Here is a 63,405-nt window from a genome sequence, read left to right on the forward strand (position 1 = left end):
TAAAGTAGAAAAATTGAAAGAATTGGAAACAAAATTTAAAAAATGCAGGATCAGTTGGTACTAAAACAGATTAAGGAAATAAGGGGGGAGATGAGATCCTCTGGGGAGATATGGAAAAAAGGGCAAGATTTGTAAAGCAGACCTATTATGAAGCAGGATCAAAAGCAACTAGACCCCTGGCCAGACACCTGCGTAAACAGCAGGCCTCTAATACAATTCATAAAATAAGAGATCATAAAACTAATCAATTATCACATGAGCCAGATGAGATAGAAAGAATATTTGAAGAATACTATAAGAAGCTATATTCTAAACCACCATCAGCTGACGAAAGGACAATGAGAAATTTTCTTAACTCACTTGACCTGTCGTCCATTGGTGAGACACAAAATAATACTATTATGTCACAATTTACAGTTAAGGAGCTGGAAGCTGCAATCAGTAGACGTAAGGCTAGTAAATCACCAGGCAGCGATGGGTTTCCTCCAGAATGGTACAAGGCCTTTAAGAAAGAGCTAACACCTCTGCCCTGTTTTGCTTTAACTGGACCCTTAAAGAGGGCAGTGCTCCCCCATCATGGAAGGAAGCAATTATTCCCATTTTACCCAAGGAAGGCAAAGACAAAGAGCAATGTAAACATTTCAGGCCAATCTCAATTTTAAATGTAGACTAAAAATTATTTACCTCAATCATTTGCAAAAGACTCGAGACTTTTGTACCAGATCTGATTAATGAAGACCAAACTGGATTTATTCGGGGACGTCAAACACAGGATAATATTAGAAGAACTCTCCACATTGTGGATAATGCTCAAAAAAAGGATACAAATATGGTTCTGCACAGTTTAGATGCAGAAAAATCCTTTGATAGTGTTAGTTGGGTGTTGTTATATGAAGTACTAAGGAGATTTGGTTTCAATGAAGGTGCAATTCGGTGTATTAAAACAATATATCAGGAGCCTACAGCTAGGATTAAGGTAAATGGAAACATATCAACAAGGATCCAGTTAGAGAGGGGCACAAGGTAAGGATGCTGTCTTTCTCCTTCTCTTCGTTTTGTATATTGAACCCTTAGCACAAGCAATAAGGCAGAGAGAAGCTGTTTATCATCACAATCAGCTATCCAGGATAGTTGTGTTCTGATAATCAGTGAGACCTGGCTCCATCCTGGAATACCTGATGCTGCTATCGAGCTAGCGGGCCGGGCTACTCACCGCAGCGACAGAACCGAAGCCTCAGGTAAACAATGCGGGGGGGGGGGCTGGTTGATTTTACGAACAATACCTGGACTACGGATGCTACTGTCACTGAGAGACATTGCTTACCAGACCTAGAAATGATGGTAGTTAAATGCAGACCCTACCATCTCCCAAGAGAGTTTTATGTCGTTTTTATTACAGCCGTGTACTTAGCTCCGGAGGCTAAAGCTAATGTAGCACTGGGCTACCTGCTAAATGTGATCAACAAACAACAGAACTCACATCCTGATGTGGTTTTTATCATGGCTGGTGACTTTAATCACACCAACTTAAAGAAAGTACTGCCACGGTTTGTGCAACATGTTAAATGCCCAACTCGAGGGGAAAACACACTAGACTGTGTTAATTCTAACATTCCTAAAGGTTACAGAGCCTTACCCCTCCCCCCCCCTTGGACAGTCAGACCACCAGTCATTGTTGTTAATCCCAGCCTACATCCCCATCAGTAGAAAGCAGAAACCCACTACCAGGATCATTAAAACTTGGCCAGAGGATGCAACTTTACAACTGCAGGACTGCTTTCAGAGCACAGACTGGAGTCTATTTTATAACCAGGACCTAGAAGAGTACGCTGCAGCAGTACTCTTCTACATCAGATGTTGTGTGGAATGTGTCAGCACCAACAAGTGCATCCGTGTCTTTCCGAACAGGAAACCATGGATGACTACGGAGGTCCAGCGTCTTATGAAGGACGGGACTTGGCCCACAAATCTGGCAACAAAGAACTGTACAGCGCTGCCAGACACAACCTTAAGCGAGGCATTAAATCAGCTAAAATGTCCTACAAGGAGAAGATCGAGGACCATTTCACCTCTAGGGATACTGCACGCATGTGGCAGGGAATACATCACCTAACAAACCTCAGGGGCAGCAGGAACCCACCGACTGACGAATCTTATAGAATTTTTCGAGGATGTAACTAGTAGCGTGGATAGGGGAGAACCAGTGGATGTGGTGTATCTGGACTTCCAGAAGGCTTTCGACAAGGTCCCACATAAGAGATTAGTTTACAAACTTAAAGCACACGGCATTGGGGGTTCAGTATTGATGTGGATAGAGAACTGGCTGGCAAACAGGAAGCAAAGAGTAGGAGTAAACGGGTCCTTTTCACAATGGCAGGCAGTGACTAGTGGGGTACCGCAAGGCTCAGTGCTGGGACCCCAGCTATTTAAAATATATATTAATGATCTGGATGAGGGAATTGAAGGCAATATCTCCAAGTTTGCGGATGACACTAAGCTGGGGGGCAGTGTTAGCTGTGAGGAGGATGCTAGGAGACTGCAAGGTGACTTGGATAGGCTGGGTGAGTGGGCAAATGTTTGGCAGATGCAGTATAATGTGGATAAATGTGAGGATCTCCATTTTGGTGGCAAAAACAGTAAAGCAGACTATTATCTAAATGGTGGCCGACTAGGAAAAGGGGAGATGCAGCGAGACCTGGGTGTCATGGTACACCAGTCATTGAAAGTGGGCATGCAGGTGCAGCAGGCAGTGAAGAAAGCGAATGGTATGTTAGCTTTCATAGCAAAAGGATTTGAGTATAGGAGCAGGGACGTTCTACTGCAGTTGTACAGGGTCTTGGTGAGACCACACCTGGAGTATTGCGTACAGTTTTGGTCTCCAAATCTGAGGAAGGACATTATTGCCATAGAGGGAGTGCAGAGAAGGTTCACCAGACTGATTCCTGGGATGTCAGGACTGTCTTATGAAGAAAGACTGGATAGACTTGGTTTATACTCTCTAGAATTTAGGAGATTGAGAGGGGATCTTATAGAAACTTACAAAATTCTTAAGGGGTTGGACAGGCTAGATGCAGGAAGATTGCTCCCGATGTTGGGGAAGTCCAGGACAAGGGGTCACAGCTTAAGGATAAGGGGGAAATCCTTTAAAACCGAGATGAGAAGAACTTTTTTCACACAGGGAGTGGTGAATCTCTGGAACTCCCTGCCACAGAGGGTAGTCGAGGCCAGTTCATTGGCTATATTTAAGAGGGAGTTAGATGTGGCCCTTGTGGCTAAGGGGATCAGAGGGTATGGAGAGAAGGCAGGTACGGGATACTGAGTTGGATGATCAGCCATGATCATATTGAATGGCGGTGCAGGCTCGAAGGGCCGAATGGCCTACTCCTGCACCTAATTTCTATGTTTCTATGTTTCTATGACAGCTGCAAATACATCGCTGGCAGAGGAGCTCAACCACTTTTTTGCCCATTTCGAGAGAGGTCCGAATGTAAGAACCTCTCTCCAACTGGACCCTGCTGACCAGCCACTTACCCTCCAGTTAGAGGAGGTAAAGCGGGCCCTGAGAACTGTTAATGCTAGTAAGGCTGCTGGCCCGGATGAGATCCCAGGCAGGGTGCTCCGGGACTGTGCTCACCAGCTCGCTGGGGTATTCACAGACATTTTTAACCTTTCCCTAGCACACTCCTCCGCGCCAGCGTGCCTGAAAACCACCACTATCATCCCGGTGCCCAAGCAGACAAACATCAACTCCCTCAATGACTACAGGCCCGTTGCTCTTACATCTGTAGTCTCCAAGTGCTTTGAAAGGCTGGTCCTAGGTCACCTTAAATTATCTCTCCCCCCCTCACTCGACCCACACCAGTATGCATATAGGGCTAATAGATCTACAGAGGATGCCATAAACACTGTCCTCCATGCTGCACTTCAACACCTAGAGGAGAAGGGGTCATATGTCAGGATGCTTTTTGTTGATTACAGCTCAGCTTTTAATACAATCATACCCAGCAAGCTGATCACAAAAATGCTAGACCTTGGCCTCAGCAGTCAACTGTGTCGGTGGATATTGGACTTTCTCAGTGAACGCCCACAGACGGTGAGACTTGGACCTCGACATCCCTGACCCTCAGCACAGGAGCACCGCAGGGCTGTGTGCTCAGTCCGCTCCTCTACGCCCTATACACACATGACTGCTTGCCCCATCACCCCGCAAATAGAATCATAAAATTTGTGGACGATACAACCGTGGTGGGACTCATCTCAAATGGGAACGAGGTCGCCTATAGAGAGGAGGTGCACAGACTTTCTGAGTGGTGTGCTCACAACAATCTCTCTCTGAACACTAAAAAGACAAAGGAGATCATAACTTATTTCAGGCGACATAGAGCGAAGCTCAGACCACTGGAGATAGGGGGCGAGGAGGTATAGAGTGTGCCTAGTTTTAAATTTCTGGGTATCAACATCAGTGAGGATCTTAAATGGTCTGTGAACTCTGCTGTAGTTGTAAAAAAGGCGCAACAGAGACTTTACTTCCTCAGAACACTGAGGAAGGCCCATCTGTCTGCTAAACTGCTGCAGTCTTTCTACCGCTGTTCGGTAGAAAGCATAATGACTTACTGCATAACTGCCTGGTTTGGGAACTGTTCAGCAGCTGACAGAGCAGCTCTCCAGAGGGTGATAAAAATTGCCCAGGGCATCATTGGACTCCCCCTGCCCCCTCTGGAGGACATTTACCACTCCAGATGCCGCAGCAGGACCTGTCACCACCTTTTCACACTGCTGCCCTCAGGAAAAAGGTACAGGTCGCTAAAGTCATGCACTGCCAGACTCAAGAACAGCTTTTACCCATCAGCAATCTTGGAACTGAACTCTGTCTCGGGAGCGGGTTATGGGGAAGGAGGGGGGGTGGGAGAGAGTGTTAATTTATGTAAATGTGAATCCATGGGTGGGTTTGGGAAGGGAGGGAGTGTAAAATGTATGAGTATGTGAATGTTTGAAGTTCTTTTAAATGGAGAGACACAGTAATCTCGTTGTATGTGACACATGCAATGACAATAAAGCATTCTGATTCTGATTCTGAGAAGACCTGCAGGAGGTCAAAATAGGGGGGAAAGAACATATCATTGGTCTTTTTGCTGATGATATCCTTATGTTTCTTGAACGACCAGATATCTGTCTCCCAAATCTAATGAACCTATTTGAAACATATGGATACTACTCAGGGTATAAACTGAATATAACAAAAACACAAATTCTTTTATTCAATTATTCTCCATCCCAACAATTCAGAGATGCATATAATCTGAAATGGAATTCTAAACCAATGCAGTATCTTGGTGTAACTGTAACCAAAACACTTTCAAACTTGTTTGAAACTAATTATAACAAAATTGAGGAAAACATCAAAAAGGATGTTGAAAGGTGGTCTACCCTTCCTCTAGACTTCAGTGCCAGAATACAAACAGTAAAAATGAATATCCTACCTAAACTACAATATTTATTCCAATCTCTCCCAATCGGTGGGCGGCGCGACTCTCGTCAGCAGCGGCCTCTGCAGTCCGTCTGTGTTTTATTATTTTTTTGTCTAGTTTTTATGTAGTTTTTGTTATTTTTTTTGTTGGGGTATGTGTGTGGGGGGGTGGGGGGGAGGGGGTAACTTTAAAATCTTTCCACTGCACGGGAGACCCGACCTTTTCTTTGTCGGGTCTCCGTTGTCGTTGGGGCTGCAACGTGGAGCGGCCTCCAACAGGAACGACCTGGGGTTCCAGCTGCGGAGCTGCCGACTACTCACCGTCACGGGGCTGGCCGAGTCCGGAGCGGGTGGAGCTGTGGTGGAGCGCTGCTGCCACCCGACCTCCGGAGTTTCGGAGGCTGCAACTGCGGGTTTGGTGGATGGCGGCATCGGGAGCCCGCGGGTCCCTGCTGGGTGACCGCTTTTCAGGGCTTCCGCAACGGCGACTTCTCCCGCCCGAGTTGCGGGGTTGAAGAGCACCTGAGCGGGGCCTTACACCATCGCCCCGCGCGGCTTGGAATGGCCGCGGGACTTTGCGAGCGCACGCCGGGGGCTCTAACACCTCGCGACCTTGCATCACCCGGCGTGGCTTTAATGGCCGCGGGACAATCGCCATCGCCAGCCGGGGGCTTTGACTTTAACTCTGACTCTGACATCGGGGGGGAGAGTGCAGTGGAGATGTGATGGATGTTTGTGTAAACTGTGTTGTGTCTCGGGTCTTTTTGTTTTGTAATGTATGGCTGCAGAAACGACATTTCGTTTGGACCTCAAGGGGTCCAAATGACAATAAATTGAATTGTATTGTATTGTATTGTATTGTATTGTATTGTATTGTATTGTATTGTATTGTATTGTATTAATGTTCCCCGAGATAAATTCATAGCATGGGGTAAAATGATCTCTAGATTCATTTGGAATAGCAAAAAAACAAGAATAAAACTAACAACACTTAAGCAAGGGTGGAATGGCTTTTTTTAGATTTTTTAGATACTTGCAATGAAGAGACTACTTTACAAAAGAGATAAGGCCAGAATTAGATGAAACTTCAAATAATGTGATCAAGGTGATTGTGGATGCATACAAACAGAAGGGGTCTCGGGTCATCTCTGCTTTCTACCAAGCTCTGGTGGGAAGCAGGGGAGAATCAACGCTCTACATCAAAACACAATGGGAAACAGAATTAAAGATTCAAATAACAGAAGAAGAATGGTATCAAATGTGTGAAACACAGTGTTCATCCACAAGCTCACTAGTATGGCGAGAATTTTTGCTGGAAGAATCTATCTCGCTTTTTTATAACACCCAAAAGAAAAAGCAGACAACTTGCTGTCCAAAAACACTGTTGGAGGCTGTGTGGGAGTACGGAGGCAGACCACTCGCATATTTTCTGCAACTGTGTAAAGATAAGGCCATACTGGGAGTGTTAATGCATTTTTAAAAAAGATCTTGGGTTATAAAATCCCAAATACCTGGCCTGTGATGTATCTGGGGCGTATTAAAGATATTGTAAAAATAGAAGATATATATTTGATTAAAATTTTGCTTGCAGCAATTAAGAAGGCCATTGCCAGGCAGTGGCTTAATGAAAAAAGTCCAAAACAGGAACAGTGGTTAGAAATTGTGCGAGACATCTTTAATATGGAGAAATTGACATATTCCTTGAGAGTCAAGGAGAATTCATTTGAGAAGATCTGGGAAAATGGACCGTTTATTTGAGCCATGACACCAATTAGATAAATGCCGAGCGAGATATGGGAAGATTGTGTTATATAGAACAAGATGGTATGTTTGTGTGAATATTGAATTATCTCCAGATAACTAATCAATGTAATGGTTTTTTTTAAATTTGGTAAGTGAACCACACGGTCTTATTCCTATTTTGTATTTATTTACTTCTTTTTTTTTCCCCCTATCTACTTTTTTATAACATTTTAATTAATGTTTTTCTTATTTTGTATTATTTATGGTGATGGTGTTGCACTGTTTTGTCTATATCTCTGAAAAAGCAATGTGAAAAAAAAGGTGACGGTAGTGGAAATGTCAGAGGATGATGTGTTGTATGTACAGGTAGAGGCTGGTGGGGTGAAAGATGAGAATCAATGGATCTCTGTTCTATCTGGGGGCAGGGGAGTGAGTGGAGCACTACAAGACACAAAGGATATCGGGGCAGGATGGAAGGAGGTGTACAGATAACATTGGAAGTCAGTAGGTTTGCAGTAGATGCCAGTCTATTGCCTGTCCCCTGTGATGGAGACAGAGAGATCAAGAAGAGGGAGAGGTGTCAGAGGTAGGCCACGTGAAAGAGGGCAGGGTAGAATTAATGGTAAAGTTAATGGAATCAATGGTTTCTGCACGGGTGCAAGGGACAGTCCCGATGCAATCATCGATGAGACAGGGAAGCATTTGGGGCATGGTGCCAGTGCACATTTGGAACAAGAATTGTTTGTCATAACCAACAAAAAGGCGGAATAGCTTGGGTCCGTGCAAGTGCTCGTGGATACACCTTTAACCAGAAGAAAATGAGGAGCCAAAAGAGAAATTGTGAGATATAAACGTGAGTGCTCACAATCACGATGCTAGAGACAAATTCAGAGAAACAAATCTTTTATTGGCAACTCTGCAGAATCGTGTGTCTCTATCTCCCCCTAGAGACACACCGAGGATGGGAAAGTCCCTTTCTTTTATCCATATCAGTTTACAATTGTCACACCCTTAACTCCTCCCCTTCGGGCTCCTTCCAATCAGAGCACTGAGGTTCACATTCTCACTAGAACATCTCGTGATGCCCCGCAACGTACAGGGCCCCTCCCACATCATACATCGCATGTGCATTTAAATGAGGCATCTTGTCATGATGGGTGTTGTCATAATATTCATGTTTCTCATTAAGCATGTGCATTACAGAGCATTCTCTACCCTTTCCCCCAGTTCTCGTAAAGGTTTCCGTCGTACCGCTTATCTGTTAATTCCCAGCCTTGAGAGTCACCACTTGTTCTTCTGTTGTTACTATCTAGCCTAGCGCAGTTGGATGTTTGTGCTGAAAGCTCACTATTATCCTACCTCAGCTATTTCTCAGACTCCTAGTCTAAATCAACTTTCCCTATCCCTTTCCTCACATAAATTATTGAGGGGAGGACAGCTTCTGCCAGGCAGACAAGGTTGTTCATAGAGGGGAACTGATTGGGTCTCTGTTCAAAAAAGAACTGCAAGGCCTTTCCTGGTGGGTGATGGAGGTGTAAAGGTACTCCGTAAAGGTTGAATTGAATTGAGTACATTTTATTAGCCAAGTATTAAGTATGCATACAAGGAATTTTCCTTGGTGCTTTGCCCGCGAGCAACAACACAATATACAGTAGACAATTAAAAATAAAACATAAATTCGATGAGCCAATGGGGTCCTAGAAATTGCAAGTTATTGAAGAGTTGGACGTGTAACATGTAACGGAGCTTTCCCTCCGGTCGATTTGCGCGCTGTCTGCTTGGTCCGGGCCATTGTGCTTCAACACTTGTATTACAGCCTGAAATAGAGGCACTGGAATGACGGAGCCGGCTCTGGGGCGGACTTTTAAAGCCTTGGTGAAGGGCCGGCCCACAGCATGAGATTGGCTGTAGTACAGATCAAAGATCTTAGAGCAGAGCAAGAAAGATCTGCTCTAAGATGTTCAAGAAGGAACTGCAGATGCTGGAAAATCGAAGGTACACAAAAGGCTGGAGAAACTCAGCGGGTACAGCAGCATCTATGGAGCGAAGGAAATAGGCAACGTTTCGGGCCGAAACCCTTCTTCAGACTGATAGGGGGTGGGGGGGGGGGGAGAAGGAAGGACAAGGGGAGGAGGAGGAGACCGAGGGCGGGGGGATGGGGGGAGACAGCTCGAGGGTTAAGGAAGGGGAGGAGACATCAAGGGCTAGCAAAACTGGGAGAATTCAATGTTCATGCCCCCAGGATGCAGACTCCCCAGGCGGAATATGAGGTGCTGTTCCTCCAATTTCCGGTGTTGATCACTCTGGCAATGGAGGAGACCCAGGACAGAGAGGTCGGATTGGGAATGGGAGGGGGAGTTGAAGTGCTGAGCCACCGGGAGTTCAGGTAGGTTATTGCGGATTGAGCGGAGGTGTTCGGCGAAACGATCGCCCCACCTCCGCTTGGTCTCCCCGATGTAAATCAGCTGACATCTAGAGCAGCGCAGATGGGTGTTTGTGCTGAAAGCTCACTATTATCCTACCTCAGCTATTTCTCAGTCCTAGTCTAAATCAACTATCCCTATTAACCCTTTCCTCACAATCCACCCTTTTTTTCTTTGCTACCAACTTTTGATTTATACTATTTCTTCCTTTTCTAGTGCTAGCAGCAGACTCTTCGCCTGCCTATCCTCCTCTCGCTGGTCATACTGTGTTCTGAAGGCTATCATGGCGGCGCTGTTCTTTGTCAGGGCTGTCTCTATCAATCTATAGGGGGTGGGCTGAGCTAACCCTCATACGCAGGGAATGATACAACATCCGAATAGACACAGCAACCCTATCATAACTACCACTGATGTTAGGGCTGATGTTAAGATGCGCTTCCATTTCCCAAACCAGGAGTCTAGAAACCCAGTCCGGGAGGTGTCTACTCCAGAGTTCTCGGCCAATTCGATAGACAGAGAGGTGAGACCTGCTAGGGCTCTTGACACTGACCCATCCGGTGCAGTGTTGTTGGGGATCAAGGTGCAACATTGTTCCCCAAACATTACACACACCCCTCCCTTCTCAGCCAGTAGCATGTCCAAGGCCATGCGATTTTGCCAGGCCATTAGGCTGGTAGCTGTCAGTTGTTCCGCTAATCCTTCAACTTCTTCTCGAGTGTAATTTATAAAGCGTTGTTGATTGTATTATAAGTAGTTGATCCAGTCCACATTTTTATTAATTGAGGACCACCACAAGAGTATGGACTCAAAGCCAGCAGCTATCTGGTTTCTGGCTTTGAATTTGACGGGTACCTCTCTTGGCACCCCTATCGCATCTATATAGATGTGTGTGTCGAATGATCCTTTCACCTTTCTCTTTTGTCGTCGGCTTCCTTCATTGAGTTCTACAGCATGTTTTACTGCTATGGTGAAGGGCATCATCAGTTGTATGAGGGTACAGGTTCCCGTCCATGACCCCGGTAACCGGGGCCACAGGGTATTCTCCCCGCACCACCACCAGACATTGGCTCTACTGACTAACTGCTTTCTCAGCCAGGAGCTATTGAACAGTAGCCCCTGTTCCTCAGTTGAGCACCTCCCCCATTTCCTGTCCATCTGGGTTATATCTTGTATAGCACTCAAACCCCTCCTCCCCATAAATGGAGGAGGTCGAGGATCTTCCCTTCAGCCCTTCGTATTGTTGTTGCTAGCCGGGAATAGGTAATGTTAACTCTGGCATATCGCATTCTTTGGTAAGAGGGGATTCGTGAATAGCTATAGTATGCATGACATAGCCCCAGGTGTTCTATCCCAATTCAGGGGAAATGGTACTGGGACCAGCTGAGGCCTAGCTCCAGCGCAGGCGTAACAATTGGTTCGTTGCATACTTCTGGCCGTGTACATCATCCAGGCAAGCCAGGTGTTGGCTCCTTTTTCCCCCTGTCGGTATTCCCTTCTCATACAATTGCCTTAATCCTGTTTCTCCTGCTACTATCATTATCTTCAGATCCTTAGACTCATTTTCCGTGGTGACATTTCTGACTACTGGTGGTGCTGGTGTTGCCCCGGGATCCCTATTCTGACTGTCATCTATCTGGAACACTTCCCCCCTATCCTGGTATTTTACCATATCTCCATCCCGCTTCACTTCTATTTCAAACCTCAGGCATGCGTCCTTCCCTGTTTTATCTGCTCATATCCAATACCTACCACTTTCCTGCATTTGAACACTCTGTATGCTTACATATACGCGTCCTGGCAATCCCTCGTTCGGGTTTTGAAATACTTTCCACCTATCAGTTTGATAGGTGGTCCGATGCCACCCATATCTTGATGAAGTGAACACCACGTGCCAATCTTTACAGGGATGGGTGCATACATACATCCTATAGTCACACCACCATTTTCCTTTACATACATGAAATGGGATGGTGGTGGACCTTCTATTCTGTGGTATAGTGATTTTTATGCATGTTACATTACTCACAACGATCCACCAGCACAAAATCTTCATTTTCCGTGCGGGGTGTTGGTGAATACCAAAGTCAATGGTTCCTTCCCTTCGCGCACAGTCCACGGGCTGATATTGTCTGGTGGGGCCTCCACAGGACCCTTAAATCGGCTTGCGTGTGTCCACCCTTTTTCTTTTGTTCGTACTGCTGTCTCTGTGGTTAATAACACCAGGTAGGGTCCAGTCCACCTAGGTTGCAACTTTTCTTCTTTCCACGTTTTTATTAATACCCAGCCTCCAGCCTTGACTGAGTGAATCAGAAAGTCCAGTTGCGGGCTCTGGGCCAGTAATCCTTTAGTCTTTAGTTCTGCAAGAGATTGGGATACTGCCAGTAAATAGTTCCTTAGGAATACATCGTTCCCTGGTATTGTTGGAACCCCTTCTATCTTTCCTAAGTATGGGAGCCCGAATAACATTTCATATGGTGATACCCCTATGTCTTTCCGAGGTGCCGTTCGGATTCTCAACAAGGCTATCGGAAGGCACTTAGTCCAGGGGCGTCTCGTTTCCTCTATCAACTTGGTGATTTGGGTCTTCAGGGTGCCATTCATTCTTTCCACCTTTCCGGAGCTCTGGGGATGCCATGGTGTATGCAATTTCCATTCAATTCCTAGTGCTTCACATATCATTTTATGTGTTTTGGAGGCAAAATGGGTCCCTCTATCCGAGTCTATTGTTTCCACAATCCCATATCTGGGTATAATTTGCTCCAATAATATCTTGGCTACCGCCCGTGAGGTGGCAGTTGCTGTGGGGAATGCCTCTACCCATCTGGTGAAATGGTCTACTACCACTAACAGGTACTTCCATCTTTGTACCTGAGGCAACTCGGTGAAATCTATCTGTATTCTTTGGAAGGGCCTAACTGCCGATGGTTGTTTTCCTCCCGGGACTGCTCTCATGATTTTCTTGTTAATTCGCTGACATATTACACAGCCCCCTATGATTTGTTTGGCCATGGTATACATCCCACGGCAAGCGTAGGTTCTGAGGAGGGTGTCACAGAGGGCTTGGGTCCCCCAATGGCTTTAACCATATAACAATTATAACCATATAACAATTACAGCACGGAAACAGGCCATCTCGACCCCTCTAGTCCGTGCCGAACACATAATCTCCCCTAGTCCCATATACCTGCGCTCAGACCATAACCCTCCATTCCTTTCCCATCCATATAACTATCCAATTTATTTTTAAATGATAAAAACGAACCTGCCTCCACCACCTTCACTGGAAGCTCATTCCATACAGCTACCACTCTCTGAGTAAAGAAGTTCCCCCTCATGTTACCCCTAAACTTCAGTCCCTTAATTCTCAAGTCATGTCCCCTTGTTTGAATCTTCCCTACTCTCAGTGGGAAAAGCTTTTCCACGTCAACTCTGTCTATCCCTCTCATCATTTTAAAAACCTCTATCAAGTCCCCCCTTAACCTTCTGCGCTCCAAAGAATAAAGCCCTAACTTGTTCAACCTTTCTCTGTAACTTAGTTGCTGAAACCCAGGCAACATTCTAGTAAATCTCCTCTGTACTCTCTCTATTTTGTTGACTGTTGCTTTGCCCGTGCAGCCTCCCTAATAACTCCCTTATAATTTCTTTGTTCAATAGCTGCTTTCCATCCGGTGTCCACCATTTCCCATTTGGGGTACGCCGGGCTCCCATTTCTCTCATGTGTTCCTGCTCTTTCTCACTAAAGATAGGTATCTTTTCCTCTTGTTCCCTTAAAGGTATTAGTGACATCATTTCTACCGTCTGTTCTGTGGCTGCTCTTTTTGCAACCTCATCCACTGCTCTATTTCCTTGGGCTTCCAGGGTGTTACCCTTCTGATGCCCTGCCACATGTGCTATGGCTATTCATTCTGGTTTCTGCAAGGCCTCCCGTGTCTGTCCTATCAATTGCTCATGCGCTAATTCTTTCCCTTGAGCTGTTATCATTCCTCGCTCTTTCCAGATCTTCCCAAAGGTGTGTACTACCACAAAGGCGTATTTTGAATCGGTATACACTGTTCCTTCCTTTCCCTCCAATAGTTCCAAAGCTCTCATTAATGCGTATAATTCACAAGATTGGGCTGACCAACTACCAGGCAGCCTGCCGCTTTCAATTTCCTCCATAGTTTCCCCGTTCACTATACCGTACCCACTATGTTTTTTTCTATCTATACACCTGGAGGACCCATCTATAAACCACCGGCTGCCCTCAGCCAGAGGTTGTTCTTCCAAGTCTTTACTTTTTGTCTGTAAATCTATTATTTCACTACAGCAGTGTACTGGGTCCTCTTCCTCGTCACCATGTTTTTCTGCTGGATATAGGAATTGGGACGGGTTAAGGTTCTTATCCGTAATTATCATCAAATCGTCTTTTTCTATCAGGATGGCCACGTACTTTAAAATTCTAGAGCCCGTTAACCATCTGTTGGATTTCTGAGTGAGTATGGTTCTCACCATGTGTGGTGTAGAAACAACCAGAGCTCCTCCAAAGGTTAATTTTCTACTCTCTTCCACCAACAGGTGGAAAGATTGTTCTACCGATGGTAGGGCCAACACGGGAGCAGTAATCAGACTGTTCTTTAATTTCCCAAATTCCACCTCCTGTTCAGGGGTCCACTGAACCTTGTCTTTTTCTTCTCCCAATTTATCATACAGGAATTACACCTGTCTGGCGTAATCATCTATCCACAGTCGACAGTATCCTATCAACCCCAGGAATTTTCGGTTCTCTTTCTTATTCCTTGGTAGTGGTACTCCCGTGATTCCAGCTATCCTTTCAGGGTTTATTCGTTTCTTTCCTCCGCTTATCAGGTGTCCCAGATATTGTACCTCTTGCTCCACAAATTGAAGCTTGTTACGGGACACCCTTAACCCCTTCTCCTCCAAGAAGTAAGAAGTTTAACAGGACTATCGTGGCGACCCTTACTTCTTCTTCCCTCTCTCCTGACAAGAGAAGGTCATCCACGTACTGTAATAATTGCGTTTCCCCGTGACCTGGGAAATCCTCCAGTACCTGCTCTAAAATTTTGCCAAATAAATTTGGTGATTCTGTAAAACCTTGAGGGAGCACCGCCCACCGGAATTGTTGCTTTCGCCTGGTATTTGGGTTTTCCCACTCAAAGGCGAATAATTCTCTACTCTCTGTTGCCAGCGGACAGCTCCAGAAGGCATCCTTTAAATCTACCACACTAAACCATTTGTGGCTTGGGGGTATCCATCCCATGATGGTATAAGGGTTAGGTACTACCGGGTGTCGGGCTCGGACTACCTTGTTCAGTTCCCTCAAGTCCTGTACGAGTCTAAACGTCCCGTCGGTCTTTCTGACTGGTAGGATCGGAGTATTGTAGGGCGACATACATGGTTCCAATACCCCGTCCTCTAATAAATTCTCAATGATTGGTTGTAGGCCTTTCCGTCCCTCGGTCGAAATGGGGTATTGTCTTACTCGTACTATGTCTGCACCTCTGTTTCCTTCCTTGGCCCATACTTGTTCATTAATTCTTTGCTCGTCCGCCTCTCTTAGAGTATACAGCTGAACCACTATTCTTCCCTCTACCGGTGCTGTGCCTATCCCCAATTGTATTTGTAAATCTCTGCACATTAAATTTACACCAGCCTGAGGTACTAAGATCAGGTCCTCTACTGCCTCCATACCTGTCATTTACTGTCCATACCTTACATTTACTCCTCCTATATTGGGAGCTACCATCACAGTTCCCCCTACCCTGGTAATTTTTATTCTCCCTTGTCCTGCCTCCATACCTGCTGGTACTTTGGTTACACTTGATCGCTCTGCTCCTGAATCTACCATGAACACCGTATCTTCTCCCTGGGGTCCTATTTTTAAATTTACCAGAGGCTCCCTTCTATAGTCCCCCGACCCCAGGGACGGGAACCCCTGACCCCCCTATTCATTCTCCATCATACTGTACATGCAGGATTCCGCTATAAGCTCAGGGCACTCCCTTTTGAAGTGTCCTTCCTTATCACAAAAATAACATCTTGAAGGTCCCGTCCTGCAACCTTGCCCCATACTCGTGTTTCCCCGGCACCTGCCGTATCCTTCCCCCCGGCCCCTGCCATATCCTTCTCCACATCCCCCTCTTCCGCGGCCTCTGCCACCTCCTCTACCTCTACCTCGGGAGTAACTCTCCCGCCATCCTGTACCTCCCTGTTTCTTGTCTACTACTCGCTTTACTGCCTGCAACATAATCTTTGCCTTTCCCTCTGATGTGAACAGATTCTCCATAATGTCCATCAACTCATCCCATGTATAAGTGTTTGGCCCAAGAAATTGATCTAACTGTTCCGCCAGACCTAAAGGATCTTCAAGGAGGCTTTTCATTTCATTCTTGAAGTTCCTTACCTCGGTACTGGTTAAGGGGACATTAACAAACCCCATTCCCCCTTGGGGTCCTCCCATGGGTACCTCCCTCTAAGTTTTACCGGTCTTTTTCTTACTCTGCCCAACCTTCTGACTCCCTCTCCCGGTGGCGGGGGATTTAATTAATCTACCCCGGCCGCCTCCTGTCTTTCTATCTCTTTTTCTTCCTCACTCCTGGGGTCCGGTGGTTCACTGTCGGTGTCATCACCGTTAGTAACATCATTATTAAGTTCTTGTTTTACCCTGACCTTTCTCCCTACCACCTGAGCGGGCCCGGGTGTCACCTCTTCCACCGCCGCCACCACAAGTGGAGGCGGGGGTGGGATCGGTGGCGCTACCTCGGGTGGTGGGTGTACATAGGAAGGAGGTAGGTTCTCCAGTAAATTCCATGGGGGTGAAGAGGGACTTGACTGTTCAGTCTCTTCTTTTATTTTTAACAGATTACATCCTGTCCCCCATACGTGGTTTCTCCTACCACCGGGTTGGGTTTATTATTCACATATACATTCAATACCTGTCGCACCCAATCCTCATCTGACCCATCCTGCGGCCACCAGACCGAGTCTCCTTTGATCGGGTGTTTTGGCCACTCGAAATAGTAAATTCCAATCATTTTTGTCTTTTCCAATTCCTGGGTTTTTCCCTGCCCCCAGCGGCTCCGCATTCGCCCCAACGGACTATCAGGTGGAATGCGGGGATTGGGCTTCCAGCCCTTCCCCTCCCTATTGGGCTTTTCGTTTATACTGCCCATCCTCCCGATCGGAATTCCCCTCCGATCTTTTATTTAATCGCCCTGGTAATACTTAATAGTCAGTGTTCTTACCGGGGTCTTGTGCACAAGAATCAATCGATTTGGTTCCTTGCGATTTCCGACTACTCCCACTTGTTTCTCGAGTCTCTGTCCGGCCCGGATACCACTCGCTCAAACTGCTGACGGCAAGCAAGGAGTCTGAGACCGCTGAACTCAGCGGGGTGCACCTTCCCTTCTTCCGTATACTCCCGCCAGCTGCCCTGGAGTGGTGATCCCGGAACCGGGCCCCCAAGCGTGTGAGATATAAACGTGAGTGCTCACAATCACGATACTAGAGACAAATTCAGAGAAACAAATCTTTTATTTGCAACTCTGCAGAATCGTGTGTCTCTATCTCCCCTAGAGACACACCGAGGATGGGAAAGTCCCTTTCTTTTATCCATATCAGTTTACAATTGTCACACTCTTAACTCCTCCCCTTCGGGCTCCTTCCAATCAGAGCACTGAGGTTCACATTCTCACTAGAACATCTCGTGATGCCCCGCAACGTACAGGGCCCCTCCCACATCATACATCGCATGTGCATTTAAATGAGGCATCTTGTCATGATGGGTGTTGTCATAATATTCATGTTTCTCATTAAGCATGCGCATTAGAGCATTCTCTACCCTTTCCCCCAGTTCTCGTAAAGGTTTCTGTCGTACCGCTTATCTGTTAATTCCCAGCCTTGAGAGTCACCACTTGTTCTTCTGTTGTTACTATCTAGCCTAGCGCAGTTGGATGTTTGTGCTCAAAGCTCACTATTATCCTACCTCAGCTATTTCTCAGACTCCTAGTCTAAATCAACTTTCCCTATCCCTTTCCTCACATAAATTATTGAGGGGAGGACAGCTTCTGCCAGGCAGACAAGGTTGTTCATAGAGGGGAACTGATTGGGTCTCTGTTCAAAAAAGAACTGCAAGGCCTTTCCTGGTGGGTGATGGAGGTGTAAAGGTACTCCGTAAAGGTTGAATTGAATTGAGTACATTTTATTAGCCAAGTATTAAGTATGCATACAAGGAATTTTCCTTGGTGCTTTGCCCGCGAGCAACAACACAATATACAGTAGACAATTAAAAATAAAACATAAATTCGATGAGCCAATGGGGTCCTAGAAATTGCAAGTTATTGAAGAGTTGGACGTGTAACATGTAACGGAGCTTTCCCTCCGGTCGATTTGCGCGCTGTCTGCTTGGTGCGGGCCATTGTGCTTCAACACTTGTATTACAGCCTGAAATAGAGGCACTGGAATGATGGAGCCGGCTCTGGGGCGGACTTTTAAAGCCTTGGTGAAGAGCCGGCCCACAGCATGAGATTGGCTGTAGTACAGATCAAAGATCTTAGAGCAGAGCAAGAAAGATCTGCTCTAAGATGTTCAAGAAGGAACTGCAGATGCTGGTAGATCGAAGGTACACAAAAGGCTGGAGAAACTCAGCGGGTACAGCAGCATCTATGGAGCGAAGGAAATAGGCAACGTTTCTGGCCGAAACCCTTCTTCAGACTGATAGGGGGTGGGGGGGGGAGAAGGAAGGACAAGGGGAGGAGGAGGAGACCGAGGGCGGGGGGATGGGAGGAGACAGCTCGAGGGTTAAGGTAGGGGAGGAGACATCAAGGGCTAGCAAAACTGGGAGAATTCAATGTTCATGCCCCCAGGATGCAGACTCCCCAGGCGGAATATGAGGTGCTGTTCCTCCAGTTTCCGGTGTTGATCACTCTGGCAATGGAGGAGACCCAGGACAGGGAGGTCGGATTGGGAATGGGAGGGGGAGTTGAAGTGCTGAGCCACCGGGAGTTCAGGTAGGTTATTGCGGATTGAGCGGAGTTGTTCGGCGAAATGATCGCCCAACCTCCGCTTGGTCTCCCCGATGTAAATCAGCTGACATCTAGAGCAGCGGATGCAGTAGATGAGGTTGGAGGAGATGCAGGTGAACCTTTGTCGCACCTGGAACGACTGCTTGGGTCCTTGAATGGAGTCGAGGGGGGAGGTGAAGGGACAGGTGTTGCATTTCTTGCGGTTGCAACGGAAAGTGCCCGGGGAGGGGGTGGTACGGGAGGGAAGGGAAGAATTGACAAGGGAGTTGCGGAGGGAGCGGTCTTTGCGGAAGGAAGACTCTGCCCTTGTTGCGAGTGCGGGGATGGGGAGAGAGAGCAGTGTTGCGGGGTATGGATGAGACCCTGGTGTGAGCCTCATCTATGGTGGCGGTGGGGAATCCCCGTTCCCAGAAGAACGAGGACATTTCCGATGCCCTGGTGTGGAACCCCATCCCCGCACTCGCAACAAGGGCAGAGTCCCCCTAGTCCTCACCTTTCACCCCACCAGCCGGCAAATACAACACATAATCCTTCGCCACTTCCGCCACATCCAACGTGACCCCACCACTCGCCACATCTTCCCATCCCCCCCTATGTCTGCCTTCCGCAAAGACCGCTCCCTCCGTAACTCCCTTGTCAATTCTTCCCTTCCCTACCGTACCACCCCCTCCCCAGGCACTTTCCGTTGCAACCGCAAGAAATGCAACACCTGTCCCTTCACCTCCCCCTTCGACTCCATTCAAGGACCCAAGCAGTCGTTCCAGGTGCGACAAAGGTTCACCTGCATCTCCTCCAACCTCATCTACTGCATCCGCCGCTCTAGATGTCAGCTGATTTACTTCGGGGAGACCAAGCGGAGGTTGGGCGATCGTTTCGCCGAACACCTCCGCTCAGTCCGCAATAACCTACCTGAACTCCCGGTGGCTCAGCACTTCAACTCCCCCTCCCATTCCCAATCCGACCTCTCTGTCCTGGGTCTCCTCCATTGCCAGAGTGATCAACACCGGAAATTGGAGGAACAGCACCTCATATTCCGCCTGGGGAGTCTGCATCCTGGGGGCATGAACATTGAATTCTCCCAGTTTTGCTAGCCCTTGCTGTCTCCTCCCCTTCCTTAACCCTCGAGCTGTCTCCTCCCATCCCCCCGCCCTCGGGCTCCTCCTCCTCCCCTTTTCCTTCCTTCTCCCCCCACCCCCTATCAGTCTGAAGAAGGGTTTCGGCCCGAAACATTGCCTATTTCCTTCGCTCCATAGATGCTGCTGCACCCGCTGAGTTTCTCCAGCTTTCTGCTCTAAGATCTTTGGTTTCAGGTCTGAGGCCGGCGGGGAAATTATTATTTGTGACCAAATACAGAGATTTGTGAGCGGCGGGCGGAGCTCAGACAACCAGTGAGGGCAGGCACACTGTAGTGTGGTTCAATTTCAAATTACCCACCAATTTAACAGCAAGCGGGAACCGAGGTAAATACTCGCTTGCAATTGTAAATGCAGCATTATTCTGTTCCTACCAACTTAATTTCGAATTAATTTAAATCACCTCCGTAAACCACTGTGACGTCAAGAAAGGGAAGGGAGGTGTCGGAGATGGTCCAAGTAAATTTGAGTGCTGGGTGAAAATTGGTGGTTACATTGATGAAGTCCATGAGTTCTGCATGGGTGCAGGTGATAGCACCGATGCAGTCATCAATGTAATGGAGATATAGTTTGGTGATAGGACCAGTGTACCCCTGGAACAGGGATCATGCAACATTCCCTACAAAGAGGCAAGCATAGTTGTTGCTCATGCGGGTGCCCATACCTACGCAGATTCAAGGGATATTGGGAGAAGGCAGGAACGGGGTACTGATTGTGGACAATCAGCCATGATCACAGTGAATGGTTGTGCTGCATCGAAGGGCTGAATGGCCTACTCCTGCACCTATTGTCCATTGCCTTGGACATGGAGGAAGTGGGAGGAATCAAAGAGGAATTTGTTAAGGGTCAGGACCAGCTCTGTTTGGCAGAGTAGAGTGTTAGTAGAAGGAAATTGGATGGTTCTGTGGTCGAGGAAGAAACTGAGGGCTTTAAGGCCTTCCTGGTGGGGGATGGATTTGCAGAGTGACTGAACATCCATAATAAAGATGAGGGAGTGGGGGCTCAGAAAGCAGAAGTCATTGAAGAGACAAAGGTATCTTGGACATAGATCGGGTGAGATTGGACCAGGGAAGATAGGATGGAATTGAGGTATGTGGAAATCATTTCCATGTGACAGGAGCAGACAGAAACAATGGGTCAGCCGGTACAGTTATGTTTGCGGATTTTGGGGAGAAGATAAAAACGGGCTGTGCGGAGTTGGGAAACGATAAGTTTGGAGGCTGTGGAAAGTAGACTGCCAGAAGTGATGAAATCAGCAATGTTGTGTGAGATTGAGGCCAGGTGCTCATCTGTGGGATCAGGGTCCAAGGATACTGTAGATAGGAGGAGGTGTCTGACAGTTGCCGCCTGGCCTCAGCACGGTAGAGGTCAGTGCACCAGACTAACACGGCACCTCCCTTGTCGGCGGGTTTGATTATAATGGCAGGGTTGCTGCAGATTGAGCGGAGGGCTGTTCGTTCAGAGGGGTGAGGTAGGAGTAAGTAAGGGGAGTGGAAAAGTTGAGACGGCTGCAGTTGGAAATAAAGAGGTCTAGAGGGGGTAGGAGGCAGTTCTGCGTAGTCCAAGAGGTGGGAACAGGCGGAGACGAGTGAAGGGGTCATCACTGGGTGGCGAGGACTCCTTCCCATAATAAAAGGCACGGAGGCGACGGAATAAAAAGCTCTATGTCGTGGTTGACCCAAAACTCATTGAGGTGCGGCTGTTGAGGACAGATTGTTCCATATCAGAAAGGGGAAAGTTAGGGGAGATGGTGAAGACATGACAATAGTGGGGGTTGGGTTCAGAGGAGGGCCGGGGAGTAGACAAAGGCCAAGGTGAGATCTGGTGGGAGGGATGGTGGGTTTTCAGAGAGGAGAAGGCCATGAGGACTACTGTATGTTTGGGGTATCCTGGTTAAAACAAAGATACTAGAGCAAGATGGTCCACTCGGCGAAAAGGCATTAATAGTAGGTATGTTACAAAACTTACCTTCAGCGGCGCTGCAGTTCTGTCACTGGCTGTGTGCGCGACTTTGCGCCTTTGGGGGGGTGGTGGGGCGGGGGTCGGGGTTAAAATGCGGTTTTCTCCTGCCTGCCGGAGTTTCATTTACTCTGGCTGCAGCTAATGCTGACGAATTGTTCTGACTGTCGGTCTGTGAATTTTTTTTAAAACATCACTGGACAATTTCAGCGCTGCAGTAAAATAAAAATCAGCTTCTAATGCCATGAACACCAATAACCGGGACGGATTTCAGGTACGGGACAGCTAAAGGAAAGCCGTTTATTTTTACATAAAGTTGGATGACTTTAATCCAAATTTTACTTTGCGAAAAGGTGATTTATGCCCCATACGAATCCGCAGTGTTTTTCCTGCCGATATGGGGTTTAAATTCACCGCAAATGCAACGTTGCAATTGATTGCGTTCCACAAAATCCCACTCGCAAGATGTTTAAAATGGCCATTGATTTACGGGAATTAAACACTAAATTCCTTCCATTTGGCCTATAAATTCATGACAATGAGATTTAAAAATCGTTATATTGTGAATTCTTGTGTGAATGTTATTTGGACACTTAGGCTATATAAAATGCTAATCTTTTCTTAAGAAATGGATAGATCTAGGAGGTTTAGATCTAGTAATTGAATTTTGTAATTAGCTACAATTAGGTAACTAACTAATTATATGCTTTAATTTCAGGTCATCTAAGTAAGATTGTTTCATATTTGTTTCAGAATGCTTCAATCTACAATAACTGACAATTTATTTCAGTTCTCTTAATTTTTAAGAAAGTTATGGGCTTTTGACTGTCCTCGATCACAACTTTTGTGTTCAGTCAATGGAAAAGCAATAGGGAACAAGATGCTAATTTCCGAGTCTGAAAATGGACATAACTTTTTTAATAGTGAAGATATGAAAGTGAATTAGGTGTCAAATTAAACTTCCCTTTATGCTTTATCTGATGAGATAAATTGCAGACATGATTTTTAAAATCTCAAAATGTTGTAACATTGCTAGTAGTAGATAATGTGTCTTTTTTTTGCTCATCTTGGGAATTGACTTCCGTAATGGCATCCACACCTACAAGCGTGGCGTGTTGTTCTGCTATAAATTGCTCGGAGCGCGGACCTGTCTTTCTTCAGGTCCCCCCCTAAAAACGAAAGGTGAGAAAAAAATTATTACGTTCTATCGTGCAGTTAAAATATTATTTAGCCTGCCCGATCTCTCCGTATAGCTCAGATAGTCGAGTCCTGGCAACATCCTCGTAAATCTTCTCGTTACTTTCTCACTTAATGACATCAAGAGCATTTTTTTACGAGGGCTTTGTTGTGGAAGGACAAAGGTTGTCACATCATTTATTTCTGCCTCTGTGATCTCATACAAATTCAGCTGAACATCTAGACTGTTGCACATGTGCAGCTTCCATATCTAAGGGAACAAAAATGAGCCATGAGGAGCACCCATTAAAGCCTTCATTTCCTTCCCAATGTATGACGACTGTAAACATATACAATTCTATTCCTATGATCCCAACAATGTAATATATTATATAAGACATCATTTTTTAACTTTTATATTAATGTCTCTGTTAATACGTCCAGCATTCTATTTGCTTTATTAATTGCTATGTCAACCTGCCCCACCTCCTACAAGCATTTATGCACATATATACCCTTGTCCCTGATGCTGGAAGGCCTATGATGCTGTGTCCCCCGCCATCTCCTCGGAGACAGTAACACGTAAAGATACTAGAGCAAATTTGTATCCTAACTGATACAATTGATAATGGCACAATATGTAATAGCATGTATGGCACTTTTATTATCATTTGTGAAACATAGAAAATAGGTGCAGGAGTAGGCCATTCGGCCCTTCGAGCCGGCACCGCCATTCAATATGATCATGGCTGATCATCCAACTCAGTATCCTGTACCTGCCTTCTCTCCATACCCCCTGATACATTTAGCAACAAGGACCACATCTAACTCCCTCTTAAATATAGCCAATGAACTGGCCTCAACTACCTTCTGTGGCAGAGAATTCCGGAGCTTCACCATTCTCTGTGTGAAAAATGTTTTTCCCCCTTACCCTTAAACTGTGACCCCTTGTCTGGACTTCCCCAACATCGGGAACAATCATCCTGCATCTAGCCTGTCCAACCCCTTAAGAATTTTGTAAGTTTTTATAAGATCCCCCTTCAATCTTCTAAATTCTAGCGAGTACAAACCAAGTCTATCCAGTCTTTCTTCATATGAAAGTCCTGACATCCCAGGAATCAGTCTGGTGAACGTTCTCTGTACTCCCTCTATGGCAAGAATATCTTTCCTCAGATTAGGAGTCCAAAACTGTATGCAATACTCCAGGTGTGGTCTCACCAAGACCCTGTACAACTCCAATAGAACCTCCCTGCTCTTATACTCAAATCCTTTTGCTATGAATGCTGACATACCATTTGCTTTCTTTACTGCCTACTACACCTGCATGCCTACTTTCAATGACTGGTGTACCATGACACCCAGGTCTCGTTGCATCTCCCATTTTCCTAATCGGCCACCATTCAGATAAAAGTCTACTTTGCAGCGGGAACTGAGGTAAGAGCCGTTCCCGGCCTTCTAGCATTCCATTGCGATATCAACATTCTGTCTGGGAGTTCTAATAAATACAACAGAGCCTTCTTGCTTGTGCAGCTGATCTATCTCTCCCATATCTCTCCAATTTAATTAAGGGGCTTCATTGTATTTAACTGAACTCCTTTGGCCATTTATGTCTACTAACCATGTGGCTAAGGCCGTTTTATCAGTATAAAGATGCTTGTACTTTCTCTGTATCGCCAGTAGAACATCGACAGCTTAGAGGTGTGGACACTTAGTGCACACAGCTGGCTGAATTCTAATTTCACCAGGGTGACTTAGTAAAGACTTTTTCACTGAGACTTTGATTCTTTGAATGATTCTACACTTCAAGTCCGACGAACTTTTACATTTTGGCTGTAGTCGGCAGGATACCGTTGGGATAGACGGCGTGGGCGAGTAAGTGGCAATAGTGAAAGGGAGATTTCAGAGGGGGATTATGTGCACACTCCTGGCCCCTTGAGCCGGGTCCCTGATGTCCGACTCCCTGGAACGCTGTGGCCCCACATCCGTGGTCTGATCTCACATTCCTAACTGGTATCCAAATGAACGAGGGGATAAGGGACTTGAGGAGAGTGAACGTGATTTTTATAATTCGTCTGCCTTGTTGAGACATCTGAGGGGTTGTCAGGTTAAGATACACGGGAGGAGGAGAGCGTCGGCCTTGTTGAGAAATTCAGGGGTTGCTGGATTGAGACACAAGGGGCGGAGTTGCTTGGTTAAGACATCCAAGGATTTGTCAGGTTGAGGAACGAAGGAAGTTATGGCCCAGGGTTTGGATAAGAGTGAAGGCCGTTCGCCAGCACAGCATATGTGTTATAGGATCCGGGTAGAAATAGAGATTTTAGACAATTGTCGACAACTTTGACTAAATGATTGGGTGATGAAACGTGGCCGGTTTGTGGAACGTGGAATGTGGAAACATTGAAACGGACAGAGCAATTGATATGGGAACGTGATGCGGGTAAAAGATGGAAGAAACGAATTAAGGAATGGAAGGAGATGGCAGTCAAACGCCACAAGGAGGCGCGTGATAGAAATTGGATGAATAATTCATGTAGCGGAAGGATTGCGATGTGTGGGCCCACGGGGGCCATGAAGGTTTGGGAGGTGTTGCAAGCGGAATGTGCGGTTTATGATTAAAAAAATGAATGTAAAAGCATGTGAGCCTTCGACTCAAAATAATGTAAAAACTAAGACAGGCGCGCGACCTGCAAGGGGGAAAGGAGGAATATATCCAGTACTGGAGGAGGGCCCGCTGTCTGGTGTAGCTGAATTATTTGCATCCTCGGACCTTGAGTCAGATGCAGTTTAATTTGGATAAATGTGAGGTTATCCACCCTGGTGGCAAAAACAGGAAGGCAGATTATGATCTAAATGGTGGCAAGTTGGGAAAAGTGGATATAAAACGGGATCGGGGGTCCTTGTTCATCAGTCACTGAAAGTTAGCATGCAGGTACTGCAGACAGTGAAGAAAGCAAATGGCATGTTGTCCTTCATAACAAGAGGACTTGAGTATAGGAGCAAAGAGGTCCTTCTGCAGTTGTACAGGGCCCTAGTGAGACCACACCTGGTGTACTGTGTGCAGTATTTGTCTCCAAACTTGAGGAAAGACATTCTTGCTATTGAGGGAGTGCAGCGTGGGTTCAAAAGCTTATTTCCCGGGATGGCGGGACTGTCATATGTTGATAGAATGGAGTGGCTGGTCTTGTATACTCTGGAATTTAGAAGGGTGAGATGGGACCTTATTGAAACATATAAGGTTATTAAAGGTTTGGACACGCTAGAGGCAGGAAACATGTTCCCAATGTTGGGAGAGTCCAGAACCAGGGGCCATAGTTTAAGAATAAGTAGCAAGCCATTTAGAACAGAGATGAGGAAAAACTTTTTCACACAGAGAGTTGTGAGTGTGTGGAATTCTCTGCCTCAGAGGGCAGTGGAGGCTGGTTCTTTGGATGTTTTCAAGAGAGTGTTAGATACTCTTAGGGATAGCAGAGTTAAGGGATATGGAGAGAAGGCAGGACCAGGGTACAGATTGTGGATGATCAGCCATGATTACATTGAATGGTGGTGCTAGTTCGAAGGGCCGAATGGCCTACTCCTGCACATATTGTCTATTGGGTTGGGGGAATGGAGCCCTTGTAGACTAATAAAATCATTGATCAGTCCCAGGCTTCAACGACTCTTCTGTGCCTGTTCTCCATGACACAGTTCCCTGATATCTAAAAAATTATTGTTTCTCTTTTCAAATACCTAATGTGGTCTGGTCCCCACAATTCAATGGGATAGAAAACTGCAAAGATTTACCTCCCCTGCACCATGCTGAGGTTGTCCCAGTCTGAACATAAAACAGCAGAGGACCCTTCTGCCCACAATGTCTGTGGCAAACATAATGCCAAATTAAACAGATCTGCACAACCTGCACATGATCTACATTGTGCCATCCTGCATATTTATGTGTCTATCTTAACCATATAATATTTACAGCACGGAAACAGGCCGTATTGGCCCTTCTAGTCCGTGCCGGACACTTATTCTCCCCTAGTCCCATCTACCTGCACACAGACCATAACCATCCATTCCTTTCCCATCCATATACCTATCCAATTTATTTTTAAATGATAAAATCGAACCTGCCTCCACCACTTCCACTGGAAGCTCATTCCACACAGCTACCACTCTCTGAGTAAAGAAGTTCCCCCTCCTACCCTGAACTTCTGTCCCTTAATTCTCAAATCATGTCCTCTTGTTTGAATGTTCCCTACTGTCAATGGAAAAAGCTTATCCATGTCAACTCTGTCTATCCCTCCCATCATTTTAAAGACCTCTATCAAGTCCCCCCTTAACCTTCTGCGCTCCAAAGAATAAAGACCTAACTTGTTCAACTTTTCTCTGTAATTATTTGCTGAAACCCAGGCAACATTCTAGAATCGGAGGAGGGTGTCCCCCACCCATTGGTATGGAGCTTTCACGTTTTTCAGCTTGAAATTGTGCAATACGGTGCATACTGTAGCGGGTCTTTTAACTTACACTTGAATGCAATATATATGCTTTAATTTGGATTAAATTGGATTAGCTATGAATAAGGTTAGACTAAATTACATTCCTAATTACATTCCACAGTAGAGCCAGGCTCTGATCAACACATGCAGCACATGAATGATCTTAGTATATTAATGCATAGAAATCAGATTATAATCAAACACTTGGCCCATAATAATAATAATAATAATAATAAATACTTTATTGATCCCCTCAGGGAAATTCAGATGTCCAGAAGCTCCCAATCAACAAACCCACAGATTCAAAACGAACGCAGACAGAAAATACATAAAATACAATGTGGACACTACCTGAGAGCAATAAATACTTAAAAAGACCAATAATTAACAGTTAAAAATTAATAATTGCAAAATGCACCCCCCTACAGCCTAGCGGTCCGAATTATAAAATCTAATGGCTGCAGGGGTGAAGGATCTCCTGAACCGCTCCGTTCTACAGGGCAGGGAGAGGAGCCGGTTGTTGTTCCGAGTGCTCTTTTGACTCTCCAGAATTATATGGAGGGGATGCCCGGGGTTTTTCAGGATGACCTGCACCTTGTGCCTCATACGCCTCTCAAGCACCTCCATCCCAGAGTCTACTCTCCCCTCCAGCACTGAGCTAGCTCGATTAACCAGTTTGACCAGCTTCTTGTTGTTTTTTGCACTAATGCTGTTGCCCCAGCAGACAACAGCGTAGAAAATAACGCTTGCAACCACTGTGTTGTAAAACATGTGCAGCATATCCTTACACACATTGAAGGATTTGAGCCTTCTGAGGAAAAAGAGTCTGCTCTGGCCTTTTTTGTAGAGGGAGTCAGAGTTGACAGACCAGTCCAGTTTGTTGTCAAGGTGCACTCCAAGGTATTTATATGTCTGCACCACCTCAATGATGACCAACCTGGGTTTCACTGCACACCTGGTACAACTACTGACCCTGACTCCAGTTGCATACCTTCTCTGATTCCTGACCCTGAGTCCAGCATTACACCTGGTCATAGCTTTGACTGCCCACCTAGTACTATTTCAGACCTTGACATTGGATGCACACTTGGCCTTGCTCCTAGCCCCTCTGCTCTGACAATTTATCTGGCCCACACATAAAGCCCCATATCAGACCCCCTGGACTTAAACTATTATGTTCAAGTCCACAGGTGCTTATCTAATGCGGTAATCTTTTATGGGGCACTTCACAGACCAAATTATGTATAACAAAATTTGCTACATCCATTGGCTTCCTTGTTATCTAATTATTTTATCAAATGTCATCAATTGGTTGAACACAATTTCTCATCCATAAAATTATACTCACTCAGCTGTATAAGTATTCTGTTACCATTTCTTTCATTTTCCTAACAAACTGTCCTGAAGTCATTTTCACCCCCAATATGTTCAATATTTTGCTGTCTTCCTCTCAGCTGGGACTTTTTCGAAATGTAAAGTCCAATAATTATATATTTAAGCAATATTATTCTATTAAATGTGATCTAGAGAGTACATCATATTTTCTGTGGCATTCATAACACAACAATGATAAAAAAAATCTTTGTTTTGATTGCACCTACCAACGTGCATACATTATTATATTACAGTTAATATGTACTGATGGCAAATTTTTATTCTAATGCTCCCCATTCCCAATTACTTTTACATTGAAGTGATTGAGATCCAAGTGAAGTCCCTCCCTCCTACACCACAGGGCTCACGTGGGCCATCTTCCAGTTCATCTGGGGGTCAAGTATAGACCGGGTGTGACGGGCCGCAATGCACAAGTCTGCAGACAAGGGGGGTAAATGTATGCCCAACGTCGCCCTCACCTAATGGCCACCTTCGTGTGTGGCTGCATCAGGCGGAGCATAGAGACAAGGCACGTGGGGATCAAGTTTCACTACCTGCTGAGGTTCTACCTGTCCCCGGTGTTGCGAAGGATGGGCCTGGCGCAGATGCCACGCAATGTGTCAGTCAGCTGGACATTGCCGTCCCATCTGTCGTTTGTGGAAAGGTTCATCCAGACACACACCTTTGATCACAAGTCCATCGAGCAGTGGTCAGCACGGAACGTCCTGCAGGCACTGCAGGGAAATGACTCCATGGATCCTGTGGCGTGGTTCCCAGAGCAGACTGCCCAGCTTGTCTGGCAAAATGCCTCATCGCCACAACTCACCAACAAGCACCAAGACCTGGCTTGGCTGGCGGTGAGGGGAGCCCTCCTAGTCAGATCCTTCCTGCACCGTCGGATCCTCACTACCAGTGCACGGTGCCCTCGGTACGGCTGCTATGGAGCGGAGACCATAGATTAAGAAGGTTCAATGGTTGGGTATTAATGGTGGAGTAGCAAGATGGATTCAACAGTGGCTGAATGGGAGATGCCAGAGAGTAATGGTGGATGGTTGTTTGTCAGGTTGGAGGCCAGTGACGAGTGGGGTGCCACAGGGATCTGTGTTGGGTCCACTGTTGTTTGTCATGTACATCAATGATCTGGACGATGGTGTGGTAAATTGGATTAGTAAGTATGCAGATGATACTAAGATAGGTGGGGTTGCGGGTAATGAAGAAGAGTTTCAAAGTCTACAGAGAGATTTATGCCAGTTGGAAGAGTGGGCTGAAAGATGGCAGATGGAGTTTAATGCTGATAAGTGTGAGGTGCTACATCTTGGCAGGACAAATCAAAATAGGACGTACATGGTAAATGGTAGGGAATTGAAGAATGTAGGTGAACAGAGGGATCTGGGAATAACTGTGCACAGTTCCATGAAAGTGGAATCTCATGTAGATAGGGTGGTAAAGAAAGCTTTTGGTGTGCTGGCCTTTATAAATCAGAGCATTGAGTATAGAAGTTGGGATGTAATGTTAAAATTGTACAAGGCATTGGTGAGGCCAATTCTGGAGTATGGTGTACAATTTTGGTCGCCTAATTATAGGAAGGATGTCAACAAAATAGAGAGTACAGAGGAGATTTACTAGAATGTTGCCTGGGTTTCAGCAACTAAGTTACAGAGAAAGGTTGAACAAGTTAGGGCTTTATTCTTTGGAGCGCAGAAGGTTAAGGGGGGACTTGATAGAGGTTTTTAAAATGATGAGAGGGATAGACAGAGTTGACGTGGAAAAGCTTTTCCCACTGAGAGTAGGGAAGATTCAAACAAGGGGACATGACTTGAGAATTAAGGGACTGAAGTTTAGGGGTAACATGAGGGGGAACTTCTTTACGCAGAGAGTGGTAGCTGTGTGGAATGAGCTTCCAGTGAAGGTGGTGGAGGCAGGTTCGTTTTTATCATTTAAAAATAAATTGGATAGTTATATGGATGGGAAAGGAATGGAGGGTTATGGTCTGAGCGCAGGTATATGGGACTAGGGGAGACTATGTGTTCGGCACGGACTAGAGGGGTCGAGATGGCCTGTTTCCGTGCTGTAATTGTTATATGGTTATATGGTTATATGGAGACGGTTGCCCACCGCTTTGCATAGTGTGGACGCTTTATCCCGAACAGCTCCGTCACAAAGGACTCTGTGATTTACGGACTGTTCCCAGGGACACATTCAGAGACTGACATTGAGTGCTGCTGGAACGTCATCAACTCGGTGAAAGATGCTCTTTGGTCTGCCTGAGCATTGTTCACCACCCAGCAGAGCGAGATGTCCATCAGGGAATGTTGCCGACTGGCCCGCTGCAGACTGCAGGAGTACGTGCTGAGGGACGTACTGAAGCTCGGTGTAGCCAACGCCAAGGCTTGGTGGGGGAGGACCACCGTCTAGGGTCCTTCTGCTGCAGGACATGGAGGGCAGGGTGTGGTGGAGACGCCCCTCAAAATAAGGGAAGGTATCCCTCGCCAGGGGGGCACATGAGTGGAAAGGGTGGGGGACAGATTCGTAAACTATGAGCAATGTATGTAGACTGTATTGAATAATTTGTATAATCCCAGAAAATGTCGGATGAAATTTTCGCATGTATTATATATATTTATTACCTGAATAAAGTCTATTTTGAAATGTAAAAAAAATGATTGACAGCAGCGGTTCCGCCGAACTCCGCCTCCCCGTCCTGTCACTTGTTACCGGACACGGGGCAGTGGGCGCGCTCTGTGGTTGGTGGAAGCGAAGCACTGTGATTGGTTACTTCAAGGTCCAATCAAAGGTTTGATTAACACCAACCAATGACAACGTTCGCTTTCCCCAATCCCTCATTAGCATAGGGCGGTGGTGCAGCCTATTTAGTCCGCGCTCGGGTTGTGTTCCCTACATTGCATTGCTCCAATGAGCAGACAACAGAGCGAGAGTTTGGCTGTCGATTGAGTGCAGCTGCAGGGAGGGACCGCGCCGGTCCGGAGGTTGGGAGAGAGAGAGAGGAGACACTGAGTAGTAATAGTAGGGAGATATTGTATTGGGGTATCGGCCGACGGCCTGTATAGGTCCGGTAAACGGTGCTCTGCAATATTCCCTGCTGTTACAAAATGACAGGAGAGAGTGGGTCTAGTGGTATGGAGGCCAGTGGAGGAGAGGATAATGAAGGAAATGTTGAGAAGGAGTGGGAAACCGTGGGAACACGGGGTAGTCCCAGGAAGAGCAGCCGTAAAAGAAGGAAAAGCAATATTGGTGGACAAGGAACCAGAAAAGGAAATTTCGTTAAATGTAGTGGTGAGGTTTGAAGGAGAAGGAGGAGTAAAGAAGATAGAGCCAATGAAGCTGACAAAAATAATCAGAGCCCAGGTTGGGGAAGTAAAGTATGCAAGAGTGCTGGAAGATGGAAACATGCTAATAGTGTGCAACAGTGAGGCTCAAGTTGAAAAGGCAATGAAAATGAACAAGATTGACAAAATCAAAATAATCAAAGTAGTGAGAGTGGGAGAACGGAGGAGGGCATGGTGTAAAGGGGTTATCTATGGAATCCCTCTCAAAGTCAATATCAGTGAACTGGTTCAGGAACTCAGAAAGAGATGTGAATTAATTATGAATGCCAAAAGAATGACCAAAGGAGCAAAGAAAGAGGAAACTGAGTCAGTCCTGGTCGAATTCAAGACAGAATCCCTTCCAAAAGTGGTCCATTTTGGATTCATGCGATATAGTGTAAGAGAGTACATACCCAAACCAATGAGGCGCTTCAAATGTCAGAAATTTGGGCATATAGCTAAAATGTGCAAGGGGGCGAGGAAATGCGCAAGGTGTAGTGGGGACCATGAATATGGTCAGTGTGGAGAGGGGGTCAGACCAAAGTGCTGTAATTGTGGAGGAGAGCATAGTGTGGCTTACTGGGGCTGTGAGGTGATGAAACGTGAAGCTGAAGTACAAAACATAAGAGTGAAGGAAAAGGTATCCTATGCAGAGGCAGCAAAAAGGGCTGACCCTACAAAACAGATGAATGAAAGAAGGATCAGGAGGGAGCAAGATATGGGCATAATGGAGACAATAAAAGAAAAAGAAAAGAGTATATGGAAAGAAAAGAAAAACCTGGTTATATTTATAGCAGGAGTAATAAATGCGACAGCAGAAGTAAAATCCAAAACAGAAAGGATCCAAATCATTGTAAAGGCTGCAGTCCACCACTTGGGCATGGCAGGATTGAAGTGGGAGGAAATACATGATGGTCTCAGTATCCAGGCGAGCCAAGAGTCAACATGTGTGGGTTAATAATATTAATGTTAATCCTACAATGGAATGCAAGAAGCTTGTTAGCCAATGGGCAAGACTTTAAGCAATTCATAGACAGTAGGAAGGAAAAACCAGATGTCGTATGTATCCAGGAAACCTGGTTGAAACCAAGTTTAGATTTTGTTCTATATGATTATGTTGCAGTGAGATGTGATAGGGGAAATGGGGGAGGAGGGGGTTGTGCCACTTTCATTAAAAAAGGGATACCATACAAGGTATTAGGAATTGGGCAGGAACAGGAATATGTGGTAATAGAAGTGTGGTCTGAGAGGAGGAAAATAGTGTTAATAAATTACTATAATCCATGTAAGCGATTAGAGGTCAATAAGTTACAGGAAGTAGAAGGCCAGAGCAAATCTAATGTTATTTGGTGTGGGGACTTTAACGCACATAATACATTATGGGGCAGTGGAAAGTCAGATAATAATGGACAGGTAATTGAGGAATTATTAAATGATGGTAATCTAGTATGTCTAAATGATGGAAAGAAGACCAGGGTAGATGTTAGGACAGGGAATGAGTCTGTGTTGGACCTTACAGTTGTTTCTAATAGGATTGCTGCTAAATGTAACTGGGAAGTATATGAAAAGGGTACCATAGGAAGTGATCATCATCCTGTGCTATGCAAAATAAATATGACTTTAACTATGAGTAAAGAAAACAGAAGTGGACGATGGGTGTTTGGAAAGGCTAATTGGGAGAAATTTAAGGAGGAAAGTGATAGATATGTAAAACCGATACAAGAAGAGACAGATATAGAAAACTTTGAGAATAAATTGTCAGAAGGTATCAAAAGAGCAGCATTAGTTTCCATACCTAAAAATAAAGGAAGATCAAAAAGGAAAGCTGTGCCATGGTGGGACAATAAATGTAAAGAGGCAGTGGTGAATAGAAACAGAGCATTCAGATTATTAAAAAGAACTCATAACTGCCAACACATGATTAATTACAAACAGGCTCAGGCAATTGTAAGGAGGACTATAAGACAAACAAAAAGAGCATATTGGAGGAAGTATTGTGATTCAATTGGAAACACAACACAGGTAGGGGAGATATGGGGGATGATTAAAAAAATGGAAGGTGATAAAAGGGAGTGGAGTTATCCTATCCTAACAAATGGAGATCAAACTGTAGTCTCAAATAAAGACAAAGCAGAACTAATGGTTAACACTTTTAGTAGGGTTCACAGCTCCCACAACTTATCAGATGAAGGAAGAAGAGGTAGGGAAAGAACAAGCGAGGAAAATGTTGAGGCCTTACAAAGGAAAGGTATCACAGAGGACAAGCACAATATTCCATTTAATTTGGGGGAGCTAAAGAGAGCTCTGGCCAAGTGTAAGAACTCAGCCCCAGGGAAGGATGATATTTGCTACATAATGATAAAGCATCTAAGTGAGGAGGGACTCCAAAAGATACTTGCACGATATAACAAGGTGTGGGAAGAAGGGCGAATACCGGAGAGGTGGAAGGAAGCAATCATTGTGCCTATTAGGAAACCAGGGAAAGATGCAAGTAATCCAGTAAATTATAGACCTATAGCTTTAACAGCACACATGTGTAAACTGATGGAAAGAATGGTAAATGAAAGATTAATGCATCTAATGGAAGAAAACGGTATAGTGGCTAATTATCAGAGTGGCTTTAGAAAAGGGAGAGGTACTAATGATCCAGTTCTGTGCTTGGAAGATGATATAAGGAAAGCACAAGTTAAAAAAGAATCTGTAGTTACCATATTTTTTGATGTAGAGAAGGCTTATGATATGTTGTGGAGAGAAGGCCTTCTAATAAAGCTGCATTTAATGGGAGTAGGAGGAAATATTTTTAACTGGATAATGGATTTTCTTAACGGTAGAAGTATCCAAGTTAAAATAGGGTCAGACATCTCTAGTAAATGTGTAGTCGAGAACGGAACTCCCCAAGGAAGTGCGATAAGCCCGATCCTATTCTCAATCATGATTAATGATATATTTGCAAACATTCAACCAGAGATGGGGCGATCGCTCTTTGCAGATGATGGCAGGCTATGGAGAAAGGGGAAGAATATAGATTTTATCGTGGGTGAAATGCAGCAAGGGATAGCCCAGGTGGAAGAGTGGGGAGTGAAATGGGGTTTTAAATTCTCTATAGAGAAGACAAAGACAATGGTTTTCACAAGGAAGGAAATTAAAGAGGATGTCCAGTTAAAACTATACGGCAACAATTTGGAAAGAGTAAAAGATTTCCGTTTCCTGGGAGTCCATTTTGACTCCAGATTAACATGGAGGGTCCACATTACAAAAATAATTGGAAAATGCAAAAAAGCCATCAATGTAATGAGATGCTTAGCAGGTTTAGAGTGGGGAGCAGATATATTATCTCTTGAACATATCTATGTAGGATCTGTATAGGGTGATTTCACGAAAGGTCACTGGAGCGTAAATCCCCACTCACGTGACCGAAAATTTTAACTGGGGGACAAGCGTCACTTCCGGTACATGTTAGTGGATGGGAAAACACGCACTTTCACACCCGTTAAAAACATCGAACACGGACAGTTTTTGAGCTGCAATTAAGTGAGCCAGTCGGCGCGACCGTGAGGAACAGCTACCTAAATTTACAGTCCAAACAAAAGATAGAAACTAAGGTAAATACAAGAGGGAGCTGAAGGTGTAAAAAAGGCGGAAGTTGATTGCCGACATTTTTCGTGGAGATTTAAAGATCCAAAATATCGGGAATTATCGCGTTTGCTCGCTGCATTTCATCAAAAGTGGCATTATTGGCTTTGTTATCTTTATTCATTTGTTAGATGAAAAGGATTAAAAGTTAGAAATCCGTCAGTAAAATTGCAAAATCGCCCATGGTTCTCGGGTGGGTTTTAACATGCAGAATGAAAACGCTTCTGAAGCTCCATTTACCATTTAAATAATCGTAAACTCTCAATGCGTTTGGAAATCAATTTTACTGAGATGCAAGCTTACGATTATTTAAATGGTAAATGGAGCTTCAGAAGCGTTTTCATTTTGCATGTTAAAACCCACCCGAGAACCATGGGCGATTTTGCAATTTTACTGACGGATTTCTAACTTTTAATCCTTTTCATCTAACAAATGAATAAAGATAACAAAGCCAATAATGCCACTTTTGATGAAATGCAGCGAGCAAACGCGATAATTCCCGATATTTTGGATCTTTAAATCTCCACGAAAAATGTCGGCAATCAACTTCCGCCGTTTTTACACCTTCAGCTCCCTCTTGTATTTACCTTAGTTTCCATCATTTTTTTGGACTGTAAATTTAGGTAGCTGTTCCTCACGGTCACGCCGACTGGCTCACTTAATTGCAGCTCAAAAACTGGCCGTTTTCGATGTTTTTAACGGGTGTGAAAGTGCGTGTTTTCCCATCCACTAACATGTACCGGAAGTGACGCTTGTCCCCCAGTTAAAATTTTCGGTCACGTGAGTGGGGATTTACGCTCCAGTGACCTTTCGTGAAATCACCCTATAGGAGGTGTGCGGACGTCACCTGTATGTGCACTACAGGTGGAAACTGGGGAGATGCCGTTGAGACTGTGCCGCAGACAACTAATGGCTAATTACTGGCTAAGCCTTAAGGGTCATGGAGAGAACCACCCAACAAAACAGGTAGTACAGGAGTGCTGGGAGAGAGGGGTGGCTCAGTCTGGAAGCTTCGGCTGGGTTGGAGGAGGTGTGGCAAGGGACATGGAAGTAGAGGACAAAGAGTTCTGCCCTGCAGTATTGTGGCCATCTGTCCCAATATGGTTACTGAACATCCCAAAAGTTGATCTGGAGATATGGGAGGCAAAAAGGAGGAAAAAAAATTCGGACTTAAAAACAGAATACCATAACCATATATATAATAGATACAGGGAACACCTCTTAATTTTCACAGATGGATCAAAGGACCCAGTAGCTGAAACAACAGGGGCAGCTGTGGTAGTGCAAGGGATGAATGTTGAGATTTGCAAAAGAACAAATAACTATTTGGCAGTGTATACAGTGGAACTGTACGCTATTTTGATGGCAGTTCAGTGGATTGAACAGGTGCAACCATGCATAGTATTAATATGTAGCGACTCATTGTCTGCAATCCAGAGTATTGGGTCTGGTGCATCCCATAGGTGGCCTGACCTAGTGTATGAAATTCTACTACTATTAAGCCAAGTAACAAGGAAGGGCAGTGACGTGACTTTGTTGTGGGTCCCAGCACACATTGGTGTGCTAGGAAATGAAAAAGTGGATAAATTAGCAAAAGAGGCCGTTAAAAAAGAGAACATAGAGGTAAAACTACAATTATCCAAATCTGAAGGAAAACACATTGTGTGGAAGAAAATAAATCAGGAATGGCAACAATACTGGGAACAGGAGACAAAGGGGAGACACCTCTATTCGCTACAAAATAGAGTGGGCATTACAGCAAGAAGAGGGGGGAACAGGAGAGAACAGGTAGTATTAGCAAGATTGAGGATAGGACACACTCACCTGAACAGCACATTAAAAATGTTGGGAAAACACCCTACTGGGCTGTGTGAGGAATGCCATCAGCCGGAAACAGTTCAGCATGCTCTAGTTGCATGTAGAAGATATGAAACAGAAAGAAGAGTTTTGATCAGTGAAATGAAGACAATTGGAATGACAGATATATCAGAAAAGAACATTCTAGAGGATGGAAGGGAAGGAAAAGGAGTAAAGGTGTTGTTTAATTTCTTGAGGGCCTCTGGCCTTATAAAAAGGATATACATGAGGACTGTGGAGTGAAGCCAGAAGGTGGCAGCAATGCAACATTGTGGATGCCGGCTACCGTAAAACTCCAAAGAAGAAGAAGCAGAAGAAGTTCCCTACATTTGTGTGTCCAAAGCCGACAGACGAAATGCCTGACGCACCGAAAGTGAAAGTGGCCAAGAAGGGCGCCAAGAAAGCCGTGTCCAAACCTGCAGGCAAGGCGGGTAAGAAGCGCAGGAGGTCGAGGAAGGAGAGTTACGGCATCTACATCTACAAAGTGATGAAGCAGGTTCACCCCGACACCGGCATCTCCTCCAAGGCCATGAGCATCATGAACTCGTTCGTCAACGATATTTTCGAGCGCATCGCGGGTGAGGCTTCCCGCTTGGCTCATTACAACAAGCGGTCGACCATCAGCTCCCGGGAGATCCAGACCGCCGTGCGCCTGCTGCTGCCCGGGGAGCTGGCCAAGCACGCCGTGTCGGAAGGGACAAAGGCGGTGACCAAGTATACCAGTTCGAAGTAAACATTCTCAATCCTGATGAACCGAAAATCCAAAGGCTCTTTTAAGAGCCAACCACAATATAATTGAAAGAGTTGCAGCATTATTTCGACATCGAATTGCTGCAAAATTGTATGGGGACTTTTGGAAAAACAGGTGCAATATGTTGTGTTTATGTTTATCAAACTGCGGCCGGATTGTTTCCTGAATGCCGCTTTTACTGAGATCACAACAGGTTCAGTCACAGAACCACTTGACGCCGTAATCTCGCATCCGTCCGCACTTTATGAACTCACTCGACCATAATTTAACGCTGTGTTATTTACACAGAAACCCACCCCTGGTATAATCCGTGAGACGCATTTGCTCCGTTCGCTTACCGGTTAATGGAGATGTAAGACTAAATTCCCAGAATCTCTCTTGTCTATTGTAAATGGACCGGGAACAAGTGACGGGGGAAATGGGGTACGCAAGATCTGAGTTTATAATGTATTTGTTTTTGGAGATTATTGGGAAATACATTTTTGGCGGACTTTTTCAAACTCTTGGGGTCCGACGGTTGGTTTCCGCGCTTCTCTTGTTGCCGCCTGTTCACTGGTGTACGACTACACTCTGATTGGGCTGTTCCTCTCACCAGAGATTCATCCGGGAAGTACAAGGAGGAGGGGTGGTGATTTCTCTATTTCTAGTAAAATATCTGGTGAGAAATGACAGAGGAAAATGGTAAGGGGTCCTGTTTAGACGGAGCTCTTCGTGCGCAGATAAATAGTAGTTCCTCTGCGGGATTTAGACTAAAACGGACATACGGAGATTCGACTGTGGTAGATACACAGAACGGTTGTAATTAGCGGAAATATCCCACTCCTGCCGGTATTCAGCTCTTCCGGTCACTGTAGGTGGTTATGAAAAGAGCCTTTAGGTCATTAAAATAATATTTCGCCAAGTTACTTGCCCTTACTGTTCGCGCTGGTCTCTTGGGCGGCAGCACCGTCCTTCCCATCAGACTGAATCTGTGGAATTCTCTGCCAGTGGAGGCCAATTCACTGTATGTTTCCGAGATAGTTACATTTCGGTCTTAATGCTAAATAAATCAAAGGATATGGGGGGAAAAGCAGGAATGGGGTACTGATTTAAATGATCAGCCATGATCATGTTGAATGGCGATGCTGGGTTGAAGGGCCAAATGGCCTACTCCTGCACCTATTTTTCATATTTTCTATGTTTTTCTAAGGTGGCTAAATCCCTGAGGCCTGACCAGGTGTATCCCAAGACATTGTGGGAAGCCAGGGTAAAATTGCAGTGGATCTGGGAGATATACTTGCATCATTGTTAGGCACAGGTCATGTATTGGGGAAGTTGCTGCGGGGGATTTTGAGAAAGAGGGTCTACCAGCATTTAGGACTGAATAGAGTGGGGAGGGGAGAAAACTGGAACAGGATAAGGCCTGTTGCGTGATAGGTAGATACAGGTGGGTATGGTTGGTGGGCAGATGGTTTCACTATTGGTATATTTAAAAATAAGAAAAGGTGATTGCTAAGGACAGAGGATGTGCGGATTGTGATAGAGGTTGTGATGAGCGAGGGAGAAAAAGAAGGGTTGGGTTTGGAAATTCACTGATGAATTCAATGTACCATCAGGTTGTAGGCTGCCCAAGCAGAATTTAAAGTACTGTTCCTCCAGTTTGTGTGTGGCCTCACTCTGGCAATAGAGGAGGCCTAGCACAGAAAGGTCAATATGGGAATTGGAGGGGGAGTTAAAACGGTTAGCCACTGGGAACTCCAGGCCTTGGTGGATTGAGCGCAAATCTTCAGTGAAACGGTCACCGAGTCTAAAACTGGCCTCGCCATACAGGAAGCCACAGCAGGAAAACCAAATACAACAGAGGTGGTTAAAGGAGGTGCACATGAATCTTTGTCTCATGTTAAGGACAGCTGAGATCCTTGGGTAAATGTGAGGGAAGAGTTCTAGGCACAGGTGTTACATCTCCTGCGGTTGCAGAGGAAAGTAGCTGGGAAAGGGGTGTTTTTGGTGGGAAGCGATGACTGAAACAAGGAGTTGCTGAGGGAGTGGTCTGTTGAAGGAAGAACGGGATGAAGATGGGAAGCTGTGACCGGTGGTGGGATCAAGGTGACGGTAGCGGAAATGTCAGAGGATGATGTGTTGTATGTAGAGGCTGGTGGGGTGAAAGATAAAAATCAGGGGATCTCTGTTCTATCTGGGGGCAGGGAAGTGAGTGCATAACTGAAGGACACAAAGGATATAGCGGCAGGATGTAAGGATGTGTACAGATAACATTGGAAGTCAGTAGGTTTGCAGTAGATGCCAATCTATTGCCTGTCCCCTTTGAGGGAGACAGAGAGATCAAGAAGGCGGAGAGGTGTCAGAGGTATGCCATGTGAAAGAGGGCAGGGTAGAATTAATGGTAAAGTTAATGGAATCAATGTTTTCTGCACAGGTGCAAAGGACTGTCCTGATGCAGTCATCGATGCAGTAGGGAAGCATTTGGGGCATGGTGCCAGTGCACATTTGGAACAAGAATTGTTTGACATAGCCAACTAAAAGGCGGAATTATTGAGGGGAGGACAGCTTCTGCCAGGCAGACAAGGTTTTCAACATAATTGTATAAGAGGTAAGAGTGTTGTAAAAACAAGCCTGAAGGCTTTGTGTCTCAATGCAAGGAGCATTTGTAATATGGTGGATGAGTTGAATGTGCAGATAGTTATTAATCACTATGATATACTGTAGTTGGGATCACCGAGACATGGCTCCAGGGTGACCAAGGCTGGGAGCTGAACATCCAAGGATATTCAATATTCAGGAGAGATAGACAGAAAGGTAATTGAGGTGGGGTAGCATTGCTGGTTAGAGAGGAGATTCACGCAATAGAAAGGAAGGACATTAGCTTGGAGGATGTGGAATCGATATGGGTAGAGCTGCGAAACACTAAGGGGCAGAAAACGTTATTGGGAGTTATGTACAGGCCTACCTAACAGTAGTAGTGGAGTTGGGGATAGCATCAAACAGGAAATTAGAAATGCGTGCAACAAAGGTAAAACAGTTATAATTGGTGACTTCAATCTACATATAGATTGGGTGAATCAAATTGGCAGGCGTGCTGAGGAAGAGGATTTCTTGGAATATATGCGGGATAGATTTCTAAACCAACATGTAGAGGAACCAACGAGAGAGCAGGCTATTCTAGACTGGGTATTGAGTAATGAGGAAGGGTTAGTTAGCAGTCTTGTTGTGTGTGGCCCCTTGGGCAAGAGTGACCATAATATGGTTGAATTCTTCATTAGGATGGAGAGTGACATAATTAATTCAGAAACAAGGGTACTGAACGTAAAGAAAGGTAACTTTGAGGGTATGAGATGTGAATTGGCCAAGACAGACTTGGCAATTGATTCTAAAAGGGTTGACGGTGGATATGTAATGGAAGGCATTTAAAGACTGCATGGATGAACTACAACAATTGTTCATCCCAGTTTGGCAAAAGAATAAATCAGGGAAGGTAGAGCATCTGTGGATAACAATGGAAATCAGGGATAGTAACAAAACAAAAGATGAAGCATACAAATTAGCCAGATTAAGCAGCCTACCAGAGGACTGGGAGAAATTCAGAATCCAGCAGAGGAGGACAAAGGGCTTAATTAGGAAAGGGAAAATAGATTATGAAAGAAAACTGGCAGGGAACATAAAAACTAACTGCAAAAGTTTTTTATAGATATGTGAAGAGAAAAAGAATAGTTAAAACAAATGTACGTCCTTTGCAGTCAGAAACAGGTGAATTGATCATGGGGGACCAGGACATTGCAGACCAGTTGAATAACTACTTTGGTTCTATCTTCACTAAGGAAGATATAAATAATCTGCCGGAAATAGCAGGGGACCGGGGGTCAAATGAGATGGAGGAACTGAGTGAAATCCAGGTTAGCCGGGAAGTGGTGTTGGTAAATTGAATGGATTAAAGGCCGATAAATCCCCAGGGCCAGATAGGCTGCATCCTAGAGTACTTAAGGAAGTGGCCCCTGAAATAGTGGATGCATTACTGATAATTTTTCCAAACTCTTTAGATTCTGGAGTAGTTCCTGAGGGTAGCTAATGTAACCCCACTTTTTAAAAAGGGAGGGAGAGAGAAAACAGGGAATTACAGTCCAATTAGTCTAACATTGGTAGTAGGGAAGTTATTAATGATGGGATAGCAGCACATTTGGAAAGTGGTCAAATTATTGGACAAAGTCAGCATGGATTTATGAAAGGTAAATCATGTCTGACGAATCTTATAGAATTTTTCGAGGATGTAACTAGTAGAGTGGATAAGGGAGAACCAGTGGATGTGTTATATCAGGACTTTCAGAAGGCTTTTGACAAGGTCCCACATAAGAGATTAGTATACAAACTTAAAGCACACGGTATTGGGGGTTCTGTATTGATGTGGATAGATAACTGGCTGGCAGACAGGAAGCAAAGAGTAGGAGTAAATGGGTCCTTTTCAAAATGGCTGGCAGTGACTAGTGGGGTACCGCATGGCTCAGTGCTGTGATCCCAGCTATTTACAATATGTATTAATGATTTGGACGAGGGAATTGAATGCAACATCTCCAAGTTTGCGGATGACACAACGCTGGGGGGCAGTGTTAGCTGTGAGGAGGATGCTAGGAGATTGCAAGGAGACTTGGATAGGCTGGGTGAGTGGGCAAATGCATGGCAGATGCAGTTTAATGTGGATAAATGTGAGGTTATCCACTTTGGTGGCAAAAACAGGAAAGTAGACTATTATCTGAATGGTGGCCGATTAGGAAAAGGGGAGATGCAACGAGACTTGGGTGTCATGGTACACCAGTCATTGAAAGTAGGAATGTAGGTGCAGCAGGCAGTGAAGAAAGCGAATGGTATGTTAGCATTCATAGCAAAAGTATTTGAGTATAGGAGCAGGGAGTTTCTACTGCAGTTGCACAGGGTCTTGGTGAGACGACACCTGGAGTATTGCGTACAGTTTTGGTCTCCTAATCTGAGGAAAGACATTCTTGCCGTAGAGGATTTGAGTATAGGAGCAGGGAGGTTCTACTGCAGTTGTACAGGGTCTTGGTGAGACCACACCTGGAGTATTGCGTACAGTTTTGGTCTCCTAATCTGAGGAAAGACATTCTTGCCATAGAGGGAGTACAGAGAAGGTTCACCAGACTGATTCCTGGGATGTCAGGACTTTCAAATGAGGAAAGACTGGATGGACTCGGCTTGTACTCGCTAGAATTTAGCAGGTCGAGGGGGGATTTATAGAAACTTACAAAATTCTTAAGGGGTTGGACAGGCTAGATGAACAGCAAATTCCCCTATACAAGACCTAAACCACCGCAGGTTCGATACTTGTCTCTACCTGGCCGAGCCCTTCAGCCTCATGCAAGCAGACACACACCAAAAGGTCACACAGTCCCAAGCGCCCCTCCAGAAGATCGACACGATCTAAAATGAGGCTACCTTTTATAAGTTCATGAACCTTAAGAGGCCGAACTACATAGGGGTGGTCTCTTTACAGTCCAATCAATCATATTATTTACATGAATATATTTTTGACAGTTCTGCCAACCAATTACAGTATATCTAAAACAATGTTTCTTGCAGAAGTGTTTTATCATTTGATGTTTTATTACTATAAATGTTTAGTGTTTACTGAGACATTCGTAACTGTCACTGTATGTCATGTTTTTACTTGTGGGCGGAGCACCAAAGCAAATTCCTTGTATGTCAATACTTGGCCAATAAACTTACTTAGACCACTGAATAATATCCCTAGAACTCAAAACAATTTTGCTCGGGCTTAACACTTTGGCCAATCAACAAACAGCAGGGTAACTGTCTTGCAACATTATTTACATATCTTTTGCAGCAATCCAATCAAACTCATGCATTTACAATACGTTGGAGGTCCTCTGCAAGAATCCCATACATATTGACAATTGAAGAGATACTTATACATGTCTTATCGGAAACATTGATCTGGGACCTAAACTTCCTGGCACCAGCCAGCAGCTTGTGGGTTCTTATACTGAAATACAGACTTGGCCAAAAAGGCCCTGTAATGCATGTATCCTCTGCTAAATGTTGGTTCTATTCTGCCTTTATTTTGGCCAGGATTTACACATGGATGCTGTCTGAGTGGTTCAGTTATTCCAGTACATGATGTCTATTTTTGCAAACGAGCATCTGCAGTTCCTCGTTTCTATAGGGGCCCGCGATTTAGACTGATGTCACTGTGTTTGTGGGTGCCATCACATCGCCGGTTTTCCCAGCCCCCCTGGTGGAAAATGAAAATGTTTCCCTGTCACAAGATCGTCCGGCCAGTGATCTCAATCCTGAGGTGCAAAAGAATCGTAACGTGTTAGTTAGTTTTAACATTTCAGTCGAAAAGCGACGAGTATGTCAGCGATCGGGGCAGAGAACACGAATAGCACAGCAATGAAACCAGTTCAAATGAAAAATGCTGCATTTAATTCGGTTCAAACGTTCTCTAAAGCAAACCTTCCGGCCTCAAGGACGGACAAGGGGCGGTTTGGGACACAAAGGTGTCCGATTTTCATGAGAATCTGAGACTTTTTGAGGAGAGAGAAACACAGTGGCGCCTGGAGCTGACAACAGGATGTTTCCGCCCCGTCCGCTCTCTGCCTTTAAGTTGCTCTGTGCCGCCGCCTCTCGTTTCATTTCTCACCCAGTCCTGACTGTGAGAGATAACTTGTGCAGAGTTGCTGATATGAGCGAGACCGCAGCCGCCGAAGCGGCTCCTCCGCCCGCCCAAACCAAGGCTCCCAAGAAGAAGGCGGCGGCCGCCCGGAAAAAGACCGCCGGTCCCAAGCTGGGGGAACGGATCGACAAGATTGTTGCGGATTGCCAGGAACGGCGAGGAATGTCCCTGGTGGCGGTATCGAAGGGACTGGCCGCCAGCGGTATCGATGTTGAAAAATACCACAAGCTCATCAAGGTGACCATTAAGAGGAAATTGGAAACCGGCTCCCTGGTTCAGACCAAGGGCAAGGGCGCCTCGGGCTCCTTCAAGGCCGCTGCGAAACAAGGCGCTGTGAAAATGGCAAAGAAAGTCAAGAAACCAGCGTCCAAGGTTTCGAAGACCAAAAATCCGATCGCCATAAAAACCCCGTCCAAGAAACCACCGACAACGAAATTGTCCAAGAAACCACCGGCAAAGAAATTGTCCAAGAAAACTGTAAACAAGAAATCTCCCGCCAAGAGAGTTGGGGCCAAGAAACTAACACCTAAGAGACCGGTGGCTATGAAATCAGTGGCCAAGAAGGCGGCGCCCAAGAGCCCCAAGAAGGCCCCAGCAACAAAGGTGAAAGTGGTGAAGACGTCGAGAAAAGCACCGAAGCCGAAACCAGCGCCGAAAGTCCTGAAGAAAACGACAAGAAAATGAATTAAAACGATCAACTTGTAAAGACCTAAACCCAACGGCTCTTCTCAGAGCCACTCACATCTCCCCGGAAAGAGCTGATCCTGAATCAAGGCTTACAGTCCCAGGACGAGTCTCAGTGCCAACGGGAAATAATCCCCATTAAACCTGGGATCCCCGGTGATTCACTGCCCCGTCCCTGGTGTCTGAAATAAACAGTGATTGGGCGCAGTTTACGGCTTCTCTGAAACTGCAGCACTGATGGTGAATTCCCGCTCACAGCCCAAAGTCCAACTAGGTGGATCCCCAGATCAGCCGGTTAATGTTATTGTAAACTGCTGAATTGTGTTGGAGGGGTGATATGGGGAGAGGGAACGAGCTCTGAAGGTGAATGGGAAGGAGACTCATTGATTGTCAATGTATTTGGACAGAAATATTACCGATTTCTCTTTAATGTGGAATCCGTGCCTGTAAAAGTTTGCGGGGCGCTGAGTCTCGGGTGTATTGTCAGCAAACCGTTGGAAATTGGCGGTTGCAGAAAACCGGGGGAGGAGCTGGGGATGAGAGGCAGCTCTCTGCCTCGGTCACTCTGACTCGGTCTCCTCCCCTTCACGCCTCTCTCTCTCTCTCTCTCTCTCTCTCTCTCTCTCTGCGTTTCTCGAGCAGGTCGGGGCGCTGTGTATAAAAGGAGACAGTGGCATTCTTTTATTGTGCAGCGCCTTGAGTGAATAAACATCATGTCTGGCAGAGGGAAAGGAGGCAAAGGACTGGGCAAAGGCGGAGCAAAACGGCATCGCAAAGTACTACGTGATAATATCCAAGGCATCACCAAACCAGCTATCCGCCGCCTGGCTCGGCGTGGCGGTGTCAAGCGAATCTCAGGTCTCATCTACGAGGAGACCCGTGGGGTGCTGAAGGTTTTCTTGGAGAATGTGATCAGGGATGCGGTCACCTACACCGAGCACGCCAAGCGTAAAACGGTCACTGCCATGGATGTGGTGTACGCTCTGAAACGCCAGGGCCGCACTCTCTATGGCTTCGGCGGTTGAAGAATTTTACCCTTTATCCAATCGACAAAACAAAGGCTCTTTTAAGAGCCACCCACATTTCACCGAGGGAGCAGTGACCGCGAGAATGATCACACTATGTATGTACTGAATGAACTTTTAGTTATTGCCCGACCGCTGCATGCATTTGATTGATTCTTGCTTTCAGCGGTTGTGATGAGGAAAGGTGAAGTTAGGCAGATATTCTGAAGGATTAAACTGAGGAGGGGGTTATAGTAGACTATTCTCGCGGCCAAAGATCAGAGAGGCCATCTCCGTTCTCTCCTTTGCCATTTAACGCTTTATAAATCCAGCAACACAAAGGTCGACTCGAAACTTCCCCGGGAAGCAGTGGGTTATCTCGTCACAGGTAGAACTGAATACCGTCAGTTTCCACATCGGGTCTGTAAATTCGCACCGCATATTCAGTTGTTTACGGAGGTGATTTAAATTAATTCGAAATTAAGTTGGTAGGTACAAAATAGTGCTGCATTCACAATTGCAAGGGAGTATTTACCTCGGTTCCCGCTTGCTGTTAAATTGTCGGGCATTTTGAAATTGAACCAGTAACCTAACAGTTTGCCTGCCCTCACTGGTTGTCTGAGCTCCGCCCGCCGCTCACAAATCTCTGTTTTTGGTCACAGATAATATTTTGCCCAAATATCCTATAGCGGATCTTTGATTTTGCCCGTCGGCCTCAAACCTGAAACTGCCGACCAGTTGCTGACTGAGCCGCTGCCAATCGCAGCGCGGGAACGACATGTTTGCATCTGTACTACAGCCAAGCTCACGCGGTGGGCCGGCCCTTCACCAAGGCTTTAAAAGTCGGCTCCAGAGCCGGCTCCGTCATTCCAGTGCCTCTATTTCATGCTGTAATACAAGTGTTGAAGCACAATGGCCCGGACCAAGCAGACAGCGCGCAAATCGACCGGAGGGAAAGCTCCTCGCAAACAACTGGCGACCAAAGCGGCGCGGAAGAGCGCTCCAGCCACGGGCGGAGTGAAGAAGCCTCACCGCTACCGGCCCGGCACCGTGGCTTTGCGGGAGATCCGGCGCTACCAGAAATCCACCGAGCTGCTCATCCGTAAACTGCCCTTCCAGCGCCTGGTGCGTGAGATCGCTCAGGACTTCAAGACAGACCTGCGCTTCCAGAGCTCGGCCGTCATGGCCCTGCAGGAGGCCAGCGAGGCTTACCTGGTGGGGCTCTTTGAGGACACCAACCTGTGCGCCATCCACGCCAAGCGAGTCACCATCATGCCCAAAGACATCCAGCTGGCCCGCCGCATCCGCGGGGAGCGCGCTTAAACTCCGAACCAAGTACAACAAAAGGCTCTTTTAAGAGCCACCAACCCGGCTGTGGAAAGAGCTGTGTCCTCCTGTTCATTGTCCTCTTACATTATGGTCCCGGCCTTTCTTACCAGAATTGGCACCGCAGTCACAGCTGCCGAGCGGAGTCTGACCCCACGGGCTCCAGTGTCCCGGACGGACCCGGTTACCATCTGAATCCCCTTGTGACGCGTTCCCGTCACTTCTAGTAGGATTCCGGCAGTGTAGGCGCTGCTAAGCGTGTTACTGCCCTCCATTGGTCAAAGTTTGGTCAAAGTTTGAACTAAATTCTTACATACTTGCAGGAATTGAAGAACAGCCCTGGATATCAGTTGATGTTTCTCATTGTGTCCAAACAGAGATAAAACAGAAAAAGCCTCAACTCCAAGTCCTGTCAGTCTAACAAACAATAGTTTTCTTTCTACCCTATACTTTTTACATTCTAGGAAAACATGCTTAACTGTCTCATTACTCCCACATTCACACAAGCCAGAAACATGTTTCCCTACAATGTACAAACAGTAATTTAACCCACAGTGTCCCAACCTCAATCTACACAGTTTAACTGAGTCCCTACGGGACAGAGATGTACAGAAACATATTTTCCTAACTTCAGATTGTATAGAAAAGTAGTGTCTACCCTGACTTCCATTTCCCATCCTCTCTTCCATTCTTTTGTTAAGCCCTCTTTAATTATTTCTCTCAGTTCCACTCTCCCCAATGATACATGGATATCTATTTCTCTTCTTAAACTCTCCTTTGCTATGAGGTCCGCCTGCTCATTCCCCCTCACCCCAGCATGCCCGAGAACCCAGCAAAAAGTGATGTTACACGCAAACCCAATTCTAGAAAACACACTCAAGATTTCATTTAGAATGTCAGGACGAGCTTTAGATTTCCCTACTCTTAAAGTTTCAAGAGCAGCTGCAGAATCTGAACAGATAATGACTTCTCTAAAACTCGCTTCCTCAATCCACCTTAGAGCACATTTAATTGCCATTAATTCAGTCGTGAGAACAGCTTCCATCAGAAATGCGCCGGCCAATCTTCAACCCAAGCTGCTCCACATACACTCCAAACCCAGCTCTCCCACTAACTGGATCTTTAGATCCATCTGTAAAAACAATCAAAGTGCTCTCATTGACTGAATTAAGATATTCCACTATTCTTGGAATCACCTCGCGCTTATCTTTTTCCTGAAGAAAAGGAAGCTCAATAAACAGTTCAGGAAGAACCCAATAGGGCACAGGTAGCCTTATTGTATGCTCTAAAATACCCCCTTGTTCCAAACCCAGCTTCCTAGCCCACTGATTTATAATGACAAAAAATGTGTTATATTTGTTACCATCATCAACCTCTTGCAACAAACACCTTGCTGGGAAGGTATCATTACACGCACAAAGTTTAGCCCAGTAATGTAACCCTAGCTTAATACGCCTTAACCATAAGGGCATTTCTCCCATTTCAACAATCAGGGCAGGGACTGCGGAAGTCCTGAAGGCTCCACAGCAAAGCCTCAAAGCCTTTGCCTGCAACACATCTTGCCTAGCCAGAACAGTTTTAGACGCAGACCCATACACAAAACACCCATAGTCAAGAGAAGTTCTGATCATGGCCTGATAAATTAGCAGCATTGTCTCCCTGTTGTCCCCCCACTCACACCCAACCAGGCTTCTCATAACATTCAGAACTTTTTCACACTTCAACACAATTTTACCTACATGCACAGCCCAAGTCATACGCTCTTCAAACCAAACACCCAAAAACTTAAAAACCTTTACCTTCTCCAATAGGTGCTGTCGCCGAGGGAGGACGGACGGAGCCGCGGCTCAAGAGACTAACAGAGACTAACAGAGGTAAAGAGGTTTGCCACGCACTGCAAGGGAGCAGTGGACCAGACAGGAAGAGCGGACGGAATTACCACTAGACAGCCAAACCAGTAGGTAATTTACGGCTGGGGTGAGTACTTTCCCATTTATAGGAGGTAGGATTATATAAATAAGGGGTGTATCAATACAGTAGGGGATTCTTAAATAGGACCAGTTAATTACTTATATAAGATGGGCGGTCAGGAGATGTGCCAATACTGCGAGATGTGGGAATTTGTCGACACCATTGATGTAGAAGATCCCTACAGCTGCAGTAAGTGTTTGAGGCTAGAGGAACTCCAGCTCCGCATTGATGAGCTGGAGACCCAACTTCATACGCTGCGGTACATCAGGGAGGGGGAGTATTACCTGGATGTTTTGTGCCAGGGGATGGTCACACCGACCAGTTTAACTAATTCAGTAGGCAGTGAGCAAGGAAAGGAAGGTGTGGCCATAAGCGAGGCAGGTAGGGGGAACCAGGAGGAGATGCGGCAGGAGCCACAGCCCTTGTCCCTGACGAGCATGACCGAAGCTCTTACTCAATGTAAGGACGGGATCAGGGGCTGTGGGAGGGATGAGCAACCTGGCTGCAGCACCGTGGATCAGGAGGCCATTCAAGAGGGGGGAGTTAGAAGAAAGGCCGTAGTGATAGGGGATAGTATTATTCGGGGGGTAGATAAGGTTCTCTGCGGCCAGCAGAACATGTCCCGAAGGCTGTGTTGCCTACCCGGTGCTAGGGTTAAGGATATCTCTGCGATGCTGGAGAGAAATTTGCAGAGGGAGGGGGAGGATCCAGTGGTCGTGGTCCATGTGGGGACCAATGACATAGGAAGGACGAGGAAGGAGGATCTGCTGAAGGAGTTTGAGCAGTTAGGGAATAAATTAAAAAGCAGAACCTCGAGGGTACTGATCTCCGGATTGCTACCTGAGCCACGGGCCAAATCGGCGAGGGTACGTAAAATTAAAAAGCTGAATGCGTGGCTCAAAGACTGGTGTGGGAATAATGGGTTTGGTTTCTTGGGCCACTGGCACCAGTACTGGGACAGGGGGGATCTGTTCTGTAAGGACGGACTTCACCTGAACGGTGCTGGGACTGGGGTCCTGGCAAATCATATAACTAGGGCAGTAGAGAGGTCTTTAAACTAAGTAGCGGGGGGGAGGTATCAAGGGGGGTAATAACGGCAGGGGTAGAGGAAATAGAGCAGGGTATCAGTGGGGAAGCGGAAAGTCAAAATGTGACAGGAGACAGAATGTGTGAAGATAAAGCTCTAGATGTAAAAGGGGCAAAAACGGAAAGGAAGGGTAGTAAAAATCATCTGAAAGTGCTTTATCTAAATGCATGGAGTATTCGTAATAAGATAAATGAATTAACGGTGCAATTAAGTATATATAGTTATGATATCGTGGCCATTACGGAGACATGGCTGCAAGGGGATCAGGACTGGGAGTTAAATATAGAGGGGTACTCGACAATTAGGAAAGATAGACAGGAAAGAAAGGGAGGAGGGGTGGCCCTTTTAATAAGGGAGGGAATAACGGCAATAGAGAGGAAGGATATTGCGTTGAAGGATCAGGATAGTGAAACAGCTTGGGTACAGATAGAGAATAACAAGGGGAAAAAAACACTAGTGGGTGTAATTTATAGACCGCCAAACAGCTGTGACGCTGTTAGTCAGAACACAAATCTGCAAATAGTTGACGCATGTAAAAAGGGAACTGCTGTAATCATGGGGGACTTCAATTTTCATATTAATTGGGCAAACCAAACTGGGAAGGGTAGACTAGAGGAAGAGTTTATAGAATGTATTAGAGACGGGTTCCTAGAACAGTATGTCACAGAACCAACAAGGGGGGAGGCAATCTTGGATCTGGTCCTGTGTAATGAAGCAGGATTAATTAAAAATGTCATAGTTAGGGACTCGTTGGGAACAAGTGACCACAATATGGTCGAATTCCATATTCAAATAGAAGGGGAGCAGGTTGAAACTCAGGCTAGGGTGCTTAGTCTAAATAAGGGGGATTATGAAGGTATGAGGACTGAGCTGATCAAAGTTGACTGGGATAGCAGACTCAAGAATAAGACGGTACATGAGCAGTGGTGTACGTTTAAGGGTCTACTGTATAACCTTCAAGAAAAATTTATTCCTATGAAGAAAAAAAGGGGTAAGGGTAAGAATAGTCAGCCATGGCTCAGTAAAACTATAAAGGATAGTATTCGGCTGAAGGCAAGGGCATATAAGGTAGCCAGAGATAGTGGGAGGGTAGAGGATTGGGAAGCATTTAAAGGTCAGCAAAAAATAACTAAGAGATTAATTAAGACGGGGAAAATAGAATATGAAAGGAATTTAGCGAACAACATAAAAACTAATAGTAAGAGTTTTTATAGCTATATAAAAGAAAAAGGGTGGCTAAGGTGAACGTTGGTCCATTGGAGGGTGAGACTGGAGAGTTGTTGGTGGGGAACATGGAAATGGCAAAGGCATTAAACGAGTATTTTGTATCAGTCTTCACCATAGAAGACACAAAAAATATTCCAACGCTGGATAAACAGGGGGCGGTAGGAATGGAGGAGCTAAATACTATTAAGATCACCAAGGAGGTGGTATTAGGGAAATTAATGAGACTGAAGGAGGATAAATCCCCTGGGCCTGATGGATTACATCCAAGGGTCTTGAGGGAGATAGCGGTGGGGATTGTGGATGCATTGGTGATAATTTTCCAAAACTCCCTGGAGGCAGGAACGGTCCCAGTGGATTGGAAAATGGCCAATGTAACACCTATATTTAAAAAAGGAAGTAAACAGAAGGCGGGTAACTATAGACCGGTTAGTCTAACATCGGTGGTGGGTAAAATGTTAGAGACAATTATTAAAGAAACACTAACGGGGCACTTGGATAAACATGACTTCATCGGACAGAACCAGCATGGTTTTGTGAAGGGGAAGTCCTGTTTAACGAATCTGCTCGAATTCTTTGAGGAAGTTACAACCCGGGTGGATAAAGGGGAACCGGTGGATGTGGTATACTTGGACTTCCAAAAGGCTTTTGACAAGGTGCCACATAAGAGACTATTGCTAAAAATAAAAAATTATGGGATTGGGGGTAATATATTAGCATGGGTAGAGGATTGGCTAACAAATAGGAAGCAGAGAGTGGGGATAAATGGTTCATACTCGGGATGGCAACCGGTAACTAGCGGGGTTCCACAAGGGTCGGTGCTGGGACCTCAGTTGTTCACAATTTATATAAATGATTTGGAGGAGGGAACCAAGTGTAATATATCAAAATTTGCGGACGATACAAAAATGGGAGGAAAAGTAGGGGATGAGGAGGATAGGAAGAGTCTGCAAAAGGATATAGATAAGCTAGGTGAGTGGGCAACAACTTGGCAGATGAAATTTAATACTAATAAATGTGAAGTCATTCACTTTGGGAAAAAAAATGATAGGGCAAGTTATTTTCTAAATGAGGAGGAGCTGCGTTGTAATGCAACGCAAAGGGATCTAGGGGTATTAGTACATGAATCACTAAAAGTTAGTATGCAGGTGCAGCAAGCAATCAGGAAGGCCAATGGAGTTTTGGCCTTTATTGCTAGGGGGATTGAGTATAAAAACACGGAGGTCTTGCTGCAGCTGTACACAGTATTAGTGAGACCACATTTGGAATACTGTGTACAGTTCTGGGGTCCATACTTAAGAAAGGATGTACTAGCCCTGGAGGCAGTGCAGCGAAGGTTTACAAGATTAATTCCTGCAATGAGGGGATTGACATATGAGGAAAGGTTAAGTAGGCTGGAACTCTACTCTTTGGAGTTTAGAAGAATGAGAGGCGATCTCATTGAAACATTTAAGATCGTGAGGGGCCTTGATCGGGTGGATGCACCGAGGATGTTCCCAATGATCGGGGAAACTAGAACTAGGGGACATAGTTGCAGAATAAGGGGGGGCTCTTTTAAAACTGAGATGAGGAAGAACTTCTTCACCCAGAGGGTGGTTAATTTATGGAATTCACTGCCCCAGGGAGCAGTGGAAGCAGAAACTTTAAATATATTTAAGACTAAAATAGATGGTTTTTTAGCTGCCAAGGGGATAAGGGGCTACGGGGAGAGGGCAGGGATATGGACCTAGGTATGGTTAGTATAGTAAGACCTGAGTGATCTCCTGGACAAGTGTCGATCGCCTGGATTGGGGTCGGAGAGGAATTTCCCGGATTTTTTTCCCGAATTGGACCTGGGTTTTTATCCGGTTTTTTGCCTCCCCCAGGAGATCACGAGGTTCTTGGGGTGGAGAGGGGTGATAGCGGTATAAAGGGGAGGGTAGTGTCTTGTGTTCTGTGTCTTGTGTCTACTGTTTGTGGGTAAGTGTGTCTGTTTAGTGTTCAGCCATGAGCGAATGGCGGTGCGGGCTCGACGGACCTGGTGGTCTACTCTCGCACCTACTTTCTATGTTTCTATGTTTCTAATAGAGACCCATACATATACAGCCCTAACTTAGGTAACTTTCTTTTAAAACCAAATACCATATATTTAGTCTTAGAGGCAGAGATTTTAAAGCCCCATGTGTTCCCCCATTCCTCTACAGACACTAACACTCGTTGAATCTGTTTTAAAACAAACTCTACGTTACGACGGTACACAAAATTGCTGGGGAAACTCAGCGGGTGCAGCAGCATATATGGAGCGAAGGAAATAGGCGACGTTTCGGGCCGAAACCCTTCTTCAGACTGTATCGCTCCATAGATGCTGCTGCACCCGCTGAGTTTCCCCAGCAATTTTGTGTACCTTCGATATTCCAGCATCTGCAGTTCCCTTTTGAACACTTTGTCTACATTACGACCTCTGCGTTCCCGTCTCCCCACGAACAATCCCATTTATTGTTCATTTCCCCCGCATCACACGTCATTGCTCGGCCCTTCCACAGACACCGTTAGTTGTCCTGAAATAATGTCTGGGTCACTGGGTTGTTTTATCCTTCACATGCTCTACCCAGCTGTTCATTATATCATTACAGTGGCGGCCCGGGCTATCAGCGGGACTTTATTTAGCAACGTTCCACGCTCGCTATTACTGAGCGGAATCTCACGCCGCTGATCCAATGTCTCGGGTAGATCTGTTTATGTTGTAAATCTCATAGCGACTATGTGTACACGACCCGAGAAAACCGCGCCCGCTGTTTGCTCTTCGCCTCCATTGTGAAGTCGCTGCTTTCACCGACAACAAGAGTGAGCACGTCATATACCTTCCTCACCAGTGTATTCCACAGGGCTACATCCTATGTCAGACCCCAATGTTTGTTCATCAACATTCATTGTAATCCCTCTGCTATGTCCAGGCCCCCTACACCTCAATACTCTTCCAGGAAGGTCCTGTGGCTCTCTGGTTTTCCCTGAACAGAGACCCAATTAGGTTTCTCTATTATCCTCCTTGTCCAGTCCCCCCAGACCACCATTGGAGACACACGTCCAACTCTTGAATAACTTGCAATTTCTAGGACCCCATTGGCTCATCCAATTTATGTTTTAATTGTCTACTGTATGTTGTGTTGTTACTTGTGGGCAAAGCACTAAGGCAAATTCCTTGTATGTATACATAATACTTGGCTAATAAAATATATTCAATTCAATCTTTACGGAGTTCCTTTACACCTCCGGCACCCACCAGGAAATGCCTTGCAGTTCTTCTTTGAACAGAGACCCAATCAGTTCCCCTCTATGAACAACATAGAAAAAAGAAAATAGGTGCAGGAGTAGGCCATTCTGCCCTTCGAGCCTGCACCACCATTAGTTGATCCAGTGCTTGAGTCAGTGTTTATTACTGAACTAGACTAGGGGGGTAAGGTGGAGAAGAGTGTATTTATACATGGAGAAAATGGATAAGTGATGTTTCGGTTCGGGATACACTTCAGACTCTCATGACTTTAATATGCTCCCTCTGATGCAATGTTCAAATGGAGTCATACACCACGAACAAGGCCCTTCGGCCCAACTTGCTCCTGCCGACCAATATGATCATTATACGCTAGTCCCATCTGTCTTCTTTTGACCCATATCCCACTAAACATTTCCGATCCATGTACCCATCCAAATGTATTTAAAATGTGATTAGAGTACCTGTCTCATACTACCTCTTCTGGCAGCTCATTGGATAGACCCACTACCTGCTGTGTGAAAAGGTTGCTCCTCAGTTTCCTATTGCATCTTTACCCTCTTCCCTTAAACCTCTGCCTCCTGATTCTTGATTCCTGATTCTTGATGGGAAGGTATTGTACATTGTATCTGTTCCCCTCATCATTTTATACACCTCAATAAGATCACCCTTCAGCCTCCTGCACTCCAAGGAACAAAATCCTAACCTGTGTCTCACTGCAGCTCCGGTCCTCAAGACATGGCAATACACTTGTGAATCTTCTGTTCATTTCCAATTCAAAGACATCCATCCTACAAGAGGTTGTCCAAAATTGAACGCAATACTCCATTACAAGATCGGCAATGTATTGTACAACTGTAATATAAAATCCCAATTTCTATACCCGGTACCCTGACTGATGAAGGCCAATGTACAATGGCATGGTGGCACAGTGGTAGAGTTGCTGCCTTCAGGCGCCAGAGACCCAGGTTCGATCATAACTATGGGAGGTGTCTGCACAGAATTTGTACATTCAAGGATGTGGCCCTAGAAATCGTGGCTGTCAATTTACAGACAACACAAAGCTGGGTGGCTGTGTGAACTGTGAGGAGGATGCTAAGAGGATGTAGGGTGACTTGGACAGGTTGGGTGAATGGGCAGATGCATGGCAGATGCAGTTTAATGTGGATGAATGTGAGGTCATCCACTTTGGTGGCAAAAACAGGAAGGCAGATTATTATCTAAATGGTGCCAAGTTGGGAAAAGGAGAAGTACAACAGGATCTGGGGGTCCTTGTTCATCAGTCACTGAAAGTAAGCATGCAGGTACAGCAGGCATTGAAGAGAGTGAATGGCATGTTGGCCTTCATAGCAAGAGTGGTTGAGTAAAGGAGCAAAGAGGTCCTTCTGCAGTTGTACAGGGTGGTAGTGAGACCACACCTGGAGTATTGTGTGCAGTTTTGTCCACCAAATTTGAGGAAGGACATTCTTGGTATTGAGGGAGTGCAGTGTAGGTTCACAAGGTTAATTCCCTGGATGGCGGGGCTGTCATATGTTCATAGAATGGAGTGGCTGGGTTTGTATATTCTGAAATTTAGAAGGATGAGAGGGTATCTTATTGAAACATACAAGATTATGAAGGTACACAAAATTGCTGGGGAAACTCAGCGGGTGCAGCAGCATCTATGGAGCGAAGGAAATTATGCAGATTATGAAGGGTTTGGTCATTCTAGAGGCAGGAAACATGGTCCCGATGTTGGGGGCGTCCAAAAACAGGGGCTTCTCCAGATTCAGGGACAGTTTCTTCCCGGCTGTTATCAGCCAACTGAACCATCCACTCACTAACAAGAGAGCGGTCCTGACTTCCCTTCTACCTCTTTGGAGACCCGAGGATTATCTTTAATCAGAAATCACTGGACTTTATCTTCCACTAAATGTTATTCTCTTTATCCTGTATCTGTACACTGCGGACAGCTCAATTGTAATCACGTATCGTCTTTCCGCTGAATGGATAGTAAGCTATAAAAAGCTTTTCACTGTTCCTCGGTACATGTGAAAATAATGAATTAAACTAATGCAGAATAGTAATTGAGGGTTTCAAATGCCTCAGATTTGGAATATTGATTGTTTGGAGACTTGGGCATAGAAATCTGAGTTTAATCTGAGCAAGTGTGTGATGGTGGAAATTGGAAAACATTTTGAACCAGCTGTGAACAGTTGGAAAAAGTTGTAGAAACTTTGTAACTGCAAATGCTCATTTACTAGAAAAAGGACACAAAGTGATGGAGTAACTCAGAGGCCCAGAGCACATCTTTGGTGAAAAAGGACAGGTGACATTTTGGGTTGGGACCATTCAGACTTTAATTTAGACTTTAGAGATATAATGTGGAAGCAGGTCATTAGGCTCACCGAGTCAGCGCAAACCAGCGATCTCACCGTTCACAAATGCTATCCTACACACAAGGGACAATTTACAATTTTGCCCTAGACAACTCAACTACAAACTTTTACTTCTTTGGAGTGTGGGAGGATACTGGAGCACCTGGGAAAAGCACATGCGGTCCGGCCATCAAAGAGCTCTGGCACATGATTCCTGGGACCATCCTTGTTAATCTTCTCTGCACCTTTTCCAGTTTAACGACATCCTTCCTATAGCACGGTGATCAAATTGAATATAATACTCCAAGTGTGGGTTCACCAATGTCTCGTGCAATTGTAACATGACCTCCCAACTTCTAACTCAGACGATTTACGAGGATGTTGCCAAGAATCGAGGCCCTGAGCTCCAGGGAGAGGTTGGGCAGGCTAGAACTTTATTCCTTGAAATGCAGGAGGATGAGGGGTGATCTTACAGAGCTGTATAAGATCACAAGGGAATTAGATATGGTGAATGCACACTCTTATACCCCCAGGCTAGGGGAATCAAGAAACAGTGGACATAGGTTTGTGAGAGGGGGAAACATTTAATAGGAACATGAGGGGCAACTTTTTCCACAGTATATGGAATGAGCTGCCAGAGGAGGTAGTTCAGACAGGTACTATCACGTTTAAAAGGCACTTGGACAGTACATTGATAGGAAAGGTTTAGAGGGATATGGGTCAAACGTGGACAGGTGGGACCAGTGTAGATGGGATATGTTGGCCGTTTCCATGCTGTATGACTGTGACCATGTGGGACAGGGAGGCAAAGGAGAATGACTGAGAGAGAGAGAGAGATAGAGAGGGGCACATTGGCTTTAATTAATCAGTGTATTTAGATGTTGGGACCTTACATTTCAGTTTCTCAAGACGTTGATGAGGCCGAACTTGGAGTATTGGTTTCAGTTTTGGTCGCTCTGTTATATGAAGGATGTTCTTATGCTGGAAAGAGTGCAGAGGAGACTTATATGAATGTGTAAGAAGGAACTGCAGATACTGGTTAAAACCAAAGATAGACAAAAAAGCTGGAGTAACTCAGCGTGACTAGCAGCATCACTGGAGAGAAGGAATAGGTCATGTTTCAGGTCGAGACCCTTCTTTAGACTGGTTAGGGATAAGGGAAGTGAGAGATATAGACGGTGATGAGGAGAGATAAAGAACAATGAATTAAATATATGGATAAAAGTTATGATGATATAAGAAACAGGCCATTGTAAGCTGTTTGTATGGTGAAAATGAGGCTAGTGCGACTTGGTTGGGGGAGGGGTAGAGAGAGAGGGAATGCCAAGGCAACCTGAAGTGAGAGAAATCAATATTCAGATTCAGATTCAGATTCAATTTTAATTGTCATTGTCAGTGTACAGTACAGAGACAACGAAATGCATTTAGCATCTCCCTGGAAGAGCGACATAGCAAATGATTTAAATAAATAATAATAAGTGATAATAAGTGTCCGGGGGGTGGGGGGGTGATTGGCAGTCACCGAGGTACGTTGTTGAGTAGAGTGACAGCCGCCGGGAAGAAGCTGTTCCTGGACCTGCTGGTTCGGCAACGGAGAGACCTGTAGCGCCTCCCGGATGGTAGGAGGGTAAACAGTCCATGGTTGGGGTGAGAGCAGTCCTTGGCGATGCTGAGCGCCCTCCGCAGATAACGCTTGCTTTGGACAGACTCAATGGAGGGGAGCGAGGAACCGGTGATGCGTTGGGCAATTTTCACCACCCTCTGCAATGCCTTCCGGTCGGAGACAGAGCAGTTGCCATACCATACTGTGATGCAGTTGGTAAGGATGCTCTCGATGGTGCAGCGGTAGAAGTTCACCAGGATCTGAGGAGACAGATGGACCTTCTTCAGTCTCCTCAGGAAGAAGAGACGCTGGTGAGCCTTCTTGATCAGAGTTGAGGTATTGTGGGTCCAAGAGAGGTCATCGGAGATGTTGACTCCCAGGAACCTGAAGCTAGAAACACGTTCCACCTCCGTCCCGTTAATGTGGATGGGGGTGTGCGTGCCGCCCCTGGACTTCCTGAAGTCTACAATGAGCTCCTTGGTCTTCTTGGAGTTAAGGGCCAGGTTGTTGTCAGCGCACCATGCTGCTAAGTGCTGGACCTCCTCCCTGTAGGCCGACTCATCGTTGTTGCTGATGAGGCCAATTACCGTTGTATCATCTGCATACCCAAGTAAAATAAGAAATGCTGTTGGTCCAATTTGCGTTTAGCCTCACTCTGACAATGGAGGAGACCGAGGACAGAAAGGTCTGTGTAGGAATGGGAAGGAGAATTAAAATGTCCAGCAATCGGTTCATGCGCGCTGTGCGATGCTGTTCCACAAAATGATCGAACAGTCTGCAATTGGTCCCACTGATATATAAGAGTCCAATATCTTGAACAACGGATGCAGTAGATGAGGTTGGAGGAGGTGCAAGTGAACCTCTGCCTCATTGGAAAGGACTGTCGGGGTCCCTGGACATACACGAGGAAGGAGGTATAGCGACAGGCATTGCATCTTCTGCAGTTGCAGTGGAAAGTACCTGGGGAGGGTATGGGTTGGGTTGGAAGGGATCAGTTAACTAGGGAGTTGCGGAGGGAACTCCCCCTCTGCAGATGGCGGTGAGGCTTGGAGATGGGAAAATATGGCTAGTGGTGGGATCCCTTTAGATGTGGTGGAAATTGCAGAGGATTATGTGTAGTATGTGACGGCCGATGGGGTGGGAGGTAAGGACTAGGGGGACTCTGTTTCTGTTGCAGCGCAGATATGGCGTAGACGGAATAATTGGGAGTAGGGGATAGGGTCTTTGTAGGAAGCAGGGTGGGAAGAAGTGTAGTTGAAATAGTTGTGGGAGTCAGTGGGTTTGTAATAGATGTCAGTCAATAGTCTATTTCTTGTGGTGGAGATTGTGAGGTCAAGAATGGGAAGGGAGGTGTCGGAGATGGTCCAAGTAAATTTGAGTGCAGGGTGAAAATTGCTGGTTACATTGATGAAGTCCATGAGTTCTGCATGGGTGCAGGTGATAGCACCAATGCAGTCATCAATGTAATGGAGATATAGTTTGGTGATAGGACCAGTATACGCCTGGAACAAGGATCATTCAATGTTCCCTACGAAGAGGCAAGCATAGCTGGGGCTCATGCGGGTGCCAATACCTACACGGAGTCAAGGAATATTGGGAGAAGGCAGGAACGGTGTACTGATTGTGGATGATCAGCCATGATCACAGTGAATGGTTGTGCTGCATCGAAGGGCTGAAGGGCCTACTCCTGCACCTATTGTCCATTGCCTTGGACATGAAGGAAGTGGGAGGAATCAAAGGGGAATTTGTTAAGGGTGAGGACCAGCTCCGTTAGGCAGAGTAGAGTGTTAGTAGAGGGAAATTGGATGGTTCTGTGGTTGAGGAAGAAACTGTGAGCTTTAAGGCCTTCTTGGTGGGGGATGGATGTGCAGAGTGACTGAACATCCATAATAAAGATGAGGGAGTGGGAGCTCAGAAAGCAGAAGTCATTGAAGAGACAAAGGGCATTGAAGGTATCTTGGACATAGATCGGGAGAGGGCGGTCCAGGTGCTCATCTGTGGGATCAGGGTCCAAGGATACTGTAGATAGGAGGAGGTGTCTGACAGTTGCCGCCTGGCCTAAGCACGGTAGAGGTCAGTGCACCAGACTAACACGGCACCTCCCTTGTCGGCGGGTTTGATTATAATGGCAGGGTTGCTGCAGATTGAGCGGAGGGCTGTTCGTTCAGAGGAGTGAGGTAGGAGTAAGTAAGGGGAGTGGAAAAGTTGAGACGGCTGCAGTTGGAAATAAAGAGGTCAAGAGAGGGTAGAAGGCAGTACTGCGTAGTCCAAGAGGTGACACAGGTGGAGACGAGAGAAGGGGTCATCACGGGGTGGCGAGGACTCCATCCCATAATAATAGGCGCGGAGGCGACGGGAAAAAAAACTCTGCCTTTGTTGACCCAAAACTCGTTGAGGTGAGGATCTGTTGATGACAGACCATTCCATATCAGAAAGGGGAAAGTTAGGGGGGATGGTGATGACACGACAATAGTGGGAGTTGGGTTCAGAGGAGGGCCAGGGAGTAGACAAAGGCCAAGGCGAGATCTGGTGGGAGGGATGGTGTGTGTTCAGAGTGGAGAAGGCCATGAGGACTACTGTATGGTCGGGGTAACCTGGTTAAAACAAAGATACTAGAGCAAGAGCAAGATGGTCCACTCGGCGAAAAGGTAGTAGTAGGTCATGGGTCTTTTTTTTCACCATCATGGGAATCGACTTCCGTCATGGCGTCCACACCTACAAGCGTAGCATGTTGTTCTGCTATAAATTGCTCGGATCGCGACCTGTCTTTCTTCAGAAACCCCCCTAAAAACGAAAGGCGAGAAAAAAATTATTACGTTCTATCGTGCAGTGGGAATATTATTTAGCCTGCCCGATCTCTCCGTATAGCTCAGATAGTCGAGTCCTGGCAACATCCTCGTGAATCTTCTCGTTACTTTCACACTTATTGACATCAAGAGCATTTTTGTACGAGGGCTTTGTTTTGGAAGGACAAAGGTTGTCACATAATTTCTTTCTGCATCTCGGACAAATTCAGCTGAACATCTAGACTGTTGCACATGTGCAGCTTCCATATCTAAGGGAACAATAATGTGCCATGAGGAGCACACATTAAAGCCTTCATTTCCTTCCCAATGTATGACGACTGTAACCATATACAATTCTATTCCTATGATCCCAACAATGTATTATATTATATAAGACATAATTTTTTTACTATTAGATTAATGTCTCTGTTAATACATCCAGCATCCTATTTGTTTTATTAATTGCTATGTCAACCTGCCCCTCCTCCAACAAGCATTTATGTACATATATACCCTTGTCCCTGATGCTGGAAGGCCAATGATGCTGTGTCCCCCGCCATCTCCTCGGAGACAGTAACACGTAAAGATACTAGAGCAAATTTGTATCCTAACTGATATAATTGATAATGGCACAATATGTAATAGCATGTATGACACTTTTATTATAATTTGTGAAATATTCATAAAACTATAATCACAGATAAGGCTACACAGTGTCGGCTACAACTTTAGAAACATTGCTTATCTCCTTCGCTCCATAGATGCTGCTGCACCCGCTGAGTTTCTCCAGCATTTTTGTGTACCTTCGATTTTCCAGCATCTGCAGTTCCTTCTTAAACACGTAGGCTAATAGAATATGTACTTGTATTTAATTCAAGGAAGAACATCCATATAAAACTCTCATGCATACTTTAGGCAATATTTAAATGATTTAATCGGACTTCAAAAAATCAAGATGATGATTTTCTTTTGGTAGACTGAAATTGGTGCATCACAACTATTTAAAATGAAAATTAGGAGTAGATGCCGATTTATTTAAATAAACTTAAAAATCAAGAAGATCCAGGTCCTATATCAACCTC

The 63,405-nt window shown here is 45.6% G+C and overlaps 4 protein-coding genes across 4 annotated transcripts; all 4 read left to right on the forward strand.

Moving 5' to 3' along the window:
- The first annotated feature begins 37,912 nt into the window (after positions 1-37,912).
- Positions 37,913-38,340, forward strand: LOC116968084 (late histone H2B.L4-like). Its single transcript, XM_033014712.1, has one exon. The coding sequence runs from the start codon at positions 37,942-37,944 to the stop codon at positions 38,317-38,319; it is 378 nt and encodes a 125-aa protein (XP_032870603.1). The 5' UTR covers positions 37,913-37,941; the 3' UTR covers positions 38,320-38,340.
- Positions 38,341-44,994: 6,654 nt separating this feature from the next.
- On the forward strand, positions 44,995-45,718 carry LOC116968010 (histone H1-like). Its single transcript, XM_033014644.1, has one exon. It carries the CDS (start codon positions 45,044-45,046, stop codon positions 45,716-45,718), a length of 675 nt encoding a protein of 224 aa, XP_032870535.1. The 5' UTR covers positions 44,995-45,043.
- A 706-nt stretch (positions 45,719-46,424) lies between these two features.
- LOC116968093 (histone H4) lies at positions 46,425-46,771 on the forward strand. The gene has a single exon (XM_033014722.1). It carries the CDS (start codon positions 46,432-46,434, stop codon positions 46,741-46,743), a length of 312 nt encoding a protein of 103 aa, XP_032870613.1. The 5' UTR covers positions 46,425-46,431; the 3' UTR covers positions 46,744-46,771.
- An 815-nt stretch (positions 46,772-47,586) lies between these two features.
- Positions 47,587-48,240, forward strand: LOC116968082 (histone H3). Its single transcript, XM_033014710.1, has one exon. It carries the CDS (start codon positions 47,635-47,637, stop codon positions 48,043-48,045), a length of 411 nt encoding a protein of 136 aa, XP_032870601.1. The 5' UTR covers positions 47,587-47,634; the 3' UTR covers positions 48,046-48,240.
- The last annotated feature ends 15,165 nt before the right edge of the window (positions 48,241-63,405 follow it).

This window comes from Amblyraja radiata, chromosome 43 (assembly GCF_010909765.2).
Source record: "Amblyraja radiata isolate CabotCenter1 chromosome 43, sAmbRad1.1.pri, whole genome shotgun sequence".
Classification (NCBI taxonomy): Eukaryota; Metazoa; Chordata; class Chondrichthyes; order Rajiformes; family Rajidae; genus Amblyraja; species Amblyraja radiata.

Bases quoted from the DNA above. Each gene is read 5' to 3' on its own strand.
- LOC116968093 (XM_033014722.1), top strand. From the start codon at position 46,432: ATGTCTGGCAGAGGGAAAGGAGGCAAAGGACTGGGCAAAGGCGGAGCA.
- LOC116968084 (XM_033014712.1), top strand. From the start codon at position 37,942: ATGCCTGACGCACCGAAAGTGAAAGTGGCCAAGAAGGGCGCCAAGAAA.
- LOC116968082 (XM_033014710.1), top strand. From the start codon at position 47,635: ATGGCCCGGACCAAGCAGACAGCGCGCAAATCGACCGGAGGGAAAGCT.
- LOC116968010 (XM_033014644.1), top strand. From the start codon at position 45,044: ATGAGCGAGACCGCAGCCGCCGAAGCGGCTCCTCCGCCCGCCCAAACC.